General features: G+C 34.8%; 1 long non-coding RNA gene across 1 annotated transcript; it reads left to right on the top strand.

The window, feature by feature from the left end:
* The first annotated feature begins 19,347 nt into the window (after nucleotides 1-19,347).
* LOC115894523 lies at nucleotides 19,348-48,477 on the top strand. Its single transcript, XR_004054621.1, has 2 exons — nucleotides 19,348-19,483; nucleotides 47,947-48,477. It is a non-coding gene; the product is annotated as an uncharacterized LOC115894523 (long non-coding RNA).
* The last annotated feature ends 23,612 nt before the right edge of the window (nucleotides 48,478-72,089 follow it).

The following is a 72,089-nucleotide window of genomic DNA, read 5'->3' as shown; positions in this document are numbered from 1 at the left end:
TAGTGACTTTAAAAATCATGAATTTATTATTTTACCATTCTGGCAGTCAAAAGTCAAAAATCAGTTTGAGAAAAATTCTAATTATTAGCAGAGACAGTTCATTCTGGAGACTCTGAAGCTGTGTTTGCAAAAATTATGACAGTGAGAAAAATCTGACATAGATAGAAATTAAGAAGTATCTGAGACAGGTCTCAATCTGTTTAGAAGTTTAATTTGCCTAGGTTAAAGAGTATGACCTGTGACACAGCCCCAGGAGGTCTTGAGAAACATGTGTCCAAGGTGGTTGGGTTACAGCTTGATTTTATACATTTTGGGGAGAGAGAAGACATCCATCAATGCATTTGGGGTAAATTAGTTCAATCTGGAAAGACAGAATTTTTGAAGTGGGGGCTTCCAGTTCATAAGTAGATTCAAAGATTTTTCTGATTGGAAATTGGATGAAAGGCTTACATTATTACCTAGAGATATGGAATCAATAGAAAGTAGTATCTGGGTTAAGATAAGGGGTTGTGGAGACCAAGGTTCTTGTTACGTAGATGAAGCCTCATAGGTGGCCTTTACAGGCAATAGATGGGAAATGTTTCAGACCTTTAAAAGGTGCTATACCCTCAGCTAATCTCTTGAGGATCCGAAAATGTCCTAGAAAGGGTAGGGGATTTCTCTACGGAATGTAAATTTCTCCCACAAGAGATAGCTTTGCAGGTCCATTTCAAAATATTTCAAAGAAATATATTTTGGGGTAAAATACTTTGATTTCTTTCGGGGCCTGTTATCTGTCATGTGATGTTAAACCAGAGTTAGATTGGAATTTGGTATCATATTGCTACAAAGAGTCTATTTTATAAGTCTTAAGACCTTTGTTTTAATGTTAATGCTGGTCAGTTTTGTGCCTAAACTCCGGTGGGAGGAGAGTATAATGACACATGTCCAACTCCTCATCCCTTCCCTGTCATGGACTGAACTAGTTTTTCAGGTTCCTGTGGATCCCCTTGGCTGAGAAGGAGGTCCATTTGGTCAGTTGTGGGGCTTACTTAGAATTTTACTTTTGGTTCACATAGGAAAATTATGACAGTGAAAGAAACTTGATATAATCGACCCCATCTTGCTTTTAACCTCCAAGCTGCCATTGTTCATCACTTTACACAGGCCCAGGTAACAATAGGAGGAATTTAGTTTATTAACTATGAAACAAAAATGATAATAGCCCCTTCTCAAAACAAACTTCTTCCTGGGGACCAAACGGACTTTGTAAAACTAACAAATTGGCCACAAGGTTAGAAACCTTGTGCTGGATGCTGCATGCATCCAGAAGCCACAAGAATTCTAACCTTTCCAATCACTCTTATGGATAATGTTACTATTGTAAAATCTAAGATAGGTGTTTGAGATTTTTTTTAGACCCTGTATTCTGATTCTGATGGACCAACTGGCACCACCCAGGTAAGTAAAATGACTCCACTCATTCTACAATCCCACTCAGGAAATAAGACAGAAAGCAAAACCTACTTTGACCCCTGTGATTTCATCCCCCACCTGTCCAATCAGCTTTCCACACTCCCTAGCTCCCTGCCCACCAAATTATCTTTAAAAATCCCTAGTCTCCAATTTTGTGGGAGACTGATGTGAGTTCTAAAACTCTGATCTTCTGTCTAGCTGACTCTGTTTTTATTAAACTCTCTATTGTGATAACACTTAGTAACTTGGCTCTATCTGTGCAGTGGGCAAGAAGAACCCATTGGAAAGTTACAACTCTAGGAGACAATTCATTTCCTTGTTTAGACCACTTTTGAAGGTTGTCCTCATTCCTTCTAGCCATCAGACGGCCTTTTTTTATCCCCCCTTCTCTTTCCTTCCATCATTCATTGTCTTCTTTCTCTGCCTCTTTCTCTGCTATCTCCTTATAAGGCCACTGATTACATGCTATCTCCTTATAAGGCCACTGATTACATGGAGCCACCTGGATAATCTGACTCATCTGCCTTTCTCAAGATCGTTAACTTGATTACATCTATAAAGTCCCTTTGCCTTATAAGATGACACATTTACAGATTCTGGATATTAGGATTGTGATATTGTGGGAGTGAAGGAAACATTATTCAGTCCACCATGTTATATTTCAAATATGATGTATTCCTTAAGAGATATAATTGCATAAGTTATGAGTCACAGAACACAGATTTTTGACTACATTCATTAATTCCACTATAGCACTAAGAACTGACACTTCTCTTAAAAAAAATATTTATTAGGGTTGCAACTGCAATGAAATAGTAGAAAATTCTAGAGCCCAGTATTCACAATATTAAATTAATGCTAAAAATTTTAGGTGAACTTGAAAAAAATGAACGTGATTAACATAGATCATTTTAAATTATTGATATATAAAATAGCATCACACCTTTCCTTTTGTGAAAATAGAAAGTCAGGCCGGGTGCGGTGGCTCAAGCCTGTAATCCCAGCCCTTTGGGAGGCCGAGACGGGCGGATCACGAGGTCAGGAGATCCGAGACCATCCTGGCTAACACGGTGAAACCCCGTCTCTACTAAAAATACAAAAAAAAACTAGCCGGGCAAGGTGGCGGACGCCTGTAGTCCCAGCTACTCGGGAGGCTGAGGCAGGAGAATGGCGTAAACCCAGGAGGCGGAGCTTGCAGTGAGCTGAGATCCGGCCACTGCACTCCAGCCTGGGAGACAGAGCCAGACTCCGTCTCAAAAAAAAAAAAAAAAAAGAAAAGAAAATAGAAAGTTTAATCAAATGTTGTAGCTCATCTTTCAAGAGTCTCCAGTGTCATCACTGAAGAGAAGGGGGAGATTCAGTTCCACTGGAGAATTTTGAGAGCACTAATATTATTCAGTATAGAGGATCCCTTTTTCCTATGCTTTCTATTTGTATTCTTTTTATTGTTTGGCTATTTTGAAAATAATAACAATGGAATGTAAAAAAAAATGCACTTATTTCTGGTGGGAAACTATTTAGAATTCTAATTAATGCAGGAATTTTTTTTTTTTTTTTTTTTTTTTTTTTTTTTTGTGACAGTCTCACTCTGTCGCCCAGGCTGGATTACAGTGGGGTGATCTCAGCTCACTGCAACCTCTGCCTCCTGGGTTCAAGCAATTCTCCTGACTCAGCCTCCTGAGTAGCTGGGATTACAGATGTGCACCACCATGCCCAGATAATTTTTTTGTATTTTAAGTAGAGATGGGATTTCACCACGTTGGCAAGGCTGGTCTCGAACTCCTGACTTCAAGTGATCTGCCTGCCTTGGTCTCTTAAAGTACTGGGATTATAGGCGTGAACCACCACGCCTGGTCTAACTAATACAGGATTTGATGTGAGTATACCAAATATCCCCCATCATCTGTTAACAAACTAATGAAAACAAGGCATGACCATTGAAAGGATTCCAAGCAATATGCCAGAAGAATGCTGGAGATATTTTAGCATTTTACATTAACTGTAACTTCAAAACACATCTTAAATGGAGACGTATTTAAGGTGGACTGAAATTCCCTTACGGGATTAAAATTTGCAAACCTGAAAATTTTTTAACAAAGTTATTATTGTTAAATAATTAAATAATTATTTAACAAAGTAATTATTTAAAATAATTAAAATAAACCATTACTACTTTTTCTAGTTATTTAAAGAAATGCTTAAATAATTTATCTTATTTTATTTATTTATTTTTCTCGATTAGCAATATAATGTTTAAGGAAATCTTTTCTCACTTTGACCATAAATCATTGAATCCCAATACTGGTATTAGTCTAAATATTGTATACTTGTGAATTTAATCTTATTTGAAAGTATTACCATTAGATTTGAAAATACTATTAAAATGCCAAGGCAATGATATAATTTATACACTAAAATATTTGATAAGCTGTGTGGTAATAACTTCACTAAAGCGGAAGTGATATCTTTTCCTCATGTTGTTACCCTTTCCAGGAAAAAAATAATAGACTACATGGATTTTATAAAATTGCTTATACAATTTAGGAAAAAGAAGATTCTCTCTACAAAATCATCAATATAATCAAACCCAGAATTCACTCTTAAATCCATACGCACTATCAATCTTTATATCTTGTTCTTGTCATCTCCAAATTTTAACTCTGGGGGAATTGCTACCTTTCGGTTTTCACCATTTTAGAAAAGTCACAATCATTCTTGTTTAGGTGAATGCATTAGCTGGCTTCCCTGCTTTCTTCTCCACCCTCTCCACTGAGCAGATAGAGAAATCTTATTGAAAATGAAATTATGTGATTTTTCAGTTTAAAGTCAACCGTTTTTCATTACAGTTAGAAAGAAATTGAAACCTTTTCATCATGTTTACCTTTAGGTGTCAGCTTGACTGGGTCAAGGGATAGCCATATGGATGGTACAACATTATTTCTGTGTGTGTCTGTGAGGGTGTTTCTGGAAGAGATTTAGCATTTGAATTGGTGGACTGAGCAAAGAGGATTATTTCCACCAATGTGGGTGGGCACCATCCAATCCACTGAGGCCCAAATAGGACAAAAAGTGAAGGAGAAGCAAATCCACCCTCTGCTTGAGCTGAAACATGCGTCTTCTCTCAGGCCTTTGATTTCCAATTGAATTACACCACTGGCTTTTCTGGTTCTCCAGCTTGCAGAAGGCAGATTATGATTGTGGAGCTCTCAACTTCTTAATTGTGTGTGCCAATTCCTATAATAAGCCTCATCTTATATATGTCTGTAGCTTTTTGTTCTGTTTCTCTGAAGAACCCTGACTAATACATTTTTACCATGACCTAGAAATAATTGCAAGATCTAACCCAGTTTAGTGATTTCATTTCTGAGATCATCCACACTCATTCACTCTTTTGTAATCACAATGACCTTTGGCAGTTCCTAGAACAAACATGCCACATTCTTCTTAATTCAAAGCCTTTGCATTTATTATTCACTCTCTGCCAAATATTTTTCCACTGCCACCGGGCATGGCTGGTCCCTAGCATCCTGCAAGTTTCAGCTGAAACATCATCCCTCCTGAAAGACCATCCTTTTTGTTATTCTGTGTCAGAGTCATAGCATTTCCCTCACAGCATTCAAATACTCCATATTTATTTAGATTCTTCTTTTTTTATGTTTCCTGCATGAGAGTGTAATTCGACTCTGGCAAGAATCTTGAGTATCCTGCTCATTTTTGTTATTCAAAATGTGGAACTGTGAGTCTAATGATTAAATTATGCTGGATAAATAAGTAAAGAGTGGAGGAATACTAAATATTTTCTTTACACTTTACAGTATATTTTATACTAGAAAATATATGTCTCTTTCATGTAAAAAGAAAGATGAGCTATTAGGAAAGAAACAATTTAAAAATATTTGGAATCTAGGGCAGAGCTCTAGAGGCAGAGAAACAAAATTAGACAAAAATGAAAAGTAAATAAACACTTTTCTCCTTTCCTATTTGGATGCAATAAATCTATTCTTTTGCAAATATGACCTAGCACTGGTTGAAAATAATAATGCATTTTTGCAATGTCAAAAGCTTTAATAAAACTTGTTTAAGTAGCAGATTTATGCAGATGTTAGATATGAATGAAATCACAAAGGTTCCCAAAAGGTTTACGACCATTATATCAGCATTTATCATATTCTTTTTTGTGCTTTTTTTTTTTTGCTTGAATGTAGAGTTTCATAATGCTTTGAATATTATTTGTCAGTCAATAAATACTAGTTACAAAGGGAAAATTAATTACACGCCATAGTTGAACATAAACCTGATTTCATTATTCCACTATTGAATACTTTTCAGTAAGTTGCCATTGAGTAATAAACTCCTGGGAAAGTGTTTACCATCTTATAATATTTGGCCTCTCATTGTCTCTCAAAATACCTGATGCTGACTTACTTTTTTGTTTGCCTTGAAAAGATACCTTTTATTATGGCCATTTTCCTTCATTGTATCCATTTGCAAGCTTTCTCCTCATGATTCAACATTCAGCACATGTTTAACCTGCTTTGTACAACCTTGTAACTCCCCAGGTGAATTGGGGTTTCCTCTCTGAACTCTCAATTGCATTCTGAATTCTACTCTATTCTTATCATCCCAATGCTTTCTTATTTTTATATTTCTCTTCCTTACAATTCTTTAAGCTCTCTGAAAACAAACACTTTTTTTCTTATCCTAGCATAATACTCAGAAAACTGTGTGTTGCAGAAAGGTTTCAGAGTCTTGAAATACCAAATTGGCTTCAACGGAAAACTAGCATCACTCCTAACAGAAAAACTAGCATTGCTATGAAGCTGCAGTCTGAGGGGTGGGAATTCCCTTCATGCTTAATTGCACTTCCTTAATTTCAAATTCTAATTAGCTGTAGGAAGCCTTTGTTGTTTCGATATTTCCCTTCTCATAATTTTTAATGTGTCTGTAATTCCAAGAAGAATAATAGGGCAGATAAGTTCTTAATGGGGGCTCCTCACATACTGACAGCCTCGTGCCCTCCAGAGGGTTCCCCAGACCCTGGCCATCCTGGACTTAAAAACCCTCATGCTTTCTGTTTCGCTCTACATCCTTTCAAATCTCCTAATTGATTTTTATTTGGAGGCAGTTGAAAATGCACTATTTAGGATATAAGTTTTGCATCCTTGTTTGGTTTGAAAATTTATTCAATGAATGCCTTATCTTTAGATGTAAATACTTAATCGAGATGGATTTTAGATATGTCAATTTAAAAATATTATGTCTATATCACAGGATTTTTTTTTTTTGTCGCCAATTTAATAAGTCAATAAATGTGAAGAATGCTGATGCAGGCGTAGAACATTCCGGGCAATAAATGCAAGTTAGTCAAATGCAAAATTATAAGATTGTTTACATGGCATAGATGGAAAGTATACCTCAAATTCTGAAGACTAAATGTTGTATCTGTAAAATTGTAAGTAATAAGAACCATGTAAATTTCAAAATTTAGAAACAAAATCCTTTGAAGTCATTTTGTTTTCAAATTATATAGAAAACGGCAAGAAAATTGTAGTTAATCAGAAATGCCTTAGAAATATATAAATTACACTGCTATGACTTAATGTATCATGGATTACTTATTTCTGAAAAAAACATTCTTATGAAAAATATGCTTAATGAAACAATATAACAAAAAACGATAATATTCCTTTCCTTGTGAAGTATTCTTGTAGGCATTTTCTCATAATCTAACAATTTAAGAACTATTCTAAGTTATTTTTTGATTTTTAATATGATTCATATTACATTCACTTTCAAATAATTATAATGTCCTAAATTTTATGAGAAATATTTTTAAAAATTAATATAAAACAGAGGTTTAATTTTTTTTGTCTTAATATAAATCATCTTAAAAGCAATATGTTCGAGTTTTATTTTACCATTAGTTTTTCCACAACTCGTGCTGCATATTCATTGGATTGCTTGCAAAAAGAGGCTACCTATTTGTCAGGAATATATCTCTGTGTTTTTCACTTAATTAAGAGGAAAAAATGTTTTATCCTTGCAAAAATATACAAGACATTTAGAATGTTGCTGTTTATAGCATGTGAAAGATACTTAAGTAATCATGATATGGTTTGGCTGTATCCCTACCCAAATCTCATTTTGTTTTTGTTGTTGTTGTTGTTATTTTATTTATAATTTATTTTTACTATACTTTAATTTCTGGGATACATGTGCAGAACGTGCAGGTTTGTTACATAGGTATACACGTGCCATGGTGGTTTGCTGCACCCATCAACCTGTCACCTACATTAGGTATTTCTCCTAATGCTATCCCTTCTCTATTCTACCATCCTGTGACAGGCCCTGGTGTGTGATATTCCCCTTCCTGTGTCCATGTGTTCTCATTGTTCAACTGCCACTTATGAGTGAGAATATACAGTGTTTGGTTTTCTGTTCTTGTGTTAGTTTGCTGAGAATGATGGTTTCCAGCTTCATCCATGTCCCTGCAAAGGACATGAACTCCTCCTTTGTTATGGCTGCATAGTATTCCATGGTGTATGTGTGTCACATTTTCTTTATCCAGTCTATCATTGATGGGCATTTGGGTTGGTTCCAAGTCTTTGCTATTGTGAGCAGTGCTGCCATAAACATATGTGTGCATATGTCTTTATAGTAGAATGATTTATAATCCTTTGGGTATATACCCAGTACTGGGATTGCTGGGTCAAATGGTATTTCTGGTTCTAGATCTTTGAGGAATCACCACACTGTCTTCCACAATGGTTGAACTAGTTTACACTCCCACCAACAGTGTGAAAGCATTCTTATTTCTCCACATCCTCTCCAGCATCTATTGTTTCCTAACTTTTTTACTTGCATGAGATGGTATCTCATTGTGGTTTTGATTTGCATTTCTCTAATGACCAGTGATGATGAGCTTTTTTTCATATGCCAAATCTCATTTTGAATTCCCACATGTTGTAGGAGGGGCCCGGGGGGAGGTAATTGAATCATGGGGTGGGTCTTTGCCCTGCTGTTCGTGTGATAGTGAATAAGTCTCAAGAGATCTGATGGTTTAAAAATGGGAGTTACCCTGCACAAGTGCTCTCTTTGCCTGCTGCCATCCATGTAAGACCTGACTTTCTCCTCCTTGCCTTCTACCATGATTGTGAGGCCTCCCCAGCCATATGAAACTGTTAAATCTAGTAAACCTCTTTCTTCTTGGGTACGTCTTCATGCAATTACAACATCTGCTATCTCTTGTATGTCTTTATCAGCAGTGTGAAAATGGACTAATACAAATCCTCTTTACTTTCTATCTTTTCCCAGTTTCTCCATCACATTTAGTGATTTGGTTTGGCTCTGTGTTCCCAACTAAATCTCATCTCGGAGCTCCCATAATTCCCACGTGTTGTGGGAGGGACCCGGTGGGAGATTATTTAGTTATGTGGTCGGGTTTTTCCCTTGCTCTTCTCATGATAGTGAATGGGTCTCATGAGATCTGATGGTTTTAAAAACAGGAGTTTCTCTGCACAAGCTCTCTCCTTTTTGCCTGCTGCCATCCATGTTAGATGAGACTTGCTCCTCCTTGCCTTACACCATGATTGTGAGGCCTCCCCAGCCATGTGGAACTGTAAGTTCAGTAAACCTCTTTCTTTTGTAAATTGCCCGTCTCAAGTATGTCTTTATTTATTTATTTATTTTTATTTTATTTTTTAGAAGGAGTCTCGCTGTGTCACCCAGACTTGAGTGAAGTAGCTCGATCTCAGGATCTCTGATCACTGCAAGCTCCACCTCCTGGGTTCAAGCCATTCTCCTGCCTCAGCCTCCCAAGTAGCTGGGACTACAGGTGCCCGCCACCACACCTGGCTATTTTTTTATATATATATTTTAGTAGAGATGGGGTTTCACCGTATTAGCCAGGATGGTCTCGATCTCCTCACCTTGTGCTCCACCCACCTCGGCCTCACAAAGTGCTGGATTACAGGCATGAGTCACGGTGCCCAGCCTCGAGTATGTCTTTATTAGCAATGTGAAAATGGACTAATACATTTACTATGGCCTGATTTTCTTACCTGAAACAATTTATTGTTCTGTTCAGTTTAAAACCAATTTTCTCACAAATGATCATGATGGCAAGTGGTCTCCATACTGACCCACAGATATATCTTTATCATTATTTTACATTCTCATCTGAGCTTCGTTCAAAGTCTGTATATATTGACTTTTCCATAAACAGAGTGTTCACCTTTAGCTATTGATTTAAAACCCTGACATCAAACTATTTTTTAGAGCTCAAAATATGTAAAACATATGTAGTTATTTGTACTTTAAGTCCTCTTTCCTTCCAGCTTATCCTTTACTAATTGATAGAGTTCATTGCAACAAAAAAGCCAATTTTTAAAAAGTGGAAATCATGCAGTTTAGAAAATTTAAAAGTTTGCTAGAACCTGAGACTTGTCAATTGATTTTTAAAGTATATTGTTAATATTTTTTAAAGTATAGGTTTTGCTTCTGATTTCAGTAAAAGAGCTATTTCGAAAATATATTGAAAAACAAAAATTTTGCAAATCTTCACGATACAATAAAAATGAATACTATTAGAAATTAAATTGATTAGAAAGTGGATAATTGAGAGAAGTCAGGTTGCCCTTTGACATTTTATTTTTCATCTCGAAGTCTGCTATAAGGTATGCAAGCTAAATAGTTACAGATAATAAATGAATAGAAAAAGAGGCAATAGTGTATAAAGAGCTGGAAATGGTATTTAGTTAGGTAACCAACAGACCTCTGATATTCCACTCATGTCTGGTGGCTTCACATTTATTATTATGGAAGTAGGAATTATTATGTCAAGCATCTCTGATTCAGTCTCCATGAAAAGGAAGAGAAACAAAAGATCACAATAATACTTGTTCAGTCTTTGTAGGAAGGAACTTATTAAGAAAATCATGTTGTATTTTCAAAGTACTACACTGATATGTTTTATGTTCTCTGATAAAGGCAGCAAAGCACAAGTTCTCTGTCTGATCCCAAGGTCCAGGTGGACCAACAGCCCATTCTGCAGAGACCAGAGCTAGGGGAAGAACTTCCTCAGACCCCAGAAGATGTGGAACACTGGCTTAGATACACAGGGCCCCCCAAGTATGGTTTTGTGTCTTAAGATACCAGTTTACTTTAAATAAGAGCAACAGGCTTCTAGGCTGTCCTCTGTTGTCCAGTGAGACAGAGGACACTGGAGAGAGTGCTGAGTGTCCTGAGAGAGGCTACTGAGCAGGTGCTTGAAGGTCCTTTCAGCCTGGCTCAGCGGGGAGTTGGGGTGTCCGCTTGAGAAAGGAGGCACAGGGTTTGGGTGAGACGCAGAAGTCGTCAGAACTGCCCAGATTTTTTGAAAACTGAGTGCCCAATGACTTACCAAATTTACATGACTTGAGTGTTGAACCCAATTAATGTCTATGTGTCACCTTTCCTAGTTCTAATCTTGAGACCTTGGGGTCAAGGGGAAGGTGGAAGAAAATTGGGGGCAGAATTTAAAAAAAAAATGTATTTTCCATGACTTACAGGAGCAGGGTTTGCAGTGGTTACATATAAAAGCATACTCCACAGATGTAAAATGTATTAATGGAATTTTATTGTGTGCAGGCTCATTCTCCTAAATTATGCATTTAGAAGATACTAGAAATATGTGAGATAACATATTAGTACAAAATTAACTACAATCTGTTCCTTTCTTTACATCTACTTAGAATAATAAGGCTTTAACCATAAACATTTAAATTTTGTATTATTCAGTTAATCTATATAATTTCTTGTTTCTGTTGTTTAGAAAACAAAATGTGTTCACTACTTTTGTAAAGGTACTCACCAGCTCCTTTAAATGGTGCCAAAATTCACTCAAGATGAAAACCTCAGAGTTATTCTTAGATTATATTTTTATTACATCCCTTACCAAATTGATCAGCATATTATCTCTACTTTCACACACATCTCAAATCTTCCCAGGTATCATAAGTTAAGGGTAACATGAGGCCATTCCTAGCATATTTTACTTAAGATTTTCAAACTCAGAAATTAAATCTTTGTTTTAACTGCTTTAAAAAATAAATATGCCTCATTAAAATAAGGACACTGTAATTGTCTAGAAGAGAATGTAATATGAATCATATTGGAAATCTAGAAATTATCCATCTTATTGTCAAAATTACCATAATTTCTCCCACCAACTACAATAGTAACTTTATAGCTCTTCTCATTGCTACCAATTTCACACACCTCCTTTCTCTTGCTCCAGAGTATTCTCTAGAGCAGAGCTCCAATGATATAGAAAATAATAATAATCTCTATGCATTTGTTAAAACCCACAGAACTGTACATAACAAAGAGTGAACTTTACTATATGCAGATTTTACAAAATGAACCAGGATATTGGAGAATCTCCAGAGGAAATGCAGGCTGTGAAAAATAAATCTTACTGCATTACTAATGCACAGCATCATCTCACCAAAAGGGGTTGGGAAAGAGGAGCTAATTTAAGTCACTTTGGAAAGGAGAATTTTCACTGAATACTGGGAGGTTAAAAATAAAAGAATGGTACATAAGGACCATTTTTCAGCAGTTAATTTGGTTCTTACATGGTTAAGGGTTAATTCTGAAGCTATATAAATACTGGAACTGAACAAATAAATAAATTGGAGCTAACATAATGAGAGCTAGGTTTTGCACTGGGAGAGAAAGTTACACATATTTTAAAAACCTACAGTATATCCTGTGCTGCTGGGTCAGGGTCAGAAATATTAATTTGAATTGATGTTTATTCTGATATAGAAACAATAAATAACTATAAATAAGTATAGATATGTGTACATACATGGGATAATACAAACACACACACACACACACACACACACACATATATTCATATATCCTAGCTCAGTCTACAGAGATGACCTAGAAACAGTGACAGTCCAGTAGCAGTGAGAAAAGCTAGTGTACACTTATCTTAATTTCTAAATGCAATTTTCTAATTAAAGGAATCTGGGATTCCATGGAAAAATGGATTCCAGGGATGTGGCTTGAAAAATGTAAGAGAAATTTATGGCATGTGGTAGTGATAGAAAATAAGAAAAAAAAAAGATGAGGCCATGTCCAAGGGACACAGGAGCCAACTTGAAAGCTCCCAATAGCTAAATCTGGAACAGTTTAAGCAACAGTGTAAATAAAAATAATCTCAGACTAGAACTGAAATAATAAAGTACATATTTTTGAGTCTATATGGATATAAATAACTTATTAGATAATAAATGATTTATTAGATAAATCAATAGAGAAGATATGAATCTTCCTTAGAGAAGAATTCTAAATGATAAATTTAGAAGAAATGTAGAAATAGAAAATCATGATTAGAAGAGTACAGTAATAATTGCCACAGGCAACATCCACAGGTGGATGCTACTCAACCTATCACCTCATAAATAATTATTAAATACTGTGTGGCTATAAAATATTCAGAAATGTTTATACTCTTCCTCTACGAGGTGGGGCTGAATTTTATTTCTTTTTAGCATGGACTGGACTAAGTGGCTTGCTTCTAACAACTAGTGTATGGAAAGTGGCGAGGGATATTTCTTTGATATTCTTTCCCAAAATAAATAATTCCAGTGTAATCATGATACATTCGTCCCACAATGTAATTCATAAAGCAAGGAGATTTAATTGGCTCATCATTCTGCTGGCTGTACAAGAAACATAGCAGCTTCTGCTTTGTGGGAGGGAGACCTGAGGAAGCTTCCAATCATGGTGGAAGGCAAAGGAGGAGCAGTCGTCTTACTATACACCTTTACAAGGCCAGATCTCACGAAAACTCACTATGACAAGTACAGCACCAAGGGGACAGTGCTAAACCATTCATGAGAAACCATCCCCATGATCAAATCACCTCTCACAAGGCCTCACCTACAACATTAGAGATTACAATTCAACATGAGATTTGGGTAGAGGCACATATCCAAACTATATCACACAAGAAAACATTAGACAAACCCAACTCAGGAACATTTTACAAGACATCTGAACAGTCGTGAACAGCAGGGAAGAAAAATAAACTGTCACAGATTAGAAAAGACTTGGAGACATGGTGATATGGTATCTTGAATTGAAAAGTTAAATAGAAAAGGAGATAAGTAGAAAAACTGATGAATTCTGAAAAATCATTTAACAGTAATGGAGCAGTGTTTCTTAGTTTTCATTCAAGGTAACATGGTGATGTAAAATGTTATTAGGGGAAACCAGGTGAAGAATATATGCAAACTTTCGGAATCACCTTGATCACTTTTAAGTGGATCAAATATTGTAAATAAAAAGTTAAAATAATAATGATGTTAACAGTAATAGTCATTATTGTTTTCATTACAATGTTTCCTGCAGAAACCTTGCTGTAGTGTCCCGCCACAATCACAGTGACTTCCAAGCTTTCCATACAGACCCTTGGTTGGCAGAACTGATCTCCTTCCCTTCCTACCTCACTTGCTCACTCTATCTGAGTTGCAAGGATTTTTTTGCTGTGTATTCCAGGCTTAAAGCTTTTAAAATTCCTGTTTTTGAATAAAAATTATCTTCTGAGTACCTTGCCTCATGAAAACATATATATATTTCCTTTCCTATTCCTTCAACCTACTTTCAATTCTCTTTTAAGTGAAAAAAATTATAAAACCAATCAACTGAATTTTAACATTCACTTAGATATTTTATTATATTGATATTAAATTATCCTTCCTAACTTCTCATTTGCATACAAACCTAGAATATAATGGATCTAATGAAAATATATTGTTTTCAATTATAAAGTTAAGAAATAAGTGTCTAGTGATGGCTTACAAAACAAATTAGTTCAAAATATAATTGAGTTGATTACATATTCATTTTGTTACAACTTTTTAAAAAATATACTCACCTGGATGATTTAAAATAGATGCTTTATGGATGAAAGCTAGCTCCGTCTACTAGGGGCTCTTTATTTTATAGATAAAGCAGAAGATGCCAAAATGGTTTGTGACAAGGATGGATAATATAGCATAGGCAACCTATAGGAGTCTCAGGACTTATATTTAGCTTCCTAGATTGTCAAGCTAGTTTACTATTTACAGTTCCCACAGCTTAAAACAAAATAGAGTCAGGGGGATCTTCCTTATAAAAGAAAACTATTTGTTCCACAGATTTTGCATTTTGGGTCTATGGAATTAGTGAAAAACTAAAAGTCATAGTCACACGCAAAGTGGTAAGACTAATCTATGTCAGAAACAATTTTATTGAGATAAATGGGTATAAAAATTTCTAAAGCAGAGATGTTTCACTAAAATAAGTTGTTTCCCTCCATGAAGAACACTTAAGAGTATTCATGAAATATTAGAAATGGTAAAGCTGATAACTAAGTATGAAGGGAAAAAGCTATGTACTGCATATTGATTGAACACAGAAGCAATGACTCCGTCTTTCGAACATTAATAACTTCTTAAATTGCACATTAAAATCCCATCTCATGAATTTATTATTTAAAACTCCAGTAAATTTAATGTTATCTCTAAGGCAACTATTATAGAGACTTAATGGATTTCTTAATTAGGATATAGTATAAATGGTTATAGAACGCTAATTAAAATGGAGGGTTTGAGAAGCAGCCAAAATATGAAGAAATTATTCAAGCAATGATTTTATTAAAAAAATGAAAGGAAGCTTTATTCAAAACATTCAAAGGAAATGTACAAATCATACACTTCATTTAATCAATGCAATGTTTTCCATGAGAATTAATATGTATTGGTTCCCTCTAAACATATATTCCATTTTACTTTAATATCTTGCAAGTTACCTAATTCATTTTGTTTTATAATTGGATTGTATTAATTATGCAGAGAAATGAAAATACATTTCTATGAGAGTGGCCAAATTTGTTTGTACTTCTGGAATTTATTTCATAGTGTTATTTATTTGAATACAGATTTTCGTTATAAATATATCACTGCATTAATGTTTTATCTGGATAACTTTGGTAAATGTTCTTATCTATAAAAAGTTGATGTGATTGAAACTATTTGGATAAGAATTTTGAAATTAAGAGTATATTATTTGGCATTGCATAATTAATATAATTCCACTCAAAAATATCTACAGATATTTTATATTATTTATGTTTATATATATATTCCTTAGTTTTAGAATTTCTTATAGATAGCAATTTTATATTTTTTACTGGTCTCTGTATGGAGAAAATACATTGTTCTGTATAAAAGCAAATCATTTTCATAGAGTTGAAACAGAAAATGAAATTGATCATAGAACTTTGGAACTATCTTACAAAACTGAAGACCAGAAAATGCCACTTAGGGTTCATATGCACTGGCATCTGGAACAGGGGAACTTTTAGAGACGTGGGAGACCTTCTTTGCCTGAATTCCTGTAATAGTAACTTGCATGGGCTGACACCTCTGCTTTTCTGTATGAATCTACTTCATTTCTCTCTTTCTCTGAACTGAATTTTACCTCTTTGGTATTCCTATAGAAAACACATCCACTTCAGTATTCCAGATTTCTCAAGTCCTCCGTTCAAGTAAACCAAGACCTCAATTCAAGTAAACCAAAATGATTAAAATTAATCATTTTTCCAATGCAAAAATCTGGCAAAAAGAATTTGATTGGCCTAATTTGGATCAGTGTTCCTTCTTGGTACAGTCAACCACAGTCTGGTGTTTGGATCTTATAATATAAAGGGGTAAGTCTTTGTCCATTCTTTGAGTAGGGTGGTATAAAACACACAGAGAATGCATTAACTATTTCTTGTAAATTAAAATGTTAATATACTTAGGTTTATAAGAATCAACTCTTCAATGTTTAGTTGGCATAATTGACTTTAAAGAGTACAAGCAAGATAACATTTTTGTCACTTACATTAAACAAATATATAATATTAGTGTATTATGTATTCCATAATATCTTACTGGAGTTGTTTATGATTGAGTCTAGATTTGTTTTTAAATGCAGCCTAGCATCAACACCATAACATTTTAAAATGTTAATGTATTCTCAGAGTTGATAGAGAATATATGATAATTCCTAAAGCATTGCCAGTTTATCTCCTATTTCTAAACAGATATCAGTATCACCTTTTAATCTCTAATAAAAGTGTTATCATCAAGGCCTTTGGCTGTTAAACAAAGGATTTTAAAATAATCTATCAAAGGGCCTAAGCCCTTAAGACATTTCTAAACTATATGTTTAAAAAACAGAATAGTTTCAATATCCTTAGGATTCTAATTAAAATAAAAATAATAATATATTTTATGCTTTTGGATTTTAGCTTTTGTATTGATTTATTTCAACCCACATAAAACATACAATGTTTTCTTCATAGAAAATATATTCACTGATAAAATATCTTCCTACACATTAATAACCCAAGACAATATAGCCCTATAATGTTGCAATGATATCAAAAAATATTTTGGCATCTTGATAGTGTGTATGGACTATGTCTTGTCTAGTGAATGAAATCTCCACAGTGATATATTATAAGAAATTTCAAAATGAACAGCTTGCCTCTGAATATCCCTAGAGCAGCCTAGCCTTCTGTATTTTTAAAGTGTAATGTCATTTCTGGCACACAAAAAATACTCAATAAATTTCACTGAATAAACAAGTGAGTAAATGGATGGGAGGAAAAAACTGAAGTTTAAATCAGAACAGGGATTAAATCAGTCATTAGGAAAGGCACTTGAACCCGTTTCACTAATGGGAATAATCACTTTTATAGAGTTTATCTGTGAAGAAAATCAAATCCCATTTCTGAGCACTACCTTTCTTTTTGGCACAAGTTGTTTTAGTCTCACTTTCACTTTTTCTGTCTTGGCCCTGGAATCAACTCTCTTTCGAAAGAGCACTAGTTTGTTACAGTTATAGTGGAGAATGGGATTTGGAAGACAAAATTGGCTTGCAAGGTTTACAATTTTTCAAAATTGAAAGTCTGGGAAGAAAATCCTATTGGGTTTATAAAGGATTTTTCATAGCAGATGACACTGAATAAATAGTAAATAGTAGAGATTTTTATTAACTAAATTTTATTGGTAGTATATACCTCACCTAGTATATATAATATAGTAATTCAGTATTCACAGAAAAACATCTTAAAAACATATATATATGTTTATATATATGTTTTATATATATGTTTATATATATGTTTTATATATATATATAAAATGGCTACTGTATTTTCTGTGATTGATATGGTTTGGTTCTGTGTCCCCATCCAAATCTCATGTTGAGCTGTAATCTCCAGTGTTGAAAGAGGCACCTTGTGGGAGGTGATTGAATCATGGGGGCAGATTTGCTGTTCTCGTGATGGAGTTCTCATGAGATCTGGTTGTTTGAAAGTATGTGGCACTTCCTCCTTCACTCTTGCTCTCCTGACAGTCATGTTTTCTGTACAATCTGAGGAACTGTGAGTCAATTAAGCCTCCTTTCTTTATAAATTGCCCATTCTCAGGTAGTTCTTTATAGCAACGCAAGAATGACTAATATAGTGATTTAGGCAGGGATTTGAAATATTAGTGGTAAAGAAATTTCTTATTGAATGATTTTAAAGCTGTAGGCAGGGCTTGGTAACTCATGCCTGTAATTCCAAAATGTGGAAAGCTGAGGAGGGAGAATTACGTGAGGAGAGAAGTTCAAGATCAACTTGGGGAACATACTGAGACCACATCTCCACCAAAAAAAAAAAAAAAAAAATTCATTTTGAGAGGCTGAGACGGGTAGATTAGAAGGCCTGAGGTCAGAAGTTCAATACCAGCCTGGTCTACATGGTGAAACCCCGTCTCTACCAAATATACAGAAATTATCCGGGCGTGGTGGTGGTTGCTTGTAATACCAGCTACTCAGGAGGCTGAGGCAGGAAAATTGCTTGAACCCAGGAGGCAGAGGTTGCAGTGAGCTGCGATTGTGCCATTGTGCTCCAGCCTGGGCAGCAAGAGTGAAACTTTGTCTCAAAAAACAAAAACAAAAAAAAATTGAAAATTATCTAAACATGGTGACATGTACCTGGATCCCTTGAGCTCAGGTGTTTAGGTTGCAGTGAGCTATGATTGTGCCACTGCACTCCAGCTTGGACAACAGAGTGAGACCCTTTCTCTGAACAAAAAAAAAAAGGAAGAAAAGAAAACAGAAAAGAAAAGAAAGAGAGAAGCTGTAGATTTTTCTTGCTTAAATATTGACTTTTTTTACATTATAAAAAACGTATATTCTATATGTTTTATATACTTATAAAATGTTAAAAATGACAGGTGAAATGTTTAAAATACCATTAGGTTATATTAGATAATATATTTTTCATATTTCATAACTCAATTAACTATATAATTTAATTAAATATATTAAATTATATTACTCAACAGTATATCACAATATACAATATTATATAAATACATACACTTACATAAAATATCACTATAAGAAATCATAAGTAAGTGGGAATTTAAAAATTTACATCTTATTCTGCTTTGGAGAATGAATACTTAGATAATATGTGTTTTCTTTTGAGACAGTCATTTGGAGGATTTTTTAAATTTGTTTTCTCACACATAGGGACCAGGTAATTTATATGTTGTTAAATATTAATACTTTATAAGTTAAAATTTGTTATTTTCTAATTTCTACCTGAAATTTGTCTGAATAATTTGTATAATAAGAACTCTCCTGCTAAGAGCAACTACATAGACAGAAATACAAAACAAAACTACATGCATTATCAGAGGGCAGCTAAGACAACTAAGGCTTTGTGTAGACAATCTTCCAGAGAAAGCAGAAAAAGAAATGTGTTGAATAGTTCTACTTTTAATTTTCTTTCCTCCCTTGTATTATATGCAGATCCTAAGCACTGGGTATGAAGGCCAAGTAAAAGGTCTTGGTTCTGGGCAGGATCCACAGTCACATTTCAAGATTACCAGCTCATCCAGGACTTGAGAGACCAAGACCCAGGAGAAAAGGAAACCTCAGAGAGGTGAGCCTGAAATTCATGTACCAATTTCCCCTGAGGACTTTGTCAATTCCTGAACTTGCAAGAAGAGTAAAAAAACAAAAGTAGCAGCTAAGATGGTAAAAAAGCTTCTAAAATTGCCAGGAACACCACACACACACACACACACACACACACACACACACACACACACACACACACACAAAATCCACCAAGGAGAAGGACTTCAGGAAACCATTCCAAACTTTGAGTTGAAAATACAGAGGGACTACACAGTTGGATCGAAGGTGAATTAGAAAGGATTAGCCTTCACAAAGCTTGACTTCTAGCCCTGAAATACAAAGATTCGTGACAGAATCAAGGATGCTTGGGAATTCTCTGATTGCTAGCCATAAAAATAATCAAATCCTTACTGGAGGAAAATGAATACCAATAATTTACATATTCTTCATAAACAAGATATAGCATTCATTTAACAATTACCAGGTAGACAAGAACCATAAAACCAAAAAGAACAAGAAAAACAATCAATACGTATTCACACATGATTCCGATAATAAAGGAATCAGACAAGCTAAAAGACTGCAAATATGACTAATATAACACAAACTATCCCTGAGAAGACCTTCTTCACTATTTTAATGATCTCAGCATAATCTTGATTAACAAAACATAATGAAAGCTTATTTTATATGTTCTTCAGAAAGAACAAAGTGTAAATCAATCTCATTTCTGAATTAAACAAAAATATTCTAAACAAAATATTAGCAACACTAATTGTGGGTATAAATTGGTAAAAAGTTTTTGGACTGCTGTTTGATATTATGAATTATAGCTGAATGTATGGATAATTTATTACTCAACTGAATAATAAGTAATGTCATTAAAAGTAAAGGCAAAAACCACAATTATGTTTGCACTAACCTAATACTTACATATTGAACAGAAAGACATTCCCATTTTGCATCAAGAGATCTGTTCAAGAGTGTTTACAGTAGTGTTATTCCTAATAATCAAATGTTGAAAATAAACCAGAAAATAACCTAGTGGTATATTATTATTTCTAACTTTTTCCTACCTTCCTACAAAATGAAATTACATAACAACTTCCTTTATGATCTATCATTCTAGTGCCTCCCAGAAGGGTAAGTCATGTATCTATGACCTCTCTGTTGACTTTCAACTAGCCTAAATGACTAACTTTACCAATGTAATAAAGGCATATTGACAGTATACTAGGTTGAAGCTGGGGTTACAAATTGAGTAACTTCCAGTCCACCTGAAGTTTTATCCTTCATGATAAAAAGAACAATCCACAGGAATCAGCTGCTCCTTCAGCTTTAGTCCCTGAATGACACAGGAAACAAACCTAAATGAAGTTCTTTGTTCTGTTTAATCCACGTGAGTTCATTATAGTATTTCCCATATTTCAGCCAACCTAGAGACACATACATATGGCATAAAAGTTTGTACTGAAAGTCACTGAGAGTTTTATGGTTTTAATGCAGCATTATGCAAAGGAAGGAAAACCAACTTAATTAATGAAATCTCAATTATTCATCAAAAGCAGGATATATAAGTAAAATGTGGTATATTCTTGTAATGGAATAATACACAGTACACTGTAGATGGATTTTATAGCTGTAAGACAGAGCATCTGCACCACAGAGTATAACACATGCACTTTACAAAAGATTCCAAGAAATCAAGAAGCTTTTTAAAAAAAAAAAAAAAAAAAAAAAGGAAAACACCACAAATTTCATCACCCACTAAGAATCATTGTTAAAAATACCCCAGACTGACCGGGCACGGTGCCTCACGCCTATAATCCCAGCACTTTGGGAGGCTGAGACAGGTGGATCACAAGGTCAGGAGATCGAGACCATCCTGTCTAACACAGTGAAACCCCGTCTTTACTAAAAATACAAAAAATTAGCCGGGCATGGTGGTGGGTGCCTGTAGTCCCAGCTACTCAGGAGGCTGAGGCAGGAGAATGGCGTGAACCCGGGAGGCGGAGCTTGCAGTGAGCCGAGATCGCACCACTGCACTCCAGCCTTGGCGACAGAGCAAGACTCCATCTCAAAACAAACAACAAACAAACAAACAAAAATTAAATGTCTCTATGTACATGTAAATGTAGGTGTTAGATAAATAGATAATATAGAGTTCATAGACAGATAGTATTTTATAAAATGTAATCAATCTTTATCTCAGAATATATTACATTAAATTGCACCTAAATTTATCAGAAGAAAAAGATACGCCAAGCAAAAGATATCTGTGAACTTCTAATAAGTATTTCTTCATAACGAGAAATTATAATCTTAAAAATCCACTTAAATTTAATTAAAATTATGAAAAATATTACATTGTTGGAGTAGTTGTGGATTTTAAACATAATTCATCACTATCTAGTGACTCTCTGCTCCAAAAATTAAGTACTATATCAGTCCTCTCATCTTCCATTAACTAATGCTAACAATAATTATATCTTTAAGATTCTGATGTAAACTTTTATAATATTTATATTTTTTTTAACACAAACCCTACAGCTAATTCATCCTGTTTTAATAGATTTAATACTTACACGACTCCTTTGTTACCTTCTCCATTTCATTTGTGGGTTCATATTTATATTGTTTTGTGAAAAGTTTATCTAATACCCATCGTTTTGTCTTGTTTATTCTTTCTCTAGAAAGCCTCAGGCAATCATGGATGCTCTACTCCCACAGAGTTCTTTCAGGTTTGTGTGCAATACCTTAGAGAATGCTTAATGGTGGGTAGATAGAGAAGATGTTCACAGAAGCCAAGTTAGCAAGAGAAGCTGGGACATGGAACTCTTAAACTGCCAAAAATTGGATCCTCATCTATGACTGTTAATTTATCCATGCTACATACAATTTAGCATATGACTTCTGCTTTATGTTTAATGTCCATATCATAGATGACACCCATATGTTTGCGTTAGTAAATTCATTTGGAAATTGTTTTTGTGATAATTGATTTGAAACAAGTTATCTTTGAATATCGTGTTTCCTTCTCATCAACAGTGTTAATCCTTATTTCTTGGATTTGCTTCTCGTGTCTTTGAGGATACTTTTCAACTGAAATCATGCCCTTTGCTACACCAGGCCATGAATTACTCATATGCAGTACAGCCTACATCTTCCCTTTATCTCCCATCTTTTATATAATCAGCTTTATAATTTTGTTCTTCTTATAGTTCTTTTGATGATTTCTTTAAAATTGTCCCCTATGCCTTTAATGCGTTTTATGTCATGTTTATTCTATTTTTGTTTGTTTTAATATAGTTTCTATTTCTGTATCTTGTTTTTCCCTACATTGGATTCTGAACTCTGCTGGAGACATGGTTTGTAATCTTGTAAGCCAATGGAGAATTCTCTGTCTGAATTCAGTTAGTTTTCTTGGACCACTTACCTAACATTTTTTATTCACTATTTTATACTATATCTAAGTTAGACTGATACTGATCTTTTTTGTTTGTTTGTTTTACTATTATTTATCCATGAAATATAGTCTAGGGGGAGTTGACAATGGAAAAGCTTAATCAATAACTCTACTAGAATTTGAGCGTCTGAAATATTCTTCCAAGTCTGTTGTTTAATTTGCCTTGGGGTTGTAACTATCCCTTATTTCAGTGAAAAATGCACTTTAACATATTTGCACATAGCATTGCCACATTTTCTCTTTGTGCTTTGATTGGCCAATTTTGCAGAAGAGCAAACAATTTCTTTAATATTTTTAACCTGAAATCTCCTTTATCACAAATTTAATTTTATGTAGGATTTGATTTAAAATAGTTATTTCCATTATTGCATTTGATTTTTTCTAGGCTTAAACATTTTTTCTCTATATACTATGTGATGATTAATACTGAGTGTCAACTTGATTGGATTGAAGGATGCAAAGTATTGATCTTGGGTGTGTCTGTGAGGGTGTTGTCAAAGGACAATAACTTTTGAGTCAGTGGGCTGGGAAAGGCAGACCCACCCTTAATCTGGGTGGGCACAGTCTAATCAGCTGCCAGCACTGCCAAAATAAAAAGCAGAGAAAAGAACATGAAAAGACTAGACTGGCTTAGCCTCTCAGCCTACATCTTTCTCCCATGCTGAATGCTTCCTGCCCTTGAACATTGTACTCCAAGTTCTACAGCTTTGGGACTCGGACTGGCTTCCTTGCTCATCAGCTTGCAGACAGCCTATTGTGGGACCTCACGTTGTGATCATGTGAGTGAATATCCTTAATAAATTTCCGTTTATATATGTATCTATCCTATTAGTTCTGTCCCTCTAGAGAACCCTAATACATGTTATTTTATATATATAATATACATATATAATATATCTTCTTGAATATTATAATTTTTATACTTTTACTATAAGGCAATTAATTTGAAATTTTTAATGTCCTTTGTCACAGGCCTTTAATATATTTTTATATGTGCCAAATTGATGATGAATATCTCAACATTACTTTTGAGTAATATTTTACTGATTTATATGTACTTGTACAGTTTACTCCTCTTTCAGCAATGTGAAACCACAGATTTTTGAATGAGAAATTGACCTTGTCTAATTTAGGACATTATTTTATTTGCAAAAAAAAACAGAGTTGAAATGTTCTGATTCTGAGTATATTTTGAATGTTTACTCAACAGAATTTCCCGGTAGATTGGCTATGGGGTAGCAAAATCAAAGGAATGATGGATTACCTCATATTTAGCCTAAGCAAAATACACATGTAACGGAATATTCTACATCCTTGGAAATTATTTATAATAGGAATTTTCAATGACATTGTGGCATAAACTTAATATAATTTAAAAAGAAATACGGGATATAAAATTTAAATAGAATATGGATTTCATCATGTAATTGTGTAATACAATGAAATCTAAAAGTATTTTAAATATGTAGCATGAGTTATCACTATAGTATTGTGAATAAAGATTGTTTTATTTATTTTCATTTATCAATTGTTATTTTTAAAAGTAAGCAATAGGTATGGAAATTGCATATCTGAATATGTTTATATGTATCTATATATACTACAAACTATAAACAATAATACTGTGTTATTGTGTTCCCACAAAGTATACACACATGAATTTATAAATTACATGCAAAAATATATTAAGGGTCTTATCCAGTATATTACACAAGTGTTACTATATAGGCACACTTTTATTATAAAAAGTATGTTCATGTCATCACTATGTTTCAGTATCTATTCAGTTATATTTTAATACTATCAAAGAACAAGAAAACAAAATCCTGCATTTTTTCAAAGAAAAACTTCTGAATAGCGAGGACAGTAAATGTAATTCTGAGAAAGAAACAAAACATAACATAACTTTCTTTTCATTAAACGTAAAGAAAATGACAAATGCAGCTTAATCTACCTTGTGGCTGTAAGCCCTGCATTTATTTATGCTGAACCTGACAGAATCAGAACTTTCTTTTATACTTTGAAATGAAGTGCTGAGGTATGAAAAATACATTCAGATACAATGTATATGATAACAAAGTCAACATAAAATTTCTAAATTAATCTTGTATCTATTCATTTCTACCAGTGACTTGACTTAAATAAATCAATTTCAAATATAACCATTCTTCACATTACAGTACTGTTTAAAGTATAAAATTATTTTGTAATAGCAGTTATTTGCTTACAAAATCAGAAGTCCAGACCTAAGGAAATGCTGAGAGTGAAAAAAAGAATTTGCTGGGCTATCCAACCACAAGAAAGGGGCATTTCGGCCAGCAAGGTGTTCAGTACCAGTAGCAGCAATGATAACACAAACTAACCTTTATCAAGTGCTTGCTGGATGCCACTCACTGCCCTGATTTTCCACATGCAAGGTCTATTTAATACTGAAAACTAACTTAAGGGGTTGGTACTATCAGTACCAAGTTTTTAAATAATAATTTGTATCATTATTTCTTCATTTTATTTACAATTTTGAAATTTTTTGTAATGGTTACAATAGAACAGTATAGGATAAAATAGTATAGGAATATTAGCAAACAAACAGTCACTGGGCTTGTGACCATTATTTATGAATTCTATTATAAAAAAAGTTTGAAGGTCACTGCCATAAAGTCATAAAAGTTATTAAGATTCTTGAGCAAGACAATAACTTTTATTTTAGAATTTTTTTATTTCAGAGTTGTTTCTTATGCTACCAATAGACATTTCATTTTTAGAAAGAGGCCTCTGACACCCCCAAATATGTTCTGGATTAATAGTAAAATTTAGTTCAATCATTTTAACGTAGAAACTTGTATTAATAATAAAAACATTTGCCTTTTGAAAATTATTTTTTCAGCAATTTGAAAGATTGCTAAAGTCAATTTGCTCGATATTTATTTCAACGGTTTTCATAGATGAAACAGCTCACAAAAATGTGCTTCCAAATGGCAAACTTGACCATAGACTTGAATGTAAATTATGTTAAAACAAGATAAAACAAGACAGAACACAAATTAATCTAGCATGTCTAATCTGTGATAAATCCCAACACAATGAAAGCAAATGGATATAGGAGGCAAACCTCTTCTCTTAGGATAATTTACACACTATACTGTGATATATGGGCCAAATGAAGGGTACCGTGTCTACCTGCACAACAGACACACCAAAGAAGCACCCTCCCCATGTAACCTATAGTTTGCAGTTCATTCACATCCATTCATTCTCACATCTGCCCTTTGCCCTATTTGTTTCCTGTACTAACATATTCTTTCCTTACCTACCTAGTGAATCTACTCCATTTTCAGTATCAACTCAAATTTCACCTCTGAATGGTAATTCTGTGTGCTCAACCTGTACCATAATCCCTTCCCCTTCCTCCCTTCCTCCCTTCCTCCCTTTCTTTTCTTTTCTTTTCTTTTCTTTTCTTTTCTTTTCTTTTCTTTTCTTTTCTTTTCTTTTCTTTTCTTTTCTTTTCTTTTTGTTTGTTTTAGATAGATCTCACCCTGTTGCCTAGACTGGAGGACAGAGGAGTGATCATAGGTCTCTGCAGCCTCGAACTCCTAGGCTCAACTGATCCTCCTACCTGAGCCTCCTGAGTAGTGGGGACTACAGGCACGCACCACAATGCCCAGGTAATTTTTTTTTTTTTTTTTTTTCACAGAGACAGGGTATCACTATGTTGCCCAAGGGGTCTCAAACTTCTGGCTTCAAGCACTCCTCCCACCTAAGCCTTGCAAAGTACTGGGATTAAGGCACGAGCCACCACACCCAGCTAGTTCAGTGATTTCTAATGTCTTCCTTTCTAGGCTGAGTTCTTTGTATTCCCACATAAACACAAACTCCTTGATAGGTGCTTGCTGTCATATTCATGAGACACAAATGATCAAAAACTAAATTATGAAAATAATGTTTCAGTGTAGAAAACTAGACTAAGAACTAGAGCTATTCAGACTCCCAAGTTATTTTTTCCTAAAGGTATTCTATATTAAAGATATTTTCTTTTGCTGCTGTGATTAAAGTAGACAGCTTACTTGGCAACACTGAGCCAATTCAACATTTGATCATATCTAGATTTACTCAAGAGTAATGTCCTGTCGTTTCTTATCACCACCATTAGCAGTGCACAACTTCTTATTATCACCTATTGTTATGATAAACGAAACACAAAAGCATTCACCCAAAGCAGCTGTCTTTAGAGGGTAATAGCTTCTTTATCTAGCTGCAGCAACACTCCTGACTTTGACTAAAGACTGAAATTTTATTCTAACCACTATCAGACAAGGCAACTGCAAAGGTATTCCTTAATTGTTTTTTTTTCCCCTGCAACTTCCAAATTCTGGAGAAAAACTTATTTTGTAGAAGAAATACCAACATTACAAATGCTTAATATTTCAGATGACTAAATCTTAACGCCTTCCTAAAACATTTAAGCTGTCTAAATATTTTACTTCTCTTGTTCCTATTTGAATATTACTGATTATATGAAGCCTTATTAAGCTTAATTTAAAAATAAACATTTTTTGGTAGGAAGGTATTAAAATGAAATTAAGTCTTTTATTTGACGTACATGTAACTGGATAGATGTTCACATGTTCTTTTGATATCTTATTATCTTAATTTATAACCTAACTTGTTTGCAAATAATTTTTGAAGTGGTAATATACCCAATTTTTAAAAACCTCATAGCTTTAGACACACAAAAATCATTTTTAAGACGACAAAACAATTTATATTTTTAAAAATATTCAAAGAAAGAAATCTTTAGCTTTTTCTCACATATCAAAATATAGTGCTATAATTACAAAGCACAACATTAAGTTGTAAACTATTTGAGTAAATACATTTTTGCTCTTCTAATAGTGTATCTCATAATTTTCATTTGAATTAATAGGAATTTTGAAAAGCAGAAATAAATCTGCCATAAGCTATATCCATTCAATCTGCTACTGCTCAAATAATTCAAAACGCCTTTTCTTGAGGTGATTTGGTACCTGTCTTTGTCTTTTCCTATTTTATTTAATATTTTGTACATTTAAAATTGTACATATATCATAAATCCAGTATGTGAAGAAAAATAAAGTGAATGTTGAGAAACTCAGTAATAATTGTTTTGAAAATATTTTGTTGTATATATGTAAGTACAAAACAAATACATGTAGTATTTAGAATTGTTCTTACTGTTGGAGTGTCTGGTTTTAAGAAGATGTAACTCTGATAACTTCCACTTTAATCAGTATCAATGGGTTACTTTTATTGAAAAGAAGGAATGTATTATATTCTAAAACTTTAAAAAGTGTAACTAAGGTACTTCTATACTATAACAATCTATAATGAAGTCGCATATACAATTATTTTATTTTTCAAAAATCAGAAAAAACAACATAAAATAAACAATATCATATATTAGAAATAAAGCACTGCAGTTATTCTAAATTTTAGTTATTTAAGCTACACAATTTGTTAGCAGCTTGATTTTCATAATAAGTACGACAAAAGGTATGCATGTTAAATAAGACATTATCTGGAATTAAAGACTACTTGCTGATAGTATGTCACACCCACTTCATTCACTAGAATGTACAAATTCAACTTATTCCTGGTTTGTACCACACCCTGGGAACCATGTAACTATAGTCCAAGACACACATTAAGAAAATGCTATTTTACATTTCCCTGAAATAAAAATATACAACTGTCTGCCTAAGAAACCTATTCTACCTTAGACATTTACGTGCAACAGATGTTTTTTGTAGCTTTGAAATTATATTGTCTTTACCTGAATTATGAAACCTATTTGAAAGCATCCAAATGCCTTCAAGGAAAGCAAAACATTGAATGGCACATCCTGGGCATCAGTTTATCTACATGAAAAATGAAAAGTGTGGTGATTTTCACATTTTTAATCTTAACAGTATCAGAGGTTGGTGATGGAGAAACATTTTTGAAAGGAATAGCTATCCCTCCTGTTCACAGTATGGAACATGAAGTCAACCATACCTTCCTTTTGTTGGTTTCATCACTTTATAGCCTTGCCTAAACATAAAACTATCAAAAACCCAGAAGATATGTCAGAAAGGATCCAAGAGTTGCTGTTTCCTACACATTTCCTGTGAACAATTAGAGAGTTGTGTTCTCATTTTTACAATAACGTGACTTTTAAGTCTTTTTAATTCTATACCCACATGAAGCATTAAAAGCAGCTTTATCTCTGAAAAGAGAGAGAAAGAAAATAATATATCTTTGCTTTGAATCATGTTTTGTCAGCTCCAGGGATGCCCTGGAAAGGCAAAATTAAAATTAAGCAAATTACTCTTTTAAGAATTATAAACGCCCATTGGAAGAACCAAGCCAGGGATTTCTGCAGCACCTGTCTCTATGAATCCAAACTCCATTTTACTCCTTTGTTTTTCAAAAGTGCATGGAAAAAAATCCTTGCAAAATATGATTTTTGTACGACTTGGTAAATATCTTGTTTGAAGCAAAAAGGAAAACAAGTCAAGATCCTAAAGCACAGAGAAGAAATATCTCTTAAATTGTAACAGAAAACAAGATGATGGTCATACTTTAAAAGATGCATTGATCCCTCCGTGTTTCTAAGACAGATGTAGAATTATCTGCAGATAGCTGCAAGGCCAACTAGAATGTGGTTACATCTAATGTTTAAGTGAGAACATTGAGTTTTGTTATAAGATAGCAGGGAAATTTCAAGAAATAATAAATAAAGGAAATAAGAAGCAAAGCACCAAGAAGGCATGTATATAAAACACTACCAAAAACGTTCGAATAAAATAAAAATCATAAAAATGATTTAAAGAACAATCTTTTATAATAAAATAATTCATAAATAAAACACATTGGAAGTATTAAAACTAAGTTTAAGATGTTATATTCTCTCCAGGTATGTTGTATTGCAAAATCTACCATTGTTCTATTATAATTGATACAAAATCCATTGGTTTTTGCACACACTATAAACAACTATAGTGTGTTTGCAAAAAAACTTCCAAGTGATGTAAACTTGGATGTAAGCACAGCTCTATCACTTAATAGGCTCAGTCACAATTTCTATATCTACGAAAGTGAAATGGTTGGCCTCATATGTATTATTACTGTGTGATATGGTTTGGCTCTGTGTCCCCACTCAAATCTCACATTGTAGCTCCCATAATTCCCACATATTGTGGAAGGGACCTGGTGGGAGATGACTGAATCATAGGGCAGGTCTACCCCTTGATGTTCTCATGATAGTGAATGGATCTCATGAGAACTGATGGTTTTAAAAATGGGAGTTAACCTGCACAAGCTCTCTCTTTAGATGTGACTTGCTCCTCTTTGCCCTCCATAATGACTGTGAGGCCTCCCAAGTCATGTGGAATTGTAAGTCCAATAAACCTCTTCCTTTTGTAAATTGGTCAGTCTCAGGTATGTCTTTATTAGCAGCATAAAAACTGACTATTACACTGTGAGACTAAAAGTAAAATAAATATAAAACATTTGGTGTAGTGATTATCACATCAGAAGTATAAGTATTTACTACAGTCATGACTATTTTTCTATTTCTATTTTACTATGTTGAGTGATTTTAATAATTGTTACACTAGCGAGTAACGTACTCAGTAGTATGTTGAAGCAGGTTTAGAACTGGTTTTGTGTAGAGGTTGGAAGAGTCTGGAGAGCTAAGAAGACAGGAAGATGAGGAGAAACATATTTAGCCCACAGCAATCACCAAAAGTTTTGGTGTCAGCCACATAACTTTTGAGGAATATCTCTTAGATACAGATCAATTTTATCTATAGTTCATTGATAAAAACAATATTCATTGAAGTCTTATTACAGGCCAGTCACTGTTTTGTTTAGTGAGATAAAGTAGAGGCTAAGACTGACAAGACTGAAATAGAAACCCACATGGATGACTTGTACATACTATTTAAAGAAACAGTACATAGACACACACACACACATATAGAGATACGTGCATATATTCACATATTTACATATAAACATATGTGAAATGTTGGACACTGTTGAGTGATGTGAAGAAATAAAGAAAGGTGAAGAGAAGTTACCTTGACAGGACTTGACTAAAATGAGGAGATTTTTACTTTGTGAACAACTGATGAACAAATTTTCCAAGGGGAGCAGAAAGTGATATGTCCTGTGATGGAAACAAGCTTGACAAAAATAGTTGGCCTATATGACTCAAGTGCATGAGAGGAAAAAATGGGCAATAGGAAATGAAGCCATTTACATAACAAAGGCACAAATTATTTGGAACCTTTAAGCCTTGAGAAAGATTTGAAGTTGTCATTCAAGTGTGGAATCATGCTGATGGAAAACATCAATGGCAATCATTTCCCTTCACAACATTAATACAAAGTTATAGAATTAATTTTAGAGAATCTCCAAAGACCATTGTAAACTTTTAAAACTTTTAGTTGTCAGGGTATAAGAAAAGACTGTAGAAAAATCAGGGATATTTTTTACATGGAACCCATTTAGTCTCCTATCCATTGTCAACAAATAGACCTGAGGGTTCCAGCACAAGTACAATGTTCAGGTGTCCCAGGAGTTTTCTCACCTGGATCACAGTAGGCACTTTTCACAATCAGAATTGCCATTTGAAAGGTAGTAGGGATGAAGGAGAAATTAGAATTTTCCACTTAGTTTTGTGTTAGTTTAGAGTCAGCTGTGTTTGGGATGGGAAGAAATTAGGGCTCACACCACAGCCAAAAATTAGGGTGGCTTTTCATTTTTAGTGATTCTAATCAAAGGATGAGTTTCATTGTTGGAGATCACTTTTCTAAATAGAAAGTGCACATACTCCAAGTTATAGAGCAGAAGTACTGCAGTGATCCTATAACTCAAATAAATCAGGTTCTACAAAAATTAAGATGAAAAAATATTACTTGATGCAGCATTTTCAAACATATGTATGTAATATATACATATATAAGCAGTACTATATATACACTGATTTGTTAAATTGGAAATATATTAATGATTCATTTTTAACAGCAATTATAAAAGAGGGGTCATAGTAATACCAATGCTTATTTACATATTTTTGATCACTTATCATGTATTAATGACAACTAGGACCCCCACAAGTCTAAGATAAGATTGTGCAGTATTTTCTGAAGCAATACAAAAAGTAAAAATTATCAATTATCTATCCCAGTTTTTATGACTTTAAAAAGTTTTGCAAGACATAATGATAAAGAATATTTATAATGATAGCATGATATTATGGGGCCAGAAACTCTTGGAATCATAAGGGAGAGTCTTCTGCTTTGGGGAGCTCTCCATATACACTCTGGATATTAAACCAATTTATAGGGCACAGAGTCAAATGACAGCTTATAATTATGCAATTAGAATAAGTCACACATGCCTTGAACACTTAAGTTATGGGAACTAAACAATATTTGCTTTGGCTTAAAACTCTTGGTGATTGCTATGGGCTACATATGCTTCCCCTCATCTTCCTGTCTTCTGAGCACTCCAAACTCTTCCAACCTTTGCCCAATGCCCAGTTCCGAGGCTGCTTCTAAATCTTCAGGTATCTTCATAGCAGCACTCTAACCCCAGTACCAATTTTCTGTATTAGTCCATTTCGTGTTACTATAAAAATATATCTAGTCTGGGTAATTTATAAAGAAAAGAGAGTTATTTTGCTCACAATTCTTCAAACTGTACAAGCAGCATGGTGATATGGTTTGACTGTGTCCTCACCCAAATCTCATCTTGAATTATAACTCCTACAATTCCCATGTGTTGTGGGAGGAACCCAGTAGGAAGTGATTGAATTACGGGGGCAGGTCTTTCCTAAGCTGTTCTCATAATAGTGATTGAGTCTCATGAAGTCTGATGGTTTTAAAAACGGGAGTCTCCCTGCACAAGCTGTCTCTCTTGCCTGCCACCATCCACGTAAGATGTGACTTGCTCCTCCTTGCCTTCCACCATGGTTGTGTGGTCTCCCCAACCACGTAGGACTGTAAGTCCATTAAACCTCTTCTTCTTTCCAGTCTTGGACATGACTTTATCAGCAGCATGAAAATAGACTAATGCAGTAAATAAGTACCAGTAGAGTGGGTGCTGCTGAAAAGACACCTGAAAATGTGGACATGACTTTGGAACTGAGTAACAAGCAGAGTTTGGAAGGCTCAAAAGAAGACTGGAAAATTTGGAACTTCCTAAAGATTGGTTGAATGGCTTTGATAAAAATGCTGATAGTGATATGAACAATAAGGTGCAGGCTGGGGTGGTCTTAGATGGAGATGAGGAGCTCATTGGAAACTGAAGCAAAGGTGACTCTTGTTATGTTTTAGCAGAGACTGGTGGCATTTTGTCCCTGTCCTGGAGATTTGTGGAACTTTGAACTTGAGAGAGATGATTTAGGGTATCTAGCATAGGAATTTCTAAGCAGCAAAGCATTCAAGATGAGTCTTGGGTGCTGTTATGGGCATTCAGTTTTATAAGGGAAGCAGAGCATAAAAGTTTAGAAAATTTACAACCTGACAATGCAATAAATAAGAAAATATCACGTTCTGAGGAGAAATTTAAGCTAGCTGCAGAATTTTGCATAAGTAACGAGAAGCCAAATGTTAACCCCCAAGACAATGGGGACAATGTCTCCAGGTCATGTCAGAGGTCTTCATAGTAGCACCTCCCACCACAGGCCCAGAGGCCTAGGAGGAAAAAAATGGTTTTGTAAGCCATGCCCAGGGTCTCCTTGCTGTGTGCAGTCTAGGGACTTGGTGCCCTGCATCCCAGCCACTCCAGTCATGAATAAAAGGGGCCAAGGACAGCTCAGGTCATGGCTTCAGAGGGTGCCAGCCTTAAGCCTTGGCAGCTTCCAAGTGGTGTTGAGCCTGTGGTGCACAGAAGTCAAGAATTGAGGTTTGAAAACCTCCACCTAGATTTCACTGGATGTATGGAAATGCCTGGATGTCCAGGCAGAAGGTTGCTGCAGGGGTGGGGTTCTCATGGAGAACCTCTGCTATGGCAGTGTGGAAGGGAAATGTCAGGTTGGAGCTCCTACACAGAATCCTTACTTGGGCACTACCTAATGGAGCTGTGAGAAGAGGGCCACCATCCTCCAGACCCCAGAACGGTAGACCCACCAACAGCTTGCACCGTGTGCCTGGAAAGATGTAGACACTCAACACCAGCCCATGAAAGCAGCTGGGAGGGAGGCTGTACCCTGCAAAGTCACAGGGGCAGAGCTGTCCAAGACTATGGGAACCTACCTAGTGCATCAGCATGACCCAAATGTGAGACATGGAGTCAAAGGTGATCATTTTGAAGGTTTAAGATTTTACTGCCCTGCTGGATTTTGGACTTGCATGGGGCCTGTAGCCCGTTTGTTTTGGCCAATTTCTCCAATTTGGAATGACTGTATTTACCCAATGCCTGTATTCCATTGTATCTAGGGAGGAACTAACTTGCTTTTGATTTTACAGGCTCATAAACAGAAGGGACCTGTCTTGCCTCAGATGAGACTTTGGACTGTGGATTTTTTATTTAATGCTAAAATGAATTAAGACTTTGAGGGACTGTTGGGAAGGCAGGATTGGTTTTGAAATGTGAGGACATGAGGTTTGGAGGGTCCAGGAGCAGACAGGTATGGTTTGGCTGTGTCCCCACCCAAATCTCATCTTGAACTGTAAGTCCCTCAATTTCCATGTGTCATGGGAGGGACCCAGTGAAAGGTGACTGAATTATAGGGGTGGGTCTTTCCTGTGCTGTTCTCATGATAGTGAATGAGTCTCATGGGATCTGATAGTTTTAAAAATGCGAGTCTCTTTGCACTAGCTCTCTCTCTCGCCTGCCGCCATCCATTTAAGTTTTGACTTGCTACTCCTTGCCTTCCACCATGATTGTGTGGCCTCTCCAGCCATGTGGAACTGTAAGTCCATTAAATCTCTTTTTCTTCCCAGGCTTGGGTATGTCTTTATTAGCAGCATGAAATGGTGTCAGCACCTGCTTCTGGTGAGGGCTTCAGGAAGTTTTTACTCATGGTAAAAGGGATGGCCAGAATAGGGGTACATGTGTCACATGTCAAGAGATGGAGCAAGAGAGAGAGGGGCAATACTAGACCCCTTTTAATAACCACATCTCAGAGAACTCATTACTATGGGGAGATCACCAAGCCATTCATAAGGGATCTGCCCCTATGACCCAAATACCTCCTCTTAAGCCCTGTCTTTAACATTGGAGATCACATTTTAACATGTGATTTGGAGGGAACAAACATCTGAACTGTGTCATGTTTCCTAAAATTCATATGTCAAAAACCTAATCACCAATGTGAAGGCATTAGGAGGTGGGTCTTATGGGAGGTAATTAGGTCATGAGGCCTTCATGAATGGGATTAGTGCTCCTAAAAACTAGGCTTCAGAGAGCTGTCTCTGAACATGAAAATGCATTCCAGCACATGAAAACACAGTCGTTTCCTCAGGAGAAGGTGTCGTTTACATGAACCAGAAAGCATGCTGTCAACAGACACCAAATATGCCTGTGTCTTGGTCTTGAACTTCCCGGCAACCAGAACTCTGAGTAACACATTTCTGTTGTTTGTAAGATACTTGGTTTATGGTACTTTGCTATATCATCCTGAATAAATTAAGACACTATCCAATTACCTACTTGCTTACAATAGAAAGATTAATAATTATTGTGGTGTTGATGACATATTTGTGAATAAACAAATTCTAGATTTATTTCTTTTTCTTCCTTTTCTTGAGACAGTCTCACTCTGTCACCCAGGATGGAGTGCAGTGGTGCTCTTGGCTCACTGCAGCCATTGTCTCCTGGGTTCAAGCAATTATCCTGCCTCAGTCTCCTGAGTAGCTGGGATTACAGGTGCATGCCAGTACGCCTAGCTAATTTTGGTGTTTTTAGTAGAGACAAGGTCTCACCACGTTGGTCAGGCTGGTGTCAAACTCCTGACCTCAAATGATTTGCCTGCCTTGGCCTCCCAAAGTGTTGGGATTATGAGCCACCATGCCTGGCCCTGGTTATTTTTCTTCATGGTTACCATCAACATACACAGTTGAACATGTTGATAAAAAGCAATGCAATTTTGGAAACTGTACTCCATGATATATATAAATTGCCCGGTAAGTATGGAAATGTTTATTTTTTGAGACAGTCTTGCTCTGTTGCCTAGTCTGGAGTGCAATGGTGCGGATCTCCACTCACTGCAACCTCCGCCTCTTGGGTTCAAGTGATTCTCCTGCCTCAGCCTCCTGAAGAGCTGGGGTTACAGGCATGCGCCACTATGCCTGTCTAATTTTTTGTATTTTTAGTAGAGACAGGGTTTCACCATGTTGGCCAGGCTGGTCTCGAACTACTGACCTCATGATCCGCCTGCCTCGGCCTCCCAAAGTGCTGGCATTACAGATGTGAGCCACCACACCTGGCCTATTTTTTATATATATTTATATAAAAACATATATGTATTTGTAAATATTTATATATAATAGATTTTAATGTATTTGATCTTTGTTTAAAATTTATTACAACTATTTTATAAAAACATACAATGACAACAACTCTTTTTGCTAAAATAATCAAGTATTTTATTGAAAAATACCCTCAATTACATAAAGCACAAAAAGGAACTATTTACATACCAGTGACCACAGGAAGTGTCTGAATCAAGAGACCACCAGGGTAGAATAAAGATATTATTTATGATTAGCTACTAAAATATTCTCATTCTTAATTACTGTTGAGCTCTTTAATTTTTTCAAATTAACTGTAAACTATCATTTAATCATTTATTAACCTTTACCAGCAAGAATGGCAACCACATAATTGGCAGAATATATTTGTTTGAGAATGTTATATTAGATTGAGCCATATGAAATTTCTAATATCCTATTTGGTTTTAACCAAATTGATAACTTTATATGTTTCAATAAAAGGATTTGGTTCATTTTGCCCTAAAATATGTTTGTTTAAGGAAGGTGAGGTTTTTCATTTAAGATGGAAGCACTTGCACTATCTTTGTAAAAATTAAACTCTCTCGGTGTGTGTACACATACTTGGCTGGCTCTCTCTTACACCTATGGTAAAAAATAAATTTGCCACTATATATGTATGTAAATAAACACAAAGTAATTACATGGTTAATAAACACATATCAAAATGTTATGTGAGATATAGCATGAATTATAATATATAGAAAAATCAAGGAATTCTTAAATATTACCAAAATATTTCTTAAATATGTTGAATGCATTCTTAAAAACTTAGTGTGAAATAGTTTTATATGCAGCAGATATCTCCCAATTATATTTCTGCATATAATAAATATTAAAAGATTAATGAATTGGCCATGAATGTTACAGAATATTAGTGTATCATTGCATAAGCTATTAATGCAATGTAAGATCCGAGGATATAAAATATGAGCTTAATAGCTAAAAAGAGTTTTTCTGATTTGGCAAAGAGACATATATTTTTATTGAAATAAATACTACACCTTTACAAATCAAGTTTCTGTGGCATATGGAATATTAGATGAAACAATATAAAACATAAAACATATACTTATATTAAATAAATATAAAACACAATGCTATGACTCTATAGATGTATTAGTCCCTTTTCATGCTGCTGATGAAGACATACTCAAAACTGAGAAAAAGAAAGAGGTTTAATTGGACTTACAGTTCCACATGGCTGGAGAGGCCTCAGAATCATGGCAGGAGGTGAAAGGCACTTCCTACATGGCAGCGGCAAGAGACAAAATGAGGAAGAAGCAAAAGGGGAAACCCCTGATAAACCCGTCAGATCTCGTGAGACTTACTCACTATCAGAAGAATAGCACGGGAAATTACCTCCTTCTGGGTCCCTCCCACAACACGTGGGAATTCTGGGAGATAAAATTCAAGTTGAGATTTGGGTGGGGACACAGCGAAACCATATCAATAAATAACTAATTTAACAGGTAAATTTTTGGCAAACTAATCAAATTAGAAGATTAATTTTGTTTTTAACTTTCTGAAACCCAAGACATAAAGAGAAGACATATTTCATTATTATAATATTTAATATTTTAATTAATATTTAATTTAATTATTTTAATTGTATTACAAATAAAAATAGTTTACTGTGTCACATGCTTTTAGTTTTGTAGGATTTGTTTTGTTTTTCTGTAGAAAAAATTTTCCTTGACATTAAATCTTATTAAAAATAAAAGCGCAAGAGTCATTTTATAAAGTAACATAATAAACATTATACTAAATTTTATTTTTGCAGAACATGCACAAAGTAGACATGCTTTATAATGAGTTTCATCGATTCAAATGCATACTTTGTGAAATCATAGCCATGCCAACAGATTGCTATAGAGAGCTAGAGCATACTAAACCAAATATAGAGTTTGGGGACGTTTAAGTTGATAGAAACAAATGTTAAAAACATAAAGAAAATCTAAAAATATCCCTTATATCATCTCTTATGTCATATAGACAGCTTTTAAGTGGATTCCAAGATTTTAAGAATGCAGTCTTAATCTTACCTCATGTATTTGCATAAGCTAATTATGTTTAGCATGCCACACCAACAGCAGAGTGGGGAATATTACAATAAAAAATATGTTAATTTTTATAGTTCTGGCTCCTTATTCCCCCAACCCAAGCAATAAATTCCCATATTTTTGGGTTCCAGGCATGTCACTTTTGAAAAGATAGTGGTTATTGGTGTGTACATAGTTTGTTACTATTATTAAATCATTAATGGACTTTTATGAATCTTTTTAACAGTGACTTTCCAGGAAATAAAAATGGATTCAGTTTGACCTTGAGCAAATCTGGAATAACGTGCCATTCCATGAAAACTTTATTATATTATATATTATATAGTATACAATGATCTTACCCATTTCCCATCTTCTTGCATTTTTACAGAATAGATTTGATCTTATCACTATCTAAACCTCACCAGTGTAGAGAAGTGTGTGTGTGTGTTGAGAGAAGGTCTTTTTCATTTTATTTACTTACAGATTCTCAAACAAAAGGCAATTATAGTTCTCTTAAAATATATTATTTGGCCTACGTAATATGGGCGAGACTTTTCTACAATAGATTATATGTAACAGGATATTTTAAAGAAATGTCTGAGGTATAGATGTCCTTCATTGCAAACTGGCATATTTTTATATGCTTAAGAAATAAATATCAAAGATCAAGTTTACAGTCCTGAAAGCTAAAAATGTTGACATATCTTTACGTTCCAGGTAGGTCATCCTATCATTTCTGGGAAATAAACCACATACATTCTAAAAGTAATAAAAAGAGCTAAGCTACATATCTGTCCAAGGACTGATATGAATGCCTATTTGAAACTCCCATTTTTTTTTTACAAATCACTGAAGAAATTTAAATTTGTTATGGAAAAATAAATAATGATAATACTACCCATAGACTTAGCCATTGAAAATCAGAATGATTCTTATTACAATATCTGATTTTGAGTAGTGTTACTGCTTCTTGTGAAGTTGGCTGAAATATGTGCTTTCAAATATATTTGGCCTACTGGACATAAAAATTTTCTATTGCTTACATTTTAAAATAAGAATTTATAATATTTACCACACATCACAATTTCATTTTTAGAAAATGAATATGATTTTTAAAGCATGCTAACAACATAGATAAAGATTATTGTTATTTTCTCCAGCAGATTCACTGAAAAGTAACTATTTTATTGTCATTCAGCATAGGATAGTCATTTGAAGCACTTGTAATATTACTGTACTTTTTATGGGAAATGGTATGATACCGGAGTATTAGCCTTAGGAGTGACTATGTGATATTATTCTCTCTTGGCAGAACCTTATCACGCAGAGTATGAGAATGCCAAAAAGAACAGGACTACCAGGCTGCTTCACAGAAATCTTATGTCATGCTGTAATGCTGATGTGTGATCATTCTGTAATCTAGCTGGTTAGTGATCCTTAATCAATTTAGTCATTTTAGCAAGGTTTTTTTGGTGAATTAATTCTTTAGACATATTTCCTTTTTGTCTCTGTTTTGAAATAATATTTCAGAGTTTTAAAATCTGAGATTTTTTATATTGCAAATCATTTTTCTGTAACAAATTAAGATAGGAGATCCTCCAGTATCAGTCAATAAGTTGGACATGTAAAATGCTTGTTCCATTAGAACTTGAAATTTAAAATGAAATATTTAATGATAATCGAAAAAAAGAGTAAACCTGAGTGCAGTGACTCACACCTGTAATCTCAGCAATTTGGAAGGCTGAGGTAGGAGTATTGGGTGAGCTCAGGAGTTTGAGACCAGCCTGGGCAATATAGAGAGACTTTGGCTCTATAAAAATTTAAAAAAACAAACTAGTTAAGTGTTGTGGCTCATGCCTGTAGTCCTAGCTACTCCAGAAGCTGAGGTGAGAGAATCACTTGAGCGTGAGAAGTCAAGGCTGCAGTGAGCCATGATCACAACTTTGTACTCCAGCCCAGCCAACAGAGCAAGACCCTGTCTCAAAATAAATACACCAATAAAATGTTTAAAATAAAGAGCATATAAAATCATAAATCTTAATAATTAAACAAGAGCAACAATGGAAAATAACACTTATTTTGGTGGATTTTAAGGTAGTTAAAGCCATGGACATTCAAAAATATTATTTTATCCAAATATTTGGCATGCCTGATTTGACTGTTTTAAATACAGCATAGCTAAACACACCCTCTTTAATTAATTTTTAAATATTTATTTAACCCAGACACTCATAAATCCTTTTTACTGACTGAATAGACAAATGTTTCTAATTGCATAACAAATACACTTTTAGTGAGGACAAATGTGATATGCAGTGAACAAAAATATTCAAAAAGATAATAGATTAAAGGAAATGCATAATGCATACACAAACACACACACACACACACACACACACACACATATATATATATATAGAGAGAGAGAGAGAGAGACACTCTCTGTCACCCAGGCTAGAGTGCAATGGTGCAGTTCTGGCTCACTGCAATCTCTGCCTCCCAGGTTCAAACGATTCTTGTGTCTCAGCCTCCCGAGTAGCTGGAACTACAGGCACACACCACAACAGCTGGCTAATTTTTGCATTTTTTTGTAGATACGGTATTTTACCATATTGGCCAGGCTGGTCTCAAACTCCTGATTTCAGTTGCTCTGCCAGTCTGGGCCTCCCAAAGTGCTGGGATTCCATGCCTGGACTGAAATGCATACACATTTTTAAAACTTAGCTTGAATTATATGGAAATATTAATTGCAATAATGCACTGTATTTAGATAACTCAATATAAATTAAAGAATATAAATGAAAGTTAAATTTTAAGTTAAATTTCATAACAAAAATGATGTTAATTTTTTACAGATTATGAAACATTTTTAAAGTTTTGTTTGACAAGTATCTAAAATGTCCTGAACCCAAGGGCCAGCTAATTAAAATCCATTAAATTATGGCCATTTTATAGGATCACTGGGAGTCAGGAGAGCTCTTATTGCAAATACTTCAAAATAAAAAAAAATTCTTCATCACAAAGAAATAGGTTTATTTGCCCATAAAACTTGTTTAAAATAAATAAATACAAGTTTGAGGATAAAATGTATGTTTTACATATTTATCTGTAATATATACACATAAACATATATATTTGGCATTTTGTAGGTCTGTACACATAGTACGTTTTCTATTCGAGGGCTCTTTTTTGAAACGGAGTCTTGCTTGGTTGCCCAGAGCTGGAGTGCAATGGTACAATCTCGGCTCATGGCAACCTGTGCCTCCCGGGTTCAAGCAATCTCCTGCCTCAGCCTCCTGAGTAGCTGAGATTACAGGCACACACCACCACGCCTGGCTAATTTTTGTATTTTTAGTAGAGACGGGGTTTCACCATATTGGCCAGGCTGGTCTCAAACTCCTGACCTAAAGGGATCTGCCTGCCTTAGCTTTAATTAGACCCCTATTTTATACGTGAAGGTCTAAAAAGCTAAAGAAAAATATTTTAACCTATTTATGAAGCAAATTCTATCCATTGCATTCTAAAACAGAGTGACAACATTATAAAAATGATGAATTATTATAAATATGTCTACATACCCAAATTTTAAATATAAGTTAAATCAAATTTTAGAAATGTATACATTTCTACTGTGTAACAAATGAGTTATAGTACTGGGGAGCCCCAAAACCAAAACTTCTCTGAGTATACTATTTACATATACTGTACATTGTTCAAAAATCTTCTGTTACTTTGATATCCAAGTGCTTTCAAATACTGAAAAAAAGAACATTCTTTTTGGAAATGAAGTTTACAGATGCAGTGTCCTCCATAGAGGACTACTTTATCTCTGCTTAGTTCTTGCTTGTATCCTTCAAATCAGTATTAAATTTAGTGGTGATAAGATCTACATTTTAGTTTTCTATTTCTGCCATAAGAAATTGCCGCAAATTTGGAAGATTAAAAACACAAATTTTATTATTTTACGTTTCTGTAGGTGAGATCTCTGACATGGCTTTCCCTGGGCTAAGACCAAGCTGTTGTCAGGCTGTGTTCGTTTTTGACTTTCTGAAGGCTTTAGGGGAGAATCCATTTTTCTGCACATTGAGATTGTTGCTAGAATGTGGTTCATGGCAGTTGTAGAATTGAGTCCCCCACTTTCTTTCTGTCTGTTGAGGGTTGTTTTGAGCTTTTAGAGACCATCCATATTCCCTGATTCATGGCCCCTCCCTACATTGTCAAAACCAGCAACAATGAATGGAATTCAGGAGTCTCTCTCACACTTCGAACCTCTCCTTTTCTTCTGTCATCACATCTCTCTAACCAGTTCTTCTGCCCTCCTCTTTCATTTCTAAGAGCCCATGTGATTTTCTTGGTCCCATCCAGTTAATCTCAATAGTCTTCCTATTTTAAAGTCCATAATCTCATTCCATTGGGAAAAATGATTTATTCATGTAACATAATTTGTTTACAAAGGTCAGGGATTAGACCATGGACATCCATCGGGGACCCTATTCTGCCTATCACAATCTATAATCAGTTGAAGTCTGCATTGAGAATTCATTCCATAGTGTTAACTCAATAGAGAGATCCTACAAGAACATTCACCATGGCCTTCGAAGTGTTACGACCTCAGCAGGTTTACACTTGCTCTTCCCTCTACCTCAAAAGTGTTTCCATGTTTGCTTGAATAAGGTCCCCATCTCTGTATGGTGCAGGTCTTAATGTAAAAAGGATTTCCTATTCATATGTAAAATAACCACTTATGTAAACCACTCATATGTAAAATAACCATTTACTATTTATCAGATTACCCCAATTTATTGTCTTCATAACACTTATTACTTTCTAAAATTATCTGATAAAATGAAAATTAATCTAGAAAATAACATGAATACAGAAAATAAACAATAACTATACTTTATACAATTCTTGTTTGAATTGGAAAAACAAAAGGCTACTTGGTATTCTTACAGGAGATTAGAATAGAATAGGGTTTCATGGAAAAATCAATCCGTGTAAGAAAACAAAATCCAACATAAAATGTGTTATAGTGGCAATGCATTATAATAAAACCTTAATAAAATAGCAATCTAAATGAAGTTATATTAGAAAAGACAAGTAACTGACTAGAAGTCTGTTTTTAAAGACTGTTTTTAAAGGTATAGTTCAAATAGTAGGTCTATATATTCTACATATATTATCATATATGGAGAAACTTCTCATTGAAGCTCCTTTTTATTATCAATGGCTTGATATTATTATTTTAAATAAATGAATTTGACATATAAAATTCTAAGTTTATAGATTATTATTACTAACTAAAAAAAAATTGCTTTCAAATTTGCCTCTTACCTGCAAATGAGGCAGGTGTATTGGGAGTAAAATGTTCTATTTTCCTGTGGCTAGTGGTAAACATTTCTTGAATCTTTGGCTCTTAGAAGTTCTTTGCTTCTTGCAGTAAGTCACATTAAGACTGAATAATTTATGTTAAATTCATTGTTAAAAGCTGGGGGTGGTGGCTCACACCTGTGATCCAGCAGTTTGGGAGGCTGAGGTGGGTGGATCACTTGAGCCTAGGAGTTCAAGACCAGCCTCGGCAACATGGTAAAACCCCATCTTTGCAAAAAATAAAAAAAAAAAATAGCCAGGCTTTGTAGTGCATGCCTGTAGCCCCAGCTGCTAGGGAGACTGAGGCAGGAGGATTGCTTGAGTCCTGAAGGTGGAGTCAGTCTGCAATGCCCGAGATCATGCCACTGTACTCCAGCCTGGGTGACAGAGTGAAAACCTGCCTCCAAAAAAAAAAAAAAAAAAAAAAAATTCACTGTTAAAATCTTCTATGCATAGATATTAAGAAATACGTACTTCCACTAAGAATACTACCCAAATAATATATTACAAATTATATTAATTGAGAGTTATAAATAAGCTGGAAAATAAGCTAGAAAATATAGTAAATGTTATTTATTAAACATTCGTAAAATGCATTTTTCCAAGTCAGTGTCCCTTCATTTAAAATCAAAAACTATGGCTCAAGCCTGTAATCCCAGCACTTTGGGAGGCCGAGACGGGCGGATCACGAGGTCAGGAGATCGAGACCATCCTGGCTAACACGGTGAAACCCCGTCTCTACTAAGAAATACAAAAAACTAGCCGGGCGAGGTGGCGGGCGCCTGTAGTCCCAGCTACTCAGGAGGCTGAGGCAGGAGAATGGCGTGAACCCGGGAGGCGGAGCTTGCAGTCAGCTGAGATCCAGCCACTGCACTCCAGCCTGAGTGACAGAGCGAGACTCTGTCTCAAAAAAAAATAAAAAAATAAAAATAAAATCAAAAACTAAAATGTTTAATATTTTTACTTTTTACAGTGAATAAGAATGTTACTTATCATTTAAATTTTAATTCAAATCTTCCTTAAATGATTTTGAATGTGTAATGAACCAAACTGCATCTATTAACCTTTATAAAAGAGAACAGGAATGTACTAGTTTAATATTATTAACCGTTATTTACCACAGTCTACATTTAGAAAAAATAATGCTGTAATGTCATTGTGTAAATTTATACTTAATTACCAATAGTTAATTACCGGTTCATATTTAATTACCAAAGTAGTTGGCCATTTTTCATATTTTGGTTAAATTAAATTACATCATAATTCATTTTACTTTATTTCATTCTAATATGTATAATCTTAGGATTTTATATTTAACTTTAATTGATGATATGAAAAAGAATATTGGAAATCTATTTTTGATATTGACATTTCAATAAAATGTTATTTTAACATAAAATTTTTAGTATTTAAATGCTAGAGATTCATTTAAAAATAGAGTCAAGTACATTCACAAATATTGAAGAACAAAAAGGACAAATATGTGGATCAGATAGCTTCTGACAACAGATTGCCAAAAATATTCTCATCTGTCTATTAGATGTTCTCACCTAGAGTTTATTCAGCTGAAATACTGAATTTAAATGTGCTTCTAGTCAAAATTTCAAGATATAGTCACTGAACTTCCAGAAAATTCTCAATGGACATAATTCCATATCTTAAAATGTAGCCACAACTAAATCACTACCACCATCACAAACCATTTTTGATAGTCAGGTGTTCAATTTTGCCTCTGAACTTTGGAATGTGCACTGGAAAGCACAAAAGCTCCTGGCCAGGTTTCTCAATGCATTTTCCCTAGACAGCTGTCTTGTTGAACTGACTGATCCAGCGTGACCTGCTTATGTTACTGTCTTTCACACCCTGCCACTGCGTTCTAACTTGTATTATTGTTTCATTGGCTTTATTTACTCATTCTGAATCCTCTTTTTTAGTTAGCCTCCTAGCAACACAATCAGCTTCCCTGTCTTCATGCCCTTGGATCACATGGATCAAAGAAGAAACCCTACCTCATACTGTCTCACCTCCACAGAATCCTTCTTCCAACCTTCCTATCCTTTCTACTTCCCATTGATAGAGAGAAACTTGTAGACTCTTCTCATCAGTAAAAGATAAAAAAATTTATTTGTTCATATAATTCCAGACAGCAAAAGAGTCTCCACATTCCATTCTTTATTCCATTTCTCAAAGTGTAAATGCTTAATTTTTTAACTACACACACACAAAGAATTATTGCTATTTTTGTCTTCACTGAAATAGTTGTCAAGGTATAGTCCAAGAAGCTATGAAGGTCACCAGGTATCTTTCAGGGAGTCCATAAAGTAAAAATAATTTTAAAACTATTGCTAAGAAATTATTATCTTTTCCACTGTCATTCGTTTATGAATGCAGAGTTAAGTCTTCTAGATGCTAATGATGTGATGATATCATTCTAATAGCTTAACAAAATGTGGACTTGTGCATTCGTTTTTAAATTTTCTAATTTTAATTAAATATGAAATATGTATGTGTGTGTGTATATATATGCATAATATATCTCTAACAGAAGTTATTGGGTCTATCACTGCATTTATGTGTCTAAGAGGGTTAAAGATAAAATAATTGAGAACAGATTCTTCACTACATATGTGTTGCTAGTGAGTTTTACAGAATTTACAAGTTTTGCTTTATTCTCTACACCAGTTTAGGTGTCAGGAATGATGTATGTAGTAATTTGTAGAGGAGTAGACCAAACGTTGATGAGCTGACAGGTATTAGATATGTGCTATCTTTTGAAAGGTGCTGTATCGCATCTGATTAATTTCGCCTTTCTGCTTTAGAAGGTTATATGTCTTTAAGTATAGGAATAAAAACATTGATGTAATAAGAACCTTAAGTCTTTGTGCCCTGAGGGTGCCATAGCAGAAATGAAAATTAGATTTTAAAAATAATTCAGAAAAATCTGAGTCCATAATCAGCAGTGCCAGAGTGTTGAAGTTTAATGCTGGGTTATGTGAACCAAGACATAGTATATATTAGTTTTCATGCTTTCAATCAAAATCAGAGGTATATTATTTACTGCAATAATTCTCTGTGAATATAGCAAAGTGTGGGTGGTACTCAAAGTCAATTTAATTTATTGTGGAACAATACCCTCCCCTGATGCCTTCAGCAGATGCCCTCTTAGCATGGACTCTATTTCCCTCTCTAGGTAATGGCATGAGAGACAAACTACTTGTTATAGTAAATTAAATGCTTCCCACCTCTGTATCTCAGGTTTTCAAGAACTTAACTCTCATATCTATGCACTGCTTATTTTGCTGAGAACTCTTTTAAACTTTGAACTTAAGGGAGTGGAGTTGAAATCTGTCCATTAATATTTTCCATACTGATATATTCAATCTTGAGGTTTTTTTAGAGTGATGTGGACATTGGCTTACCACATAGTCAGAACATTAGTAATGTGAATTTGGATTATTAACTTAGTATTACTCATGACTAAGTAAAAAAAATTAATGGGAAACATAGTCTTACTTCTTTGAGGTATAGACCCCTTGGTGACTGATTCCAATTAATATATTTCTTCTCTATTTTACAAGTTATTAGTATTTATTAAACTATAAAGATTTAAGCTTTGTTTTATTATTTTGAAATTATTTATTTTTATAGATTTATGGATTTTTATAAAATCTTACTTTAAAATTTGGTGATAAGCATATGAATAAACTATAGTTTGACTAGTGCATGTAGATAGTTAGTTTGAAAAACTAGATATCCTTTATTTCTTCATAGACCGTGAGCCAGTAAACTATTGCTTGTGAGTCAAATGTGAGTCCTGTGATTCCTCTACCAATTTGAGTATGAGCTATGAATGTTTCTTATATTTTTAAATGGCTAAACAAAATTTTTTAAAAATAATATTTTGTCATGTTTTAAACTTATGCACAATTCAAGTTTCACTGCCCATAAATAAAGTTTCATAGGAACAAGCTTATCCTATTCCACTACGTATTATTTGTGACTGTTCTCAAGCTACAACAGCTGAGTAGTTTCAGCAGTAATCAGGACATGTCTTTAAACCTTTCACCCCAAGTTTTCTCATCCACAGGTCTTAATTTTCATCCAGACCGCCTTCAGCCCACTTCTACTGACCACAAGCTTTTGGATCCTGCCCTTGGTCTCTGAGCACAGCAGAATACAGGAGAATCCCTTCCTGCTGGAGACATGATGCCTTATCTTCCCTCCCAAAGGGCCATCTCTGCTTCAATTCCACTGCCAGCCACATCCTTGCTACTGCCCTCTTACTACTTCCTATTCTAGCCAAACTGTATCAGTTTTTAATTTATTTCACTCAGTTATTCTTAATACAGTTTAAATATAGACAATACAAAATATAGATATTTATTTTATTTATTATTATACATGCATATTCATGTGTATCTTTGATACTGCTACTTGGTCCACACAGGTGGATAAGGTACTATATTTACCATCTGACCCTTTATAGAAAAAGTTAGCTTACCCCTCATCTAAACTATGAAGACAGAAACATCTGTTTTGTTCCCTATTGTAGTCCCACAACAGGTGCAAATGTGTCCTAAGTGAATATCATTAAGTGAATAAATGATGGAAAAACTGTATTTTCCTGTATTGTCTAACAACCAGATATGTTCTTATTCTTTATCTGTCACCTATTTATCCTAATTTCAACTAACTTATCTTTTCCATGAATCATTCTCAACTAACTTCAACTGGGACTGATTTCATGAACAGACTTCAATCATTTTGTTTAACATTTCTTTGCTATTCAGTTACAAATTTTGTTTTTAAAGATGAAATATAATTTTGTGAATAATAAATTATTATACTATTTGTTGCTTGTTAGCAGGTGACTAGATGCTATATCCCTTGAGAACTAAGGTTCTCTGCAATTACTTGCATTTTCTACAGCATCTTATGAATTATTATTGATGTTAATGTTCACAACATGTTTGTGGAATTCAGTGACTGAATAAATGAACTGTCTTCACAAGCAAAAAACTAAACTTCAGGAAAGCAAAATACTCATCAAAATTCAAAGGTGTGTTTTAATTGACCTGGAGTTCAATGACACTCAGGAAAAGTAAGAATATGCTGTAGTAGTTCCACTAAAAATTAAATAAGTACATTAATTACTAATGTATGTTACAATAAATATGCTTAAAAAATAAAGCCTTCAGTAAATAGAAGATGGCCAGCTAATGCAGCCAGGTAGAACAGCTCTCACTGAGGGACTGAGATGACTGTCATGCTTCTAACAGATCTTCAGAGGGAAGATGCTAAGTGGGTATGGAGGGAAGGCACAGAAGCTGGACTGAAGGGGAATAAAGCTGGGAACTCTGTATGGTGCTATGGCACACAGGGGCTCGTTTCTGGATCACAACTGCTCCAGGGGAATGGGTGGGTTAAATTGGCAAGCAGCAACCTTGTCTTGCCATGGGCCTCTGGAGCCCCGGCAGGAGGATACCTCCTCAAGCAACATGAAAATTCAAGTTGGCAGAAAGAGCTGCTTAGAGAAGGGGGAGGAGCAGCAAGCCAGCTAATGTGAAGCCCAGAAGGTTTGGTGCAGTGCATATCGGTTAGATGCACATCTGAAGTGAAGTATGGACAGGGATGGCCATTTCTCTAGACTTGACTTGCTGCCATAGGAGACTTTAGCCCTAGGGGAACTGTCAAACTAATTTCTGCAGGGTGATTTTGCCCATCAGATGGGGCTGGTCTGATCCGAATAACCCTTGGTCTGCTGGCCTCTCCTGGGGCCTCAGCTTGGGCATGCCTGTTTGCAAGGAAGTCCTGGGTGCCCTAGAGACCCACACTGTGGCTTTTGCAATTGCTGACTGTACCTAACTAATGGAGAGCTCCAGTGAGGTGGCCCCTATGGCCACACACAAGCCCACCTACTCCCTCCCCATACTGCAGCTTCTTCTGGGCCCACCCTGAGTGATCTCTCCTGCTTGAGGGGCACAGAGGAGACATCCAGACCTGTGCTTGCCAGCATCTTGACCCCAAACCAACCCCACCTCAAGTGCAACCATGCATGCAGTCTCCAGTAGGGGCCCACTGAACCCCCAGCTGTGTTGCTTGTGCCACTGTGGTGCAAGTCTGCAGGACACAGGCACCCCAGTACCTGCTAACAATCTGCCACAACTGACACACCTCAACTCCACCAGCACAGTAAATTCCAAACCCTGAGGAGCCAGAGAGAAAAGTTGGGGCACAGTAAGTGTCCTTCAGAGTTAGAGCACACAGTACAGGAACTGGGAGCTTAGTGTTGGCATCCTGAAGTGTTCTAGAAATGAAGCCAGTCTGCTGAAACCACATTATACCATAATCAATCCCTCACAGTCATCAAATAGGATAAAACATTTTTAAAAATTCAAATGTCAGCAAACTAAAAGATTGAAGGTAGATAAACCCATAAAGATGAGAATCAGCACAACAACCTTGAAAAACTTTAAAAGCCAGAATACCTTCTATTTTCCCAATGATTTCATCACCTCTCCAGCAATCATCTTTCCAGCAAGGGTTCTGAACCAGGCTGAGGTGAGTGAAATGACAGAAAAAGAATTCAGAATGTGGATAGGAACAAAGATCACTGAGCTACATCTGAAATCCAATGCAAGGAAGTTAAAAATATTCATAAAACAATGTGGGAGCTGACAGGCAAAACAGCCAGTAGAGAAAATAATGTAGCCATCCCAATAGAGCTGAAAAACACACTACAAGAATTTCATAATGTAATCACAAGTATTAATAGCAAAATAAACCAAGAGGAAGAAAGAATCTCAGAGCTTGCAGACTGGCTTTCTGAAATAAGACAGTTTCTCAAGAACAGAGAAAAAAGAATAAAAATGAATTAAGAAAATATCTGAGAAATAGAGGTTTATGTAGAGATCAAATCTATGACTCATTAGAGTCCCTGAAAAGGGTGGGGAGAATGGAACCAACTTGGAAACCATATTTCAGTACATCATCCATGAGAACTTTCCCCAACCTAGCTAGAGAGGCAAACATTCAAATTCAGGAATTGTAGACAACTCCAGTAATATGCTTCACAAGAAGATCATCTCCAAAACACATAATCATATTTTTCAAGGTCAAAATGAAAGAAAAAAATGTTAAAGACAGCTAGAGAGAAAGGTCAGGTCACTTACAAAAGAAAGTCCATTAGACTAACAGTGAACCTCTCAGCAGAAACCCTTCAAACCAGAAGAGATTTGGGGACAATAGTCTACATTCTTAAAGAAAAGAAATTCCAACTCAGAATTTTATATCCAGCCAAACTAAGCTTCATAAGCAGAGGAAAAATAAAATTATTTTCAGACAAACAAAGGCTGAGGGAATTCATTACCACCAGACTTCCCTTAAAAGAGCTCCTGAAGGAAGTGCTAAATATGGAAAGAAAAAATTGTTATCAGCCACTGCAAAAACACACTGATTTACATAGACAAGTGACCTTAAAAGACTTCCTTAAAAGAGCTCCTGAAGGAAGTGCTAAATATGGAAAGGAAAAATTGTTATCAGCCACTGCAAAAACACACTGATTTACATAGATAAGTGACACTATAAAGCACCCATATAAGCAAATCTGCAAAATAACCAGCTAAGATCATGATGACAGGGTCAAATCTAGGCATAACAATACTAACCTTTAATATAAATGTGCTAAATGTCCCAATTAAAATACACAGAGTGACAAACTGGATAAAGAACCAAGACCCATTGGTATGCTGTGTCCAAGAGACCCATCTCACATACAATGACACACACAGGCTCAAAATAAAGAGATAAAAAAAAATCTTACCAAGTAAATGAAAACAGAAAAAAAGTCGAGGTTGAAATCATAGTTTCTGACAAAACAGAATTTAAACAAACAAAGATCAAAAAAGACAAGGGCATTACATATCAATAAAGGTTCAATTCAGTAAGAAGATCTAACTATCTTAAATATATATGCATCCAGGAGCACTCAGATTCATAAAGCAAGTTCTCAGAGACCTTCAGAGAGATTTAGATTCCCACACAATAATAGTGGGAGAGTTTAACACACCACTCACAATATTAGACAAATTATTGAGACAGAAAATTAGCAAAGACATTTAGAACCTGAACGTAGCACTGCATCAAATGAACCTCATGGATATCAACAAAACACTCCACCCCAAAACAACAGAATACACATTTTTCTCACTGCTACATGACACATAATCTAAAATTGATCACAGAATCAGAAGTAAAATACCCCTCAACAAATGCAAAAGAACCGAAAATCATCACAAACAATGTCTCAGACCACAAGACAATCAAATTAGAAACCAGATTAAGAAATGTATTGAAAAACATACAATTACATAGAAATTGAACAATCTGCTCCCGAATGAATTTTGGGTAAATAACGAAATTAAGGCACAAATCAAGAACTTATTTGAAACTAATGAGAAGAAAGATATATTGTACCAGAATCTCTGGGACACAGCTAGCACAGTATTAAGGGAACTTTATAGCACTAAATGCCCACATCCAAAGTTAGAAAGGTCCCAAGTTACCAACCTAACATCATAATGAAAAGGACTAGAGAAGCAAGAGCAAACAAATCCCAAAGCTAGCAGAAGACAAGAAATAGCCAAAATCAGAGCTGAACTGAAAGAGATTAAGACACAAAAAATTGTTCAAAAGATCAACAAATCCAGGAGCTTGTTTTTTGAAAAAAATAATAAAACAGACCATTAGCTAGACTAATAAAGAAGAAAAGAAAATTCAAATACACACAACTAGAAACAACAAGGAGGGTATTACCACTGACCTCATAGAAATACAAATAACCATCAGAGAATATTATGAACACCTCTGTGCACATAAACTAAAAAATCTAGAACAAATGGATAAATTCCTGGACACATACATCCTGCTAAGACAGAACCAGGAAGAAATTGAATCTTTTAAAAGACCAATATTGAGCTCTAAAATTAAGGTAGCTATAAATAACCTGCCAACCAAAAAACAAAGCCCAGGACCAGATGGATTTACAATTGAATCCTTCCAGATGTACAAAGAAGAGCTGGAACCATTCCTGCTGAAATTACCCTAAAAAAATTCAGGAGGAGGGATTCCTCCCTAACTTGTTCTATGAGGCCAGTATCATCCTGATACTAAAACCTGACTGAGAAACAACAAAAATAGACAACTTCAGGCCAATATCCTTGATGAACATAAATGTACAAAAATCCTCAATAAAATATGGGTGGATTGAATCCAGCAGCACATCAAACATCTTACTCAACACAATCAAGTAGGGTTTACCCTGGGATGCAATGTTGATTCAACAAATGCAAATCAATAAATATGATTCATCACATAACAGAACTAAAGACAAAAACTACATAATTATCTCAATAGATGCAAAAAAAGGCTTTTGAAAAAAGTCAACACTATTTCATGTTAAAAATTCTCAATTAACTAGGTGTTGAAAGAACATATCTCAAAGTAATGACAGCCATATATAACAAACCCACAACCAACATCATACTTAATGTCCAAAAGCTGGCACTATTGCCCTTGAAAACCAGCACAAGACAATGATGCTTTCTCTCACCACTCCTCTTAAACAGTCTTGCGGTCCTGGTCAGAGCAATCAACAAGATAAATAAATAAAGGGAATCCAAGTAGGAAGAGAGGATGTCAAACTATCCCTGTTTGCAGACAATAATCCTATATCTAGGACACTCCATAGTCAGCCAAAATCCTTCTTAAGCTGATAAACAACTTCAGAAAAGTCTTCGAATACAAAATAACGTACAAAAACTAAACAACCCTCTACACCAACAACAGTCAAGCTGAGAACCAAATCAGAAAGACAATCTCACTCACAATTGCCACAGAAAGAAGAAAATACCTGGGAATACAGCTAACCAGGAAGGTGAAAGATCTTTAAAAGGAGAACTACAAACCACTGCTCAAAGAAATCAGAGATAACACAAACAAATGGAAAAACATTCCATGCTCATGGATACGAGAAATCAATATCATAAAAATGACAACATTGCTCAAAGCAATTTATAGTTTCAATGCTAATCCTATTAAACTACCATTGTGATTCTTCATAGAACTAGAAAATATTATTGCAAAATTCATATGAAACAAAAAAAGATCAGAGCTCGAATAGCCAAGGCAATAAATCCTAAGCCAAAAGAACAAAGCTGAAGGATCACACTACCTAACTTCAAACTACACTACAGGTTTACAGTAACCACAACAGCATGTTACTGTTACAAAAACAGACACATAGACCAATGGAATAGAATAGAGAACCCAGAAATGAGGCTGCACACCTACAACTATCTGATCTTCAACAAACCTGACAAAGACAAGCAATGGGGAAAGGATTTCCTATTCAATAATAGTGCAGGGCTAACTGACTAGCCATATGCAGAAGTTGAAAACTGGACCCCTTCCTTATACCATATAAAAAATTAATTTGTGACGGATTAATCACTTAAATGTGAAATCCAAACTAGAAAAACCCTGGAAGACAACGTAAGCAATACCATTTAGGACACAGGAACTGGCAAAGATTTCATAGTGTAGTCACCAAAAACAATGGCAACAAAAGCAAAAGTTGACAAATGGGTTCTAATTAAAGTAAAGGACTTTTGCACAGCAAAAACAAAAACAAAAATGAAAACAAACAAACAAGAACAACAACAAAACTATCAAGAGAGAAAACAGACAACCTACAGAATGGGAGAAAATATTTGAAAACTGCATCAACAAAGATCTAATATCCAGCATCTATAAGGAACTTACACAAATGACAAGATAAATCAACTCCATTAAAAGTGGGAGAAGGACATGAACAGATGCTTTTCAAAAGAACACATACATGCAGCCAATAATTATATAAAAAAAACCTCAACATCACTGAACATTAGAGAAATGCAAATCAAAACCACCATGAGATACCATCTCACATCAGTCAGAATGGTTATCATTAAAAAGTCAAAAAATAACAGATGCTGGCAAGGTTACAGAGAAAAAGGAATGCTTATACACTGTTGGTGGGAGTGTAAATAAGTTCAACCATTGTGAAAGACAATGTGGCAATTGCTCAAAGACTTAAAAACAGAAATACTATTTGTCCCAGCAATCTCAGTACTAGGTACATACACAGAGGAATTTAAATAATTCTTCTACAAAGACACATGCATGTGTATGCTCATTGCAGCACTATTCACAATAGCAAAGACATGGAATCAACCTAAATGCCCATTAGTGATAGTATGGATAAAGAGAATGTGGTACATATATACCATGGAATACTATACAGTCATAGAAAATAACAAGATCATGTCCTTTGCAGGAACGTGGTTGGAGCTGGAGGTCATTATGCTTCTCAAACTAAAGCAGGAAAAGAAAATCAAATACCTAATGTTCTCACCTACAAGTAGAAGCTAAATGATGAGAACACATAGAGGGGAACAACAGACAGACAGTGGGGCTTATCAGAAGGTGAAGGGTGGGATGAGAGAGAGGAACAGGAAACATAGCTTACAGGTACTAGGCTTAAAAACTAGTGAGGAAACAATCTGTACAACAAACCCCCATGACACAAGTTTACTTATGTAACAAGCCTTCACATGTATCCCTGAACTTAAAATAAAAATTAAACAGAAACAAACATATCACATTCTAAAATTTGATACCTAGATTAGTGATTATTTATGATTGAGAAGAGATAAGAATGTAATATTTCAATTTTATGAGTAGAAAATAGTAAAGATTTTCATGAATCCTTTTCAAAATAAGAAACACTGTGTTCGTAATCATTTTGCCTTACTTTTATACCATATGCTGACAGGTTCAGTCACCTGTAAAAGTTTCAGTAGATACGAGTAATGTAGAAACATTTTTGTAAAAATATGTGAAATTATGAAGCTATTCTTGCAGCTTCTTAGGCATCTAAAGTAAATCTGACAATTCTGTGCATAAGAAGAAATCATTCTTAACACAAAAACGAAAACTACAAAAAACTTATTTTGCAAAATGACAGACAGAATATGTATTGTCCCTTATTTTTTTATTCCTTTACAAAAGGAGAGACTACAAGGTATTTTTATTCAATATCATACTTTAAGTACGTAAGATGCTATTAACCTAAATATTTTCCAATTTTAGCTGCTTGGGAGAACAGAGTTAAATTACCTGCTTTCAGATTTTTCCAAAAAGTAATGAACAATTTTGGATAAATGTCCTTAGATAAAACATTTTTTAACTGTAAAATACTTTTAATTACATATTCTTCAACTAGTATAAGCACATTTTTTAACTAATAAATATGTAGACACAAACAGGCTCTACAGGGCCATATTGCTTAAATTATTCATTATTGGATATAGTGTTGCAAAAACCAAAGTCTGTACTATTACAGATGTAACTATAGGCAGAAAAGACAATTTCGAACATATATTTGTGTAACTCTACTGTTAGATTAAAATGTATACTCAAGTAACTTTAATATTATTTAACTAAAAGTGAGAATCTGTTATAGGCAGACTTAAATTTACTTTTATGATAACATAGTATGCTTATCCTAACAAATTATGTATAATTCTATTTAATATTTATTTCTACTTAATATTTACTTCTATTCATTATTATACTTAAGGTTCTGGCTAGAAAGAATATTAAAAGCCACATAGTTTTGAAAGAAACACATCACAATACTCTACACTAAAAATCCTAATAAATTTTCAGAGGATGAAAAAACAGTTCAAGTGCATTTACTAGGCCATGTAAGAAAAGTCTATATAAAAACAAAATGGATTTCTATAAACTGTTAAGGAACACTTAGAAAATGAAATTGAGAAACTCTTTTATAAAACATGAAATAAACATTTACAAACTTAAAATAAGTGCAAAGTCTATGAAGTCAAAACTATGAAACATTGCTAAGAAAAATTAAATATTTAAATAAATGAGAATATGTTCATGAATTGTCAGTTTTAGCATTGTGAAAATTCTCACCAGATTGATTTACACATTCAAGGCAACCCTTATCCAAATCTGCTAGTTATGCTTTTTATGAAATTGATAAGATGATATAACATATATATTAATGTGCAAAGGATATATGAGAGACTAAATAATTCTGAAAAGTAAAATATTGACAGGACTATATTACCTGACTCTGACACTTAAAATGAATCCAGTTATAAAAATACTTAGAATGATAAAACAGAATGAAGGGTTCAAAATAGACCCACATACATGACAAATCAATGACAAGGTAATTCTATACAGAAAAGATAATTTTTTAAAGAAATAATGCCTTAAAAAATGGGAAAAACCTGGCCGGGCGCAGTGGCTCATGACTGTAATCTCAGCACTTTGGGAGGCCGAGGAGGATGGATCACGAGGTCAGGAGATCGAGATCATTCTGGCTATCATGGTGAAACCCCTCCTGCTAAAAATATTAAAAATATAAAAAATTAGCCGGCGTGGTGGCGGGCGCCTGTAGTCCCAGCTACTCAGGAGGCTGAGGCAGGAGAATGGTGTGAACCCGGGAGGTGGAACTTGCAGTGAGCTCAGATTGTGCCATTGTACTCCAGCCTGGGCGACAGAGCGAGACTCCGTATCAAAAAATCTAAAAAAGTGGTAAAAAACTATCTCTAAACTTCAAACCATTCACAAAGCTATTTAGAAAAGAAGAGCATGTGGATGGATCATGTATTTATACATAGCATTAAAACTATAAAACTTAGTTTAAAAAATAGTAGAATATCTTTGTAACTTTAGGGTAGACAAAGATTACTTAGCTATAACTGAGGAAAGATGAGCTATTAAAAGAAATGATTGGACTTCATCAACCTTACAAATTCACTGGAAGACATCACTATGAAAATATAAAGGCAAACTACAGATGGGGAGAATATATTTCCAGTCCATATATTTGAAAAATTACTGTATAAAATATAAAAGTAAAACTTGTAACTCAATAAGAAAAATAAAAGAATTTCAATCCAAAACTGGAAAAAAAATTTAAAGAGCCACTTTACTGAAGAGAATGTATTAGGTTGGTGCAAAAGTAATTGTGGTTTTCACCATTAAAAATAATGGTAAAATTATTATTAATGGTGAAAACCACAATTACTTTTGCACCAACCTAATACATGGCTAATAACCACAATTTAAAATGTTAATTAGTTATCATGGATATGCAAATTAAATACACTAGGACATATTGCATCATATCATATGCATTAGAAAAGCGAAAATTAGACTACAACTAATATGAAATTCTCATACATTGCTTCTACATATGTACATAGTACATATGTACAATAGTACAATCATTTTGGAAAAGCATTTGTCATTATCTAATGACACAGAAAATAAACTTGACAATTGACCTAGCAATACTACACTTACGCAGTCATTCAAGAAAAACAAAGACACATGCTCACATATTTCTGCATGAATGCTCACAATGATTTCTTCAAAAGAGCCCCAAATTAGAAACAACACAAATGTCAATCAACAGATGAACGAAGAAGCAAATTATGACATATCCATACAGTGGAGTAATTGTCAGCAATAAGAACAGTATAAATTACTGACACATAACATACACAAATTAGTGATATTTAAAAAGAAACAATAAAAGACCACAAAAAAAGATGAATCTGAAAATCATGCTAAGTGAGAAAAGTCAGACACAAAACACTGCATACTGTATAATTACATTTACATAATTGTGAGTTAAATGCATTTTTTATATAAATTACATCTTGGTAAAGTTTATTTAAAAAATAAAAATAGGCACTAGAGTATATTTTATTTAAACTAACTTTACATATTACTGGAGTATTAAATAGTTTAGCCTTTGATCTGCATTACTATGTTTATGCTTGGTAAGTTAATTGTGATTAAACACTAGTAATAAGCCAGAGCTCTGAAACTGTGATCATAAGGTAAATAAGGTTTTTATTTACTAATGTATTCTGGTGTCTCCAATCTATACTTATTAATATTATCCTAAATGTCAACAAAAACTTTCTGGCATAGAGCAAATTATGATTGCTTACAGATAGTAATCACCATGCCAGCATCCCTTTGCCCAAAGGCAAGCCCCTTACCCAATTTATAAGAACCGGATTTTTTTTGCACATAATGGATTCTCTCTACTATAGATGAGGAACTTACAAAAAAATGAATATAGATGATTATATAGGGAATAGCTGTTCCTTTTTTTTCCCTCCTGAGAAAGAGATATTTTGCTCCCTAGTGAAAACAAATTATCCTGCGGGATCCAAAGGGGAAGGGTCTAGACCCTTTACTTTTAGAATTGTAAATAAATCTTTCCTCCAGAAAGAGGAAATCCTTTTTTTTTTTTTTTTTTTTTTTCAACTTTAAAAGTTAGGGATGTCTTCATAGGCTCAGGTCTTAGTCTCCCTTAAAATGTAAACACATGCCTTTAGGGAGGTAAATCTCTCTGGAGCCCGTGGGCAATCATAATATATCATCTAGGCTCAATTTTTAGGACAGGTCTCAAATTTCACTAAAATTTGCTCAGAAAGCCCCAACTAAATAGAAAAAGTATGTTTTCATATAGTTATACATCTATGATCATTGTCATATTAAATATTCTCCTGTCGACCTAAAATAATCAAAACGGTCAGAATCTAGTTTAAAGAGAGTTTATTGAAGTGAAAAGATGAGGATGAGCTGACTCAGGAAGCACAGATTCCAAAGAATGAAAGCGAGTCTTCCAAAGTAGGAAAGTTTGAAATATATATATGTGTGTGTGTGTGTGCATGCATGTGTGTGTGTTTCCTTTCATACTTTTATTTATTGTGAAAGGAAAATAAATCTTGGGGCCCCCAAATCACTAAGCTAAAGGGAAAAATAAAGCTGGGAATTGGCTAGGGCCAACCTGCCTTACATTCTATTCAAAGTCATCCCTCTGCTCATTGAGATACATGCATATCTGATTGCCACCTTTGGAGAGGCTAATTAGAAACTCAAAAGGCAACCATTTGTCTCTTATGTACTTATGACCTGCAGGCCCCTCTCCACTTCTGATCTTCCCCCGTTGCTTCTCATTGTCCCGGCTTTCCATGCTGAACCAATGTTCATCTTACATATGTTGATTAAGGTCTCTCTAAAATGTATAAAACCAAACTATGCTCTGACTACCTTGGGCATATGTCAGAACCTCCCAAGGCTGTGTTACAGGCACTCATCCTCAACTCTGGCAAAATAAACTTTCTAAGGTAACTGAGACCTGTCTCAGATTTTCAGGGTTCACAATATATATGAAACTGGCCCAATTGTCCCATAGAACTGACATTTTCAGCTTTTTGAATAAACATAGAAATTGACCCTTGTGGTCTTAAACTTTAAATTTACATTTGTCTTCTCTGAGTTTCTTCCTTAGGAGACTAACCCTTAGACAAAGAACTGAAATTTACCAGATCATTGTATCCAGACAATGAGATGCCAGACCCCTCATCTGGTGTGATTTTCTTAGCCTTCTCTACTTCCTGCTTACCAACTCCTCGCCCTTAATCCTCCCTAATTCCTGTTTTCCCCATATGTAGCTAAATTTCTACTCCTAATTTTAGTTGGTTGGGAGACAGATTGTGACATCTCTCATCTCCTGGGCTGTAGTTCCCAAATAAAGTCTTCTTCCCTGGCATAACTCACTGTCTCAGTGATTGGCTTTCTGTGCTATGAGCAGTAGGACCTAGACCAAACACCTGGTGTTTTGGTAACACATATCAGGATGGATGGATGGATGGATAGATAGATAGATAGATAGATAGATAGATAGATAGATAGATAGATAGATACGGCAAAAACCACAATTACTTTTGCATGAACGTATACGAGAAACACTGAAAATGCATATCTCTGGAGAGATATTATCTGCAAGCAAAGTGAAATTTTTTTTACCAAGTAAGAGAGGCATCAAAGTAAGCTATTAATTATCCATGCCTCACCCAGGAGTGTACAGGTAAAATCTCTGGCTGTGAAAGAGTAGAGGAAGCAAAAGATGACTTTATCACTGATCCAGTAAAATATGAGATTGATATTTGTTATAGAAGTCATCTTACATACTCCTGAGGGGTTGGGGAATATTCTGTCATATAAATATGGCATTAAATTTAAATAAATAGAAATATTTTTATACAAAAAAATGAGAAGAACTTGAACATGAGGAAGTAGGCAGAGAGGCAAAAAACAAAAAGGAGGATGCAGCCACAAAGAAAATGAATTAGTAAAAAGTGAAATGAGACTGGATTTTATGGAATTACTCTTTACATATATATGTGTATATATATCCATATATACTTATATATACATATATATCAAGCATTTTAAGTGACAAAGTGAATTCACACAAATGGATATATGCATTTAAACACATTATTTTTGGTAAAGAAAAAAGTAGTGAAAGTGGCAGTGAGAAATAGACATCAGAATATGTGAGACTGTAGAGAAAAGGAACAATAAAATAAAACTTAAAGAGACTACTATCTCATTTTAATGATACTCTTCCTAACACATGTATTAATTATAAATACTTAATTTTAACTGACATTTTTAGCATATATGACTTTTTTTGTTCTGTCACTGTTTATATATATAGAATATATGTATGCATGTATATATACACACACACATATGTCTGTGTGTGTGTATATATATATATACACAGAGAGAGAGAGAGAGACAGTGATAGTAGGCTTAATAACCACTCTGATCATGGCTCACAGTGTCTTTTTTGGCAACACTACTTTTCCTCACTTACAGCATGGGGTTTTTGTTCATATTGAGTTGCTCCATCTCAGACACCAGCACGACTGCAAGGGATGTTGAACAGTCTCAGTTCTCATCAATAGGGAGTTATGTCACAGTGCTTCCCACTGTGATTCACTGAGTCCTCAGTACTTTTCTTCAAGCTCCTTGCTTGCATCAGTCTCACTTTCATCTTTCTGTGATTTTGTACTATTACTCATTCTTTTCCCACACCAAACCCTGCTCGGCTGTTTCAAGGGCATCTTTGATGCCAGTGGATTGACTACAATAGAAAGCAACCTAGAGGCAATCCTTCACACTCATTCATTAATAAAGACATCATCATAACTCATATATATATATATATACACACACACACACATACATACAGTTATAGGTATATATGTGAAACCTTGGATTTTGATATATGTTCTAAAGGGACTATAATGAAAGCAAGATACAATTTTTTGTCATTTTTTTCACTGACTATTTTCGAATCTATTTTATGCTCCTTGTTTTTGTTTTGCCCTTTGTTTTTTCCTGAAACATTTTCAATAAGTTATAATAGAAGATTAGAATAAGAAAAAATGACATTGTTATATCAGAACTGTTGTATGCAAGACTTTCATACACTTGCTTCAATTTCTTGTCCTACAGTCTTGTTACTCTAGTTGACCTGGATCTTTGACCTGCCTACTCATTATGCATGCACTATGTATGTGAGTGATGAAAATGAGTATCTCTATCAAGCATATGATATTCTTTCATCCCTCTCTCTATTGGATGCAGTTAAGATTCCAGGTGTTCTGTTGCCAAAGGGCCTATATATTAATTTATTAGCTCTGTGGTCTTTGAAAAGTTATGTAATTCGATCCTTTGTCAAGTTTAGAAGATTTCATTTTATAAATTCAATGTGATTATAATTATATTATATAATCATCATCCCATTTAATCTATAAAATGAAGATTGAATTAATAATTTACATTACTAATTGATATGGTTAGGTTTGGTCTCCCCATCCAAATCTCATCTTGAATTGTAATTCCCATAATCCCCGTCTATCAAGGGAGAGACCAGGTGAAGGTAACTGAATCGTGGGGGTGGCTTCCCCCATGCTGTCCTCATGATAGTGAGTTCTTACAAGATCTGATAGTTTTATAAGCAGCTCTTCCCCCTTTCCTCTGCATTTCTCTTTCCTGCCACCTTGTGAAGAAGATGCTTGGCTCCCTCTTTGTCTTCTTCCTTGATTGTAAGTTTCCTGAGGCCTCCCAAGCTATGCTGGGGATGTCAATTAAACATCTTTCCTTTATAAATTACCCAGTCTCAGGCAGTTCTTTATAGCAGTATGAAAACAGACTAAGATAGCAATTTAACATAAAATTCTGATATGTGGTAAGTGCTTAATAAATGGTTATTACTAGGTGTGCGTTCTTTTCCTCTGCATGGTATTATTAGATACCTTCTGTCTCATAAACTCCACATTTTAGCCATTCTTCCTTCTTACATTAACACCCTAGTTTTTGCTTTTCTCGATAAGCAAATCTCTTGAAATGGTACTCTATATTCTTTTCAGCTCTGAATGTTCCTTATAAACAATTCGAGATCATTTCTACATACATAACTTTCCTAAAAATTCACCTATGGCTTGCTAAATTTGAAGTCAAATTTTCCAAAATTATTGAAGTATGTGATGACTTTTTTTTAACCTAACACATATAGAAACACTATAATCTCTGATATAACCCTTAACCCAAATAAGGGCATAAAGAGAAGGCAATTCAGGAGGCTGAATACTTCTCAGAGGCCGGAAATGATGGTTTAGTTCTCCAACCTTTGTTCTGCTCAGCTGGGGATGTGCTTATATAAGAATTAAGCTTTCACGCCTTCCCCAAAACACACACACACACACACAACAACAATAACAACACAACAACAAATGCTGCAGGGAACAAAGAAAATCCGCTGGGTTGATGATTAGATCTGTGCTGTTCTCCATGTTTCCATAGGACAGGAGCTAGAAGTTATAAATACAGTAATTTTTTTTTCAGTATTACAAACCATGGGATCTGCATGGAGGTATATTCAAAACTAACCAGCCTGGAAAGGTGAGGAAAGGGTCAAAGATGGTAGATGAATTCAACTTAAAATAAGTTTATCAAGCAGAAAAAAAGTGAATAACAAAAGAAAAAGAAAATAAAAAATAAGTTTTAAAAAAGTAAACAAAGTAGTAATTAAATCCATCTTGATATGGATTTATTCTAGGTAAAATGAAAATAATTGAATAATTTACAGAATGAATATAAAATAATTGCCTGTAGATATTTAAGAAGAGAGAGATGTAGCTTTGACCCCATCTCGATGTTACTATTTTTTTTTAGAAAAAGGAAGTGTACAGTTTTCCTTCTTGACAGACTACTGCTCTAACAAATTTCAAACTCCAGCAGCAGACACAAAAATTATCCTTAAAAATATTTTTGAGCACCTCTCTTCCAATAGTTATACTTTTTGGATAGAAGACTAACTGTAAGAGATTTTGGTACTAAAAGTGGTTCCAGAAAACAAAACCTTAATGGATAATTTCAGTGAATCGGTTCTTAGTTATGTGGAGTTGTTTCTCTGATTTTACTAGATTTAAAGATATTATGGACCCTGTTCCTAAAGGAGCATACAGTAAAAAAAAAAAATTATGCAAATAATCACATGCATCTAACTGTAATAAAATGTCTATGGAGGGCTACCAAGATTCTTTTTTATAGAGCATTTCAATGAAATAAAGTTGTGTGGATTAACTGCCTCTCAGTGCACTGGAGAGCTGGAGACAATGAAAATCTGAGTTTGTGACTTTAAATTCCAGTTTAAAGTCCATATAGTGATCTGAAATAGTCTATGACTGCCTAAAATAAAATCTTATCTCTTATAGGTGCAGTGCCAAGATTTCTGTAAGTCAAACAGAAAATCAAATCTGTAGATGGTGGAATTACAGTACAAATTGAATTCCCGTATTATTGGGATTTATAATAATATTAAAGTAGCAGCATTGATTAGAAAGAAATGACACATTAAAATTTAAGATGGGATCATATGAGAAGATTCTAATATAGGTGAAGATCTTGAACCTCTAACTTCTGCAGATCTTTTCTTGCCAGTAGAAGAAATTTTTCCACCCCTATTGGATAAGGGCTTTCCCCTCTTCACTGGACGCAGTAATAATGCTCTTCACTACAGTAGTTTTAAGGAACTATTTATTCTTCTCAGGACCTATTTCCACTTATTGCTTTGAGACCTGAGACCCAAGAAGATGTGTAATGTACACCAAAATCTTACAGAACTTTAAAAACCTGGGGAACATGTGAGGGATCAGGTGGAAAGGATACGAATTTGCATCAGGCCAAATTTATTTATATGGAATCACTAAAGCCAAAATGCTAAAATCAAAGTGTTAGTTTTTTACTGGAAACTAACAGTCTGGACTGGAAATGGTTCTAACATTTGCAAACTGAAATTTAAATCCAAACATAGTCTAATTTAAGTGAAATTGTTATGCTGAAAAATTTCTAGAATAATGTAAAGGAAGGTATCCAACAGCCTAGGGAGACTGTATTATTAGATTACATCTATCATGTAAGACTTCTTCGCTATGTCAAGATGAAAGGTCAAGATGAGACTCACTTTGCCACTGTTGTGAGACATGCATTCAAGAAGGAAGCCCAAACATCCTTGAGGAGTTTTACGGTTGCTCTGCCTGTAGGCCAGGAATGTCAGTGGAAATTGCTACCATGGGACTGGGCTCTCAATTCAGCATGTCAGAGTCAAGTGATAACAAAAAGTGAGCATCATTGTAATGGATTTCACTTTCAAAGCCATAATCGGAGTTATCAGACCCACAGAGACCTTTGGTGTTGTCTAGTTGATAATATCCCTACCTCAGAAATAGATGACTATTTCTGATAGTTTTACTTGACATTTACAAGTGAAAAAATTTGTAGGTCCAGTGAACACAAATATGTATCAAATTACCTTATTAGAGAGTCAGGGTTCCTCAGTCAATTTCTTGACTTGAACCACTTCACAAATTCTATGCTCCGTGCATGAAGAGGAGGCTTAGTCTTCTTGCGGAAGCAGCGTGCTAGAGTGTAAAATATTTATATTGCTAATATTCTTCCCAGTTATTTGCAAGGGACCTGCAGCCATTCGTTAAGGGTGACAATGAATTAGAGAAGGGGAAGTAGTCAGATTTGGAGTGGTAACTGGGCACTAACTCTGAATTCTTTTTTTTTTTTTTTTACTTTTAAGTTTGGGGAACATGTGCAGTATGTGCAGCTTTGTTACATAGGTAAACGTGTGTCATGAGGATTTGTTATACAGATTGTTTCATCACCCAGGTATTAAGCCTAGTATCCGTTAGTCATTTTTCCTGGTCCTATCCCTCCTCCCACCTCACAAACTTCAATAGGTCCCAGTGTGTGTTGTTTCCTTCTATGTTTCCATGTGTTCTCATCATTTAGCTCCCACTTATAAGTGAGAACATGTGGTATTTGGTTTTCTCTTCCTGCATTAGTTTGCTAAGCATAATGGCCTCCAGCTCCATCCATGTTCCTGCAAAAGACATGATCTCATTCTTTTCTATTCCTGGATAGTATCCCATGGCATATATATATATATATACACACACACACATTTTTTTATCCAGACTATCATTGATGGGCATTTAGGTAAATTCCATGTCTTTGCTATTGTGAATAGTGTTGCAATGAACATACATATGCATGTGTCTTTATGACAGAATAATTTATATTCCTTCGAGTACATACCCAGTAATGGGGTTGCTGGGTTCAATAGTATTTTTGTCTTTAGGTCTTTGAGCAATCGGCACACAGTCTTCCACAATGGTTGAACTAATTCACAGTCCCACTGACAGTGTATAAGTATTCTTTTTTCTCTACGACCTCACTAGCATCTGTTATTTTTGGCTTTTTAATAGCCATTCTGACTGGTGTGAGATGGTATCTCATTGTGGATTTCATTTGCATTTCTCTAATGATCAGTGATGTTGAGCTTTTTCATATGATTGTTGGCTGTATGTATGTCTTCTGTGAAGTGTTTGTTCATGTCCTGTGCCCACTTTTATTGGGGTTAATTTTTCTTGTATATTTGCTTAGGTTTCTTATAGATGTAGGATATTAGACTTTTGTGTGATACATAGTTTTCAATTATTTTCTGCCATTATGTAGGTTGTATGTTTACTCTGTTGATAGTTTCTTTTTTTGTAGTAAAAAAGTTCCTGAGTTTAATTAGATCGCATTTGTCTATCTTCACTCTTATTGCTAATTGCTTTTGGCGTCTTCGTTATGAAATCTTTGCCCATGCTTATGTCCTGAATGGTATCGCCTAGGTTGTCTTCCAAGATTTTTCTAGTTCTGGGTTTTACATTTAAATCTTTAATCCACCTTGAGTTACTTTTTTATGTGGTGTAAGGAAGGGGTCCAATTTCAATTTTCTGCTTATGGCTAGCCAGTTATCCCAGCACCATTTATTGAATAGGGAATCCTTTCCCTATTGGTTTGTTTTTGTCAGGTTAGTCAAAGATCAGATAGTTGTATGTGTGTGGTCTTATTCTTGAGTTCTCTTCTTTGTTCTATTGGTCTGTGTCTGTTCTTGTACCAATACTATGCTCTTTGGGTTATTGTACAAAAAGAATAAAATACCAAGTAATACAGCTAACAAGGGAGGTGACAGATCTCTACAAGAACAACAAACCACTGCTCAAAGAAATCAGAGATGACACAAATAAATGTAAAAACATTCCATGCTCATGGATAGGAAGAATAAATATTTTTAAAATGGCCATACTGCCCAAAGTAATTTATAGATTCAATGCTATCCCCATTAAACTACCATTGAAATTCTTCACAGAACTAGAGAAAACTATTTTAAAATGTATATGGAAACAAATATAAAAAAGCCTGAATAGCCAAGCCAGCCAAGTAAAAAGAACAAAGCTGGAGGTATCATGTTATCTAACTTCAAACTATAAAACAGGGCTATAATAACCTGAACTAATTCTTGAAGGCTCAAAATGTCTTTGTGGTCCACAGGTCAGATGAGGATCAGAAATGATCACTGGAGTTTTTGCCTGGGTTTATGTTACTATTGGCCCAGCAGTTCCCCAATTATTCCATGTTTTTTTGCAATTTTAGAGTGCATAATTAGATATATTTAGAGAAATATATTCAGATAGAGGTATTCAGATACATATATGCATCCATATTGCTTTTTTGAGCCATGCAATGAGGGTTTCATGGCTTTTTATAATAACAAAAGCCACATGGAAACAACTAGAACTGCTGATAGTTTCCAAACAGTAAACAGAAAACAATTATTCTTAGAGAGATTCTTAGAGGAATTCAAGGGATAAGTACCAGCCTCAAGAACTTGGAAGATGTAGGCATGATGACTCCTACTATATACCTGTTTAAGTTGCCTATTTGACCTGCGCTGAAACAGGTCTTGGAAACTTATGGATTATTTTAACTGTTAGGTTGTGAATGATTGTATCTGAATTTTCAGAGGTGATAGGATGCATCACCATATCCAATGGACCTGGTATGCAACTAATGATCTGGAAAATACATTTTTAAACATTTTATCTATTAGTAGTGACTATCAAAAGGAAATAATTTGCATCTGAGAGGGTCAGAAATATATTTTCACTGTTATATGTCTGCAGCTGTATCAAGTATCTAGTCCTATGTTAAAGTCAAGTTCATAGGGCATGGGTTGCCTTTCTATCTCATGGGTCAACACAATTTTCTAATGATGCTGATTGGATCTGATGAACAGGAAGTAGCAACCACTCTAGACATGTTTTTGAGACATATGAAACACATGCTTTGGATATGGGTTTTCCTCCTTTGCCCGCAATGCATCTGTCAAAATGACTATTTTTGGACATACAGACTTATTCCCTATCATGGTATTATATACAGCATTGCTTCCAACCATGGAGTTCATTTCACAGCAAATGAATTATGAAAATAGGCTCATACTCATGGAATTCACATGTCTGACCATGTTCTCCATCATTCTGAAGCAGCTTACCCAATAGAATTATGAAATGGCCTTTGGAGACTTAGTAAAAGTGACAGCTTTGGGACTTGGGTCATTTTTTTGCAAGATGGATATATGCTTTAAATTAGTGATCAATATAAGATTGTCATTTTCTCATAGCCACAATTCATGGGTCTGGAAGTCAAGGGGTCAAAATTGGAGTGCCTCTTCTCCCTATTACCCTTAGTAAGCAATTGGAAAAATTTTTGTTTCCTGTCCCTGAAACTTTGGGCTCTGGCATTGTGGAATTCTTATTTCTACCATGGTACACAGCAGTAGTTCCATTTATATAGATGTTGAGGCTGCCATTTTGGGTTATCCATGTTAGCAAATCAATGGACAAAGGAAATGGTTACTCCACTGGTGACTGATTTTGAAATTTAAGGCAGAATTTGGGTTACTGCCAAGCAGTAAGGTAAGGAGGACTATGTCTGGAATGTAGAAAATCTCTTAGTGCACTACTTAGTACTCCCATTTTCTGTGACTGAAGTCAACAAAAATCTACAATTACTCAATTAGAGAGAATGTGACTCTTGCTCTAGGGAATAATGCTTGGACTGTCTCAGCAGGCAATGAACAACAGCTAGTTGAGCTGCTTTCTAAGGGCAAAGATACAGGGAATAGGCAGTCAGAGGAGATAGTTACAAATATCATCTACCACTGTGAGAAAAGCTACAGAAATAAAAACTGCAATAGTTATGAGTAGTTCTTTTCTTATTGTAATATAAATATTTTTGCTTGTGTATGAATGTATATTTAAGAATGTCCCCTTTATTCTTCCAGTACCAACTACAATAAAGCACATTAATAGTAGTTAACTTTGTATCTCAGTATTTAAGTTATAAAAAGGGTAATATGACTCAGGTAGAATAATGAACATCAACCAGAGGCAGAAAATGGATTCATTATCTTTTTTTAGGGAAAGAGTAAGCTTGTTTTCAGTTGCTTGTGCAGTAGCTGCATCATGTCTGGTGGAAACATGACTCCATCATTATCTGTCTCTATTTAGAAGTTACATATGGTTTTTAGAGTCCTGTTTGGGTGCAGAGTTTATGAGAGCTGTATTGAGGTGGCTTTATTATACATACATATAGATACGTATTCTTGAAAACCATGCATGTAGATATGTACCATGATGTATATGTGCACACACACAAACACACACACATATGTGTGTGTGTGTAATGTGTATCTATATGCATATAAATCATAGTGTGTATATGTATATATTCATATATATACTCATACACATATACACATAAACATACGCATAGTATATAAACACACGTGGTATATATATGCACACACATATACATATACATGTACACACATATATACATATACCTCCATGTATACGTACGTGTGTGTGTGTGTGTGTGTGTGAGAGAAACCAGCTGAATTTCCGCATAAAAATACTATTTACCGGTTTGCGAATAAGCATAGAAATTGACCCTCCTAGTCTTAAAACTTGGAACTTACATTTGTTTCATGAGTTCCTTCCTTAGGAAGCCAACTGTATTAGTCAGGGTTCTCTAAAGGGACGGAACTATTAGGATGCATGTATATATGAAGGGGAGTTCATTAGGAAAACGGACTGACAATCACAGGGTGAAGTCCTCTGATAGGCCGTCTGCAACCTGAGGAGCAAGGAAGCCAGTCCGAGTCCCAAAACCTCAAAAGAAGGAAAGCCAACAGTGTAGCCTTTAGTCTGTGGCTGAAGGCCTGAGAGCCCTGGCAAACCACCGGTGTAAGTCCAGGAGTCCAAAAGCTGAAGAACTCGGAGTCTGATGTTCGAGGGCAGGAAGTACCCAACAAGGAGAAAGATGGAGGCCGGGAGACTCAGCCAGTCTGCTCATTCCACTTTCTTCTGCCTGCTTTATTTTTGCTATACTGGCAGCTGATTAGATGGGGCCCACCCAGATTGAGGATGGGTCTGCCTCTCCTAGTCCACTGACTCAAATGTTAATCTCCTTTGGCAACACCCTCACAGATGCACCCAGGAAGAATACTTTGCATCCTTCAGTCTAATCATGTTGACACGCAGTATTAACCATGACACCGACCCTGAAGCAAGGGACTGAAACTCACCAGATCATCTCATCCAGTCAATGAGATGCCAGATCTCTCACTCATCCTGATTACTTCCTTACTCTTCTTTAATTCCTGTTTTCCTGCATGTAGCTACATCCCTTCCCTACTATATAAACCCCCTAATTTGGTCAGCTGGGGAGACAGATATGAGATTGATCTCCCCTTCTTCTTGGCTGAGAATAGAACACCTTCTCCTCTGGCAGTTCTTGTTATCTTGATGATTGGCTTTCTGTGTTGTGAGCAACAGGGCCCAGATGGAACCCCTAGCATTTTAGCAACATATTACATTTAAAATACATATATTGGGTTTTCAAGAGTACATGTGTAATTTAGCTCTAAATTATATTTAATTTAGCTCAAATTATGTTTTCCAAAATTCCCTTTTCCATACTTTCTAGCTGAAGTTAACCGTAAGATATGTTTTGCATGAAATTTGGAATGTACGCATGAAGCAGCACCCACCTTAATTTTATAATCAGAAGGCTGGTGAAGAAGCACCGGGTGCTGCTTCAGCTCATAGATGTTGATACTCATCTGCTGACTCACCTTGTTGGCGTGGGGCAGCAGCTTGCCAGAAGCTGTTCTACCTTCCCCAACAATGGAACTAAATGCATATTTAGACTCATAATGAAGTTTGCCAACTTTCCCCGGAGGACAAAAACATGATCAAAATTGGAAGTGGTGAGAAACTAACATGTTTTCCGATCCTTATATAATCTGCCTTTGCTCTCTCCAATTTTGTATCTATTATCTACTTTTTCTTCTTCATTGCCTGCCCTTCACACTTCAAAGTTTAGCATAAAAAAAGACCTTTAGGGTCCTTTAAACCATCTTTCACGGTTATTTGCAGCTAAATCTTTGTAATTTTACACGTAAAAATTCTGCTTCTCTAATTGAAACCTGCATGATATGTACGCCTGCCAGATATTGAATGTTATTATGAAATTTCTATATTTTAAAAAGTAAATTATAAGAGTATGAATAGACATTGGAGCATGGTAGAAAATGTAGATGTGGGAACATTTCATATGGAAATTTCATGTGGCATCTCAATTAGTGGAGAAATAATGATCTAGAATACATGATGTTGAGATAGCTGGAAAGTGCTCTGGGAGAAAAGATAAAATTGGATTCATATGTCATGCTGTATACAGAGTTAAATCTGAAATGGATCAGGAAATTAAATTTTAAAAATAGAATCATACAAATACTGAAAA

The sequence above is a fragment of the Rhinopithecus roxellana genome, chromosome 18 (assembly GCF_007565055.1).
Source record: "Rhinopithecus roxellana isolate Shanxi Qingling chromosome 18, ASM756505v1, whole genome shotgun sequence".
NCBI classification, from domain to species: Eukaryota; Metazoa; Chordata; class Mammalia; order Primates; family Cercopithecidae; genus Rhinopithecus; species Rhinopithecus roxellana.
The sequence above is the reverse complement of the archived record's forward strand: the minus strand, read 5'-3'. Positions and strand labels throughout refer to the sequence as shown.